Here is a 65,202-nt window from a genome sequence, read left to right as displayed (position 1 = left end):
TCGTAGGAAATTTATCACGGTGATTGACATTTTTGCCCAGTCCAAGGAACGATGTTCTGGTGGATTATAGTCCTTTAAAAGAGTCACATGAGGTTACATAATTCATTTAGTCAATTATACAGTATATGAGCAAAATACCTCTTGACCAAACACCTTTATTTTAACAATATTGTCGGGATGATAATTGGTGCTTTCATAAAATGATTATCAAAATTAGTTTTTAAATTGATAATCATCAGTATAGTATAGTATAATGAAAAAATTGAGTAGTTTGTATTGATAAACAGATTATGTTAGAAGAGAGCTGGGAGAAGTTGTAAACAGTTTTAAGTGTCATTCCTTTTCAGCAACAGTATGCCTTATTTAAAATAGTTCCTCAAAAGCATACATGTACATATTGTAACGGCCAGCTTGTGTTTCACCCGGGGGTGTTAGAGTGTGACACGACCGGATGGGGGGGGGTGTGGGCCGTTGAGTGCACGTTAAGAGTGGTTTGAGTTCTTGTGCTTCTCTTCCGATGCTTGTGACTCGAAGTGTTAATAAACCAAGCTAAACGTTGGAATACGTCTCTGCCTCCGATTCCTTGGATTACTACACTGGTGTCAGAAGTGAAGTCACGGTTGACGACGGAGGACTCGTCTGTGGGAGACGTACGTTTTGTTGTTTTGGTTTAGCTTCAGTTTTGGCATAGCTGGGTGAACCGCGCTCGGTATGAGCGTCGCGGGTGGATTAAAAGACGTGAAGATAGAACCGCGGGATGAACTGCAGACAGGAGTGGGCTTGCCACGGCTGGAGGTGGGCCCTGGGCTGATGGGTGCCCGTTTTCGCGGGTCACCGCTCCGCGCAATGGACAGTGCGCGGCCGCCGGGACCCGCCATTTCGTCGGCGTCTGACGGTAACCATGACAACTCGCGGGCGCTGGGCTCCGCCATTTTCCCGGCGTCTAGCGGTAGCCATGGCAACGCTCCGCCACCTTCGGCCAGCAGTGTGAAGACGCCCAAGTATACTGGCGGCTCTGACTGGGAGGCTTATCATGCACAGTTTGAACTGTTGGCTGATGCCAGGAGGTGGACTGCTGAGGATAAGGCACTGCAGCTGGCTTTGTGTCTGGAGGGTGACGCTCTATCTTGCCTCCTGTTACTAGACTCTGTGCAGCGGCGATGCTATGACGCCCTGGTGGGGGCGCTGAAGAGGCGGTTTGGAACCTGGTCCCAGCCAGCACTTGTGAAAAACGAACTGAGGGGGAGATGCAGGAAGCCTAGTGAGTCGCTCCGGGGGCTGGCCAATGATGTTGAGAGTCAGGTGCGGCGGGCATACGGTCACATGTCTGCCGAGGCACGCAGTGAGCTGGCTACTGACCTGTTTGTCGGGGCCATAAATCCACCTGACCTGCGCATACAAGTACAGCTTCAACACCCGAAGTCCCTGCAGGAGGCGTTGGAGGCGGCCATCGAGCGGGAGAGCCTGTGGAGCGCGGCGGCCGGCGGAGGACAGGAGGCGGGCTCCCATGCAGTGAGGTCGGTGTCGGAATGCCCTGCCAAGGAGGAGGTGCCAGCCTGGGCGACGGAGATAACTGAGCTGCTGCGGGCGGTGACTCTGCAGGCGCCACGTGGGCCACGCTCCGGTCCACAGGTCTGCTGGGGGTGTGGCCAGCCTGGCCACATCAGGAGAGACTGCCCTGCTGCTCGCTGGGGGAGGGGAAACGCCTCAGGGTCCGCATAAACGGGGATATGCGGACCCCTACCTCCACCGCTACCCCAACGCTGCCAGTCCGGGCCTGCAGCCCGGCGGGGGAAGTACAACAGCACAGCCAGGGGGAGGAGGCTCCACTCCCCCCAGAAGTAGATGACAGCACGCCGCCGCCTTCACAGTTTCGTCTGCCAGCCGGAGGAGCCCAACGGCGCAGCGAGGGGGAGGAGGCTCCACCCCCTCCAGAAGTAGATGACAGCGGTGCTCCACCTGTCGTGGTGGGGTGGATCCGGGGGAGCTCTGGTGCCAGGAGCTCCTGTCACGTCGCTGTCTCCGTCCAGGGGGTGCCTACTGCGGGCCTGGTGGACACCGGGTCGTCGGTGACGTTGGTGAGACCTGACGTTCTGCCCAGCGGGACACCTCTACAGCCTACAGCGGTGCAGCTCCGCACAGCCACGGGCCAGCTGGCTCCCATGATGGGGAAAGGGCTGCTGTGGTTGTGTGTGGGGGGCAGGAATATTCGCCATCTGGTGTGGGTGGCGGACGTGCAGGACCGCTGCATCCTGGGGCTGGACTTCCTCCAAGATACTGGTTGCCTGCTGGACATGGGGAGGGGTACGCTTAGCTTTCCAGGGGGTCCCACGGTTACTATGGGTCCTCCAGCCGGCGGCCCACCACTCACCGGCCGATCTGTCCAGTCACTGGGGGTGCCTGTTGCTGCTCCCGCCTTTCCCCACCCTGTTCCCCTTGTGCCCATGTATAGTCCTCAGTTTACCGGCCCAGTGGACATTCCCCTTGCATCCCCTGTCCCCATGCCCCCCTTCACGTGGCCTTGTTTCCCCCCCTACCCTGCCCCTTCTCCCCCAACAACGAGAGGAACTGTGATGTTTCTCGATGCCCACTGCCAGCAGCTGTCCCCGCTGGCCCCTGAGTTTACCCCGTCGTCTGCGCCTCTCCCCAGTCCCGACAGCATGCACGCCCCTCCCCTACGGCTGCAGGGAGGGGGAGACAGAGGAGAGCTGTCCCTGGGGGGAGGAGTGTGGAGGGAGGAGTATGGAGATCTGGAGAAGCAACAGCAAGAACAACTGAGACTGTTACTAGCGGAATACCGGGGCAGTTTTGCGGCGACTGAGAGTGAGGTGGGGAGGACGCACATGGCGCAGCATGTGATAGACACTGGACATGAGCGGCCCATCAAGTGCCGCCCGCGCCGCCTCCCTCTTGCTCGTCATCAGGCCAGTGACAAGGCCGTGGGGGACATGCTGCAGTCAGACTTTATTGAGCCGTCCGACAGCCCTTGGGCGGCGCCAGTGGTCATGGTCGCAAAGAAGAATGGAGACTGGCGGTTCTGTGTGGATTACAGGCGGCTCAATGATGTGACCACTAAGGACTCGTATCCTCTCCCCCGCATCGACGAGTGCTTGGATCTAGTGTCGGGGTCCTCGTGGTTCTCCACGCTAGACCTGAAGAGCGGCTACTACCAGGTTCCCCTGTCTCCTGAATCCCGCCCGAAGTCTGCCTTCTGCACCGGTCGGGGTCTGTGGCAGTTCAAGGTACTCCCCTTTGGACTATGCAATGCACCTGCCACTTTCGCTCGGCTGATGGACAAAGTACTGGCTGATATCCCCCGCCAGGAGTGCCTGGTGTACCTGGATGACATTCTGGTGCACGGGCGCTCCTTCGAGGGAGCTCTGGAGTCGCTGAAGCGGGTCCTGGGGAAGTTACAGGAGGCGGGTCTGACACTGCATCCGGAGAAGTGCCGCTTTATGCGGAGGAAGGTCACGTTCCTGGGGCACGAGTTGGGCGCGGAGGGGATCGGCACCATGGACGAGAAGGTGCGGGCTGTGAAGGACTGGCCAACCCCCCGCGACCAGGGTCAGCTAAAAGGATTCATAGGTTTGGCCTCGTACTACAGGAGACACGTCAAGTCTTTCGCCACCATCGCAGCGCCTCTGTACCGGCTGCTGCAGAAGGACAGGGACTATGTGTGGTCTGAGGCGTGCAAGGAGGCGTTTGTCAGACTGAAGCGAGCATTGTGCGAGGCTCCGGTTCTCGCCCCGCCTGACCCCACCCTGCCCTTCATACTCGACACGGACGCCAGCAGTGTGGGGGTGGGGGGTGTTCTGTCACAGCCCTGGCCGGGAGGTGAGAGAGTGGTGGCGTATTTCAGTCAGAAGCTCAAGAAATCTGAACGGAATTACTGTGTCACCCGCCGTGAGCTCCTGGCAGTGGTGCTTTCTGTCAGGCATTTCAGGTACTACCTGGGAGGCCTCCCCTTCACTATAAGGACTGACCACTCCGCTCTCCAGTGGTTATTGACTTTTCGTGAGCCGGAGGGGCAGGTCGCCAGGTGGTTGGAGGTACTACAGGAATACGACTTCAAGATGGAGCACCGACCTGGGGCTCGCCACTCCAACGCGGACGCCCTCTCACGTCGGCCGTGTGCAGCAGACGGGTGCCGCTACTGCGACCGGAGAGAAGCCCGGGAGCTGGTACTGCGGACAGATGGCGGGGAGTGTGCAGCCGTCAGGCGGCTAACGGAGGCCGTCTGCAGGGAGTTACAGACTGTGACTGATGCTGAGTGGAGTGACGAGCAAGAGAGGGATCCGGACCTCCAGCCCGTCTTGCAATGGGTGGAGGCCCAGCAACGCCTGCCCTGGGAGGAGATAGCACCCTCCTCCAAGGCAACTCAGGGACTATGGACTATGTTTGACTCGCTGCGGCTGTCCCGAGGCGTGCTGCAGCGGGCGTTCAAGGCAGCAGCTACCGGGGAGGAGCAGTGGCAGGTCGTGGTCCCGAGCGGCCTGCAGGAGACAGTGCTGAGGGCCATGCATGGAGCGGGCGGCTCTGGACACTTCGGCGTCAACAAGACACTCCGCCGACTTCGACAGAGCTTCTACTGGGGGCGGCAGAAGAGGGACGTTGTTGACTTCTGCCGCCGCTGTGACCTCTGTGTTGCCCGCAAAGGCCCCACAGGGCGCTCGCATGCGCCACTCCAGCAGTTCCCAGTGGGGTGCCCTATGGAAAGGGTGGGCATAGACATTACAGGGCCGTACCCACGCTCAGATGACGGGAACTGTTACGTCCTCTCCGCCATGGATTATTTCACCAAGTGGCCGGAGGCATATGCCATCCCAAACCAGGAGGCCGAAACGATTGCAGATGCCCTGGTGGGGGGCATGATAAGCCGGCTAGGGGTGATGGAATCCATTCACAGTGACAGAGGAACAAACTTTGAGTCTCGGGTGTTCGCTGCCGTGTGTGAGCGCCTGGGCATACACAAGACCCGCACCACTCCGCTGCACCCTCAGAGTGACGGGTTGGTGGAGAGATTCCACCGGAACATGGGAGATCAGCTGGCCATCGTCACCTCTCAGCACCAGAAGGACTGGGATAGGCACCTGCCCCTGGTGCTTATGGCCTGCCGCTCTGCTGTACAGGAGTCTACAGAGAGCACGCCAGCTCTCCTCATGCTGGGAAGAGAGCTACGCACCCCGGCAGAGCTGGTCTTTGGACGGCCGCCCGACGCCCCGGCTGTCCCTGCAGGGCCGGAGTACGCCAGGAAGCTGCAAGACCGCCTGGATTCAGCTCACAGCTTTGCTCGGAGGCAGCTGTTGGAGGCCGGAGTGAAACAGAAACGCTACTACGATGTGAAGTCTCGGGGACGGGACTTCAAGCCAGACGAGTCGGTCTGGGTCTTCAACCCCATAAGGAAGAAGGGGCGCAGCCCCAAGCTGGACAGCAAATGGACTGGACCCTGCAAGGTCCTTGAGAGACTCGGAGAGGTTGTGTACCGTGTTCAGATGCCTCCTCGGGGGAGGAAGGTGGCCCTCCACAGAGACAGACTGGCCCCTTACAGGGGGGGTCCTCCTTCCCCCGACACGGACGCACCGGCGACCTCTTCACCTTTGCCGGACGTTCCCCCCTCCCCCAGCCCCCCAGACACACCACAGGGGGACCTCGTGCCTGGGTCCCCTGCCCCTTTGCCTTTCCCCACTGCCCCTTCCCCGGGGACTGGCCCACCGCCCCTGGCCACTGTTCCCTTACCCCCGACCCCCACAGGGTCTCGCCGGAGGAGGCGGACAAGGCCTCCGGCGCGGTTGAGAGACTATGTGATGTCCCTTGGGACGCAGGACTGTTGACATGGACAGTGATTAAACGTTGAAAAAAAAAAAAAAAGAAAAAAAAAAAGAAAAAGAAAAAAAAAAAAAAAAGATTGTAAACTTGTATGTTTGCTGGGTTGTGGGGTTTGCTCTATTTCTATGCCATGTTGCTTGGGCTGTGTTTTTTTGGTACCTTCCTGTTCGGTCCTCGAGGACGAGGACTTTTTGTAAGGGGGGGGTAGTGTAACGGCCAGCTTGTGTTTCACCCGGGGGTGTTAGAGTGTGACACGACCGGATGGGGGGGGGTGTGGGCCGTTGAGTGCACGTTAAGAGTGGTTTGAGTTCTTGTGCTTCTCTTCCGATGCTTGTGACTCGAAGTGTTAATAAACCAAGCTAAACGTTGGAATACGTCTCTGCCTCCGATTCCTTGGATTACTACAATATTGTAAACACATTAAGCACAGTATTAAACTCTGACTGCAAACAGTAAAAGCTAGAGATGTGATATAAGAACGTGTTTCTTGTCAAACGTAGGCTAGAATAAGACTTAATAAAGTAAATAATATTAACTTTAGCTTCACAAGCCTGAAATACAAGAACTTCTTGATACTTACTGTAAGATTGCTGTATAATGTCAACGTGGATGTCAGAGCGTTGCAGCCACTGTTAACTCCAGCACATAGACGGCCCCTAAATGAATGAAACGGGTGCTTTATGTCTCGTTTTGATCATTTAGCAACAAAATTGTTACAACAAAACAACACTGCTCTGAGGGAAGATTTGCACGTTATTTCATGTTGGTTTTGAGAGGCTTTACATCCCCACTAACCCTGGAAATAGTTGTAAACAGTAACATTAAAAATAGCATTTCACCGTTTTAGCCAACGTTAGCCTCATATGCTTTATGTTAGGTTGGTAACAAGGTACAGAATACAAGAATGGGCTTTAAGATATTTATTTAAAACACTTATCACACATAGGAATATAGTTGCATAACTTCAGAAACGTACCTTCCACTCCAAGATGTTGTAGCTGGTCCCGGTGCTGCTGCTGCTGCTGCTGCTGCTGCTGCATGGATCTATTATAAAACAGCTGCATGTCCGTCTCTCCTCACTGGCTTTGATGGGCCAGAGATTTAGACTTTAATCACGAAATTGTATTTCGATTTCTAATATGATTATTTCGAGGGAACGAAATACTTAATTCGTTCGCTCGATATCCTAAATCGAGGGAACGAAATAATTATTTCGAGGGAACGAAATACTTAATTCGTTCCCTCGAAATAATTATTTCGTTCCCTCGATTTAGGATATCGAGGGAACGAGTTAGGATATCGAGGGCACGAGTTAGCGTTCTTTATTTTTTTTTTCCTCCAGTGGCCACTCGGGGGCTCCGTAGGTCTGTACTATTAAATCCCTCCATCGCCATAGCACACCGGTTCGAGTTAAAGTTCAACATCCCCCAGCTCGCTCACTCAAAACAGAGCGGCACGCCTTGCTCTCCGCTGCTCTATCCGAAGCAATGTTGAGAGCATGCATGCTGAGCTGTCTTGGATGATGGTGGAGGATCGACTAGCATGCAGCCTGATTATGTTTTTAAAGAATATCTGTATATTACGCAAACCTGGCTTCTTGTTTGCAACTTCTACCAACAAATAATAGACACAGCTATGATACCAGAATGGTATCATAGGTAATCACTTTTCTCTGCTTATGCCTGCTTATGCCTTATGCTTTGAAAAAAACAGTAATGTATAGAGCAGTCACACACTGGAACCATCTCCCCCTGTAGCGAACACACACATAAACATTATTTTCTGTGTGAATTGATTTATTTTACTTTAATATCCATTTATATTTTGATTATTGTGTGCATACTTTGGGGATAATTGGTTAATTAATAACTCCATCAGACCACGCCATCACGTGGTCACGTGATGCCTTTTGGTAGAGACGTGAGTTTTTTCATGGTCTGTTGGTGCGTGCAAGCAGTAATTGGAAGACAAAGAAGTGAAATACAGAAGAAATGGACTTCTAGCAACTCCTAACATTCTGGTTGGAGGGGCAAACGGTATGGACAATTGAGTGAAATATTCTTCTTTATATGTGTATAATTTGTATTTTGAGATAATTAATATTTTGTTTAATAAGTTTCAGTTAAGCAATTCATATATGCGAATATGACAGTTTCACTGATGAATATTTGCCACTGTGTATTTTATTTCAGTGTTCACGTTGGTCTTGGGCGTTTACAAGACAGAAAATACTGTAATAAAACGTTTACAACCATCAGTCGGAGCGTTGCACTTTCATTAACCAGTTGGAAAAAGTTGGGAGCAGCTACAGTGAACACGTGCACCGTGTGCAGCGCAGCCCGAGGCCCGAGAACATGAATGGATGCCGCGGTGAATGCAAGCTGTTAACTTCTTCCAAGCCATGATGAGATGGACGGAAGAGAGCAAGAAAGGACTGTCGCAGCTTGAAGATTACAAGTCGTCGGCGGCTCGAAGTGACGGCTCGTCTAATCAGCTCGCAATCTGCTCGGACCGCTGCTCTTGGGTCGGCTGGATTAAGACTGCAGTTCCACAACTCACCACAAGAGAGCAACAGCGCGCCGTGGTCGTGAGTGGAAACACCAAGCCCTTGGCTTTAAGGTTTTTTCAGTTGATAAGAAACGGACATTATAACTTGTAAATATTAGAATTGAAGTGTGAAAGGCCATTGTGTGCATATTTGTGTGAATATTCCTGGCCTGTGTTACTAAGTAATTTGACATTCCTACCTTGGATTTCTTGTTTGGTTTAAAATGTGTATGCTTGGTATTTGAAATTAATACTGAGGATTACGCGATTTATAGCACAAGTTTTGCTTAAGGTTTAAGATTTTGATTACTACTATTAGTGTTGTTTCAAAATAATTCAGAAAATGGATCAAGATGAAGAAAGTGTTCTTGTACTTGAGGGTGTAATTCAGGCTCTTGAAGAAGAAAAAATAGAATTACAAAACGGGTTAGAAACTGAAACAGATGCAGCTTTAAGAGACCAAATGACAGAACGCATTGCTGAAATTAATAACACTCTGCAAGAACATAACGTAGAGAGCCAAGAACCAACTTCTGAACATGAACAACCTAGGCGATCAGAAAGAGAGCGAAAACCTACTGAAAAGTGGCTTGACTATGCAAAAGAAGAGAGTGCAAAAAAGGAAAGAAAGTTTATGCTAACGTATGTAACCTTCAAAAGTGAGGTTCAGTACATTAGGTGCAAACTCAAAGAAGAATGTGACAAAGAGACTCTTGAAGGTATGACAGCTACTTTGGAAGAATATGAGTCAAACTTAAAGCAGGAGTATGAAAGCATACGTGCATTGACCACACCAAGTCAAGACATAAGACGGCGAATGGATAGCTGCACTTCAGTAACTATGGAAGTAGTTGCTCTGTTGAAAATGCGTTGCTCGGAAGTAGGCAAAGAGTTTGATGCTGCCGCAGTTAAGAAATCACTCCTTAAATTACTTCAGAGAGACGATGCAAAATCAATATATGGGTCCACCGTATCAAGAGCTGGCGCAAGTAGCGTAGCAGTAAGTCAGGTGTCTGCAAAGAAAGCAGAAGCAGCAGCACGCTTAGCGTCAAAACGTGCCGAAATAAACAGACAGAGTGAAATAGCTACACAAAGAAAAGAAGTGTTTGCTCAGCAAGAGAAACTGAAAATGCTGGAAAACCAAAGGGATCTGGAAGCTATGCAAGCTGAATATGATGTGTATGAGGAGGAGGAAATGAAAATGAATGCTGAAAAAGGAGAAAAGCAAGAAATAACTCTGCCTCCAAGTCAGCCCCAAGGACAAAAGAAAAACATAACTCTGCCTCTGAGTCAGTTCCAGACTCAGCATAACACAGCTCCATATGCTCAGATTCTCCATGACACACCAGTCCCTTCTCATTCTGAGAATCAGTCAGAGCAAAAACTGAATGACGCGACACTAGTGCAAGCCTTCAAAGAATCTCTGATAATGACAAGACATCCGGCACCTGAGCCATCTGTGTTTACTGGTGATCCTCTCAAGTTCACTGAATGGCGAACTAGCTTTAAGGCCTTGATAGAGAGTACTTGTACAAGCCCAGCACATAGACTGTTTTATCTCAAAAAATACATAAGCGGAGATGCGCTGTCTGTGCTGGAAGGAACCTTTTACCGAAGTGATGATGAAGCATATACGCAAGCCTGGGATGCACTGAACAAGCGCTATGGCCACCCATTCATAGTGCAAAGAGCCTTTAGGGGTAAACTTAGTAGCTGGCCCAAGATAGGACCAAAAGAGCCACTAAAATTAAGAGAGTTCAGTGATTTTCTTGTGTCATGCAAAAATGCAATGCCTCACATATCAGGTCTTAAAATTCTAGATGATTGTGAGGAGAATCAAAAGCTACTCCAGAAACTTCCTGATTGGGCCACAGCTCGATGGAATCGCATTGTCACCAAGGAATTGGATGATGGCAAGCCATACCCAAGTTTTGAAGCATTCTCAAACTTCTTAGCCGTGGAGGCACGCGTTGCCTGCAACCCGGTTTCCTCCCTTCATGCTTTGAAAAATACAGACGAGAAATCAGCCACAGAAGTAAAACGCATCAAAGCCAGAACCCTAGTGACAACAACAAAGGTTGCACAAGGAAAAGGCCACCCAGCTAAGGATTCAGATGAATCAACAGACTCGACAGTTAATCCATATGCTGCTCAAACAAATAAGCAAATAAAATGCATATGCTGTCAACAGAACCACTTCATTTACAAATGTGAAAAATTTACTGCTCTGACTCTTGATGAGAAGAAAGCGTTTGTGAAAACCAACAATATGTGCTTCGCTTGCTTGAGAGTTGGCCATGTTGCAAAAGATTGTCGGAAAAGGGCTACATGCAATGTTTGTAGAAAGAACCATCCAACTCCGCTTCATGACGAACCGGCTCAAGAGAAAAAACCTCAAGCAAACCAACAGAGAGACAGAACCTCTACTGCTTTGTGTAGTATGAACATGACCAATGCTGACCGCACTTCAATGATAGTCCCGGTGTGGCTGTCTAGTACTGTCAAGAATAACACAGAGATCTTAGTGTATGCTCTGTTAGATACACAAAGTAGCAATACATTTGTCACTGAAGATGTGTGCGAAAAACTGGAAGTGCACACTGAGCCTGTTAAACTCAAGTTGTCAACAATGACTGACAGGTCAATAGTGAATTGTCACAGAGTCAGTGGGTTAAAGGTCAGAGGATACAGTTCCGAAGAATGCATTGAACTACCACCAGCTTACACTCGAGAAGATATTCCGTTGGAGAAGACCAGCATTCCAACTCGGGAAACAGCCAAAGGATGGACACACTTGCTTAGCATAGCTGACGAGATGCCAGACTTGCTAGGCTGTCCTGCTGGACTGCTAATAGGCTACGACTGCGTCAGAGCTCTAAAACCGAAAGAAGTCGTATCCAGAGCTGAGCATGAGCCATATGCAGTGAAAACAGACCTCGGGTGGAGCGTGGTTGGTGCCAAAACGCCTACTACTGGTGCAGGAACAAATATCGGATTCTGCTATCGCATTTCTGTGAAGGAAATTCCACCTATTACACCTGCATGTGCAATTAAGGCTCTTGAGAAAGATTTTCAGGATACAAATCCTACAGATGGAACGATCTCTCAAGAAGACATTCAGTTCCTACAAATTCTGAATGAGAGAATTCATCATAATGACAATGGTCATCTGGAGATGCCTCTGCCTTTTAGAGAGCGCCCCCAGCTGCCTAACAACAAACATCTTGCCACAGTTAGGCTGAAACATCTGAAAGGAAAGATGGACAAAAATCCAAAATACAAGAAGGACTATGTTCAGTTCATGGTCAATGTTTTCAAAGACGGTGATGCAGAGGAAGTACATGCAACACCAAAAGACGGGAACACTTGGTACATCCCACACCATGGTGTGTACCACCCGCGAAAGCCAGAGAAGATAAGAGTTGTCTTCGACTGCTCTGCCAAATACCAAGGCACCTCGTTGAATGACCACCTCCTCACGGGACCTGATTTAACCAACACCTTAACTGGAGTGCTGTGTCGGTTCCGACAGTATCCAATTGCGATCAACTGCGACGTGGAGAAAATGTTCCACCGCTTTCATGTCACTCCAGAAGATCGGGATTTCATGAGGTTCCTTTGGTGGCAGAATGGGAACACAACAACTGAGCCCAAAGAATACCGCATGAAAGTGCACATATTTGGAGCGGCATCATCACCAGGATGCGCCAATTACGGCATGAAATACCTTGCCACCAAATATGAGACTGAGTACCCCATGGCAGCAAGCTTCATCCGGCGAAACTTTTATGTGGATGATGGTCTTGTGAGTCTGGATACCGTTGAAAAGGCCAAGCAACTTGTCTATGAAGCAAGAGAAGTCTGTCAGAAGGGACAACTGCGACTGCACAAGTTTGTTTGCAACAACAGAGCCGTCTTGGAGACCATTCCAGAGAGTGAACGTGCTCCAGAAGTCAAGGACGTGGACTTAAACTATACAGAGATACCAGCCCAGAGAGTGCTAGGGGTGAAGTGGAACATTGAGATGGATGTCTTCTCATTCAATGTGGTCCCACAAGAAAGAACAGCCACTCGACGAGGCATCTTATCCACAGTCGCTAGCATATATGATCCGCTAGGATTTTTGGCCCCCTACATCTTGACTGGGAAAAGAATCTTGCAAGAAATGTGCAAGCAAGGTGTAGGCTGGGATGAGCCTGTCCCGCCGGAACTAAGGCCAAAGTGGGAGACATGGCTCAATGACCTGAACAATCTTCAAACCACTCAAATACCAAGGTGCTTTGTTCCCAACAATCTTGGCACGATCCAGAAGATTGAGCTGCATCACTTTTCTGATGCCAGTAACGATGGCTACGGGCAGTGCTCGTATATCAGGATCGTGGCTGAAGAACAAGTGCATTGCACATTAGTTATGGCCAAGGCTAGGGTAGCACCCATGAAGATTGTCAGTATCCCACGTCTAGAGCTCACCGCTGCCACAATCTCTGCAGCCGTAAGCAAGATACTCAGAGAAGAGTTAGACTTGAAAATCGATGCTGAGTACTTTTGGACGGATTCACAAGTGGTACTGGGGTACATCAAGAATGAGGCCCGGCGCTTTCATGTCTTTGTTGCAAATCGGATCCAGAAGATCAGAGACGCCACTGACCCCAATCGATGGTTTTACATTGAAACCACTCAAAACCCGGCAGATCATGCATCTAGAGGACTCAAGGTGGCAGATCTAATGGCATCAGATTGGCTAAGAGGACCCAAGTTCTTATGGGAACAGGAAATTGTGACTAACCAAATGGCCCCAGAGCTTCTCATAGGTGACCCAGAGGTCAAAGTCTTGAAAACTGATGTTGTGCAAGAAGATGACCTCCTGAAAAGGTTGGCAAGGTTTTCAGACTGGGTCACTTGCCTCAACGTCATTGCTCGCATTCAGAGGCTGGCTCATAGGGACATATCTGGGCCTGTTACAGTAGAGGAGCGAAAGAAAGCAGCTGTAGTGCTGATCAAGGCGACACAAAAGGAAGCATTAGGAGAAGAGCTGAAACTGCTCGGCCAATCACAAAAACTCAGGAGAACTCACCAAATGTATGAGCTTGACCCATTTCTTGAGGATGGAGTGCTCAGAGTTGGTGGCAGGTTAAGAAGGTCATCAGCGTCGCTGGAGTTCAAACATCCCGTAATACTCCCGAAAGAAGGCATCATAACGCACCTGATACTTGATCATTGCCATAAAAGAACACAGCACCAAGGCCGAGGGCAAACACTGAACGAACTCAGAGCCAACGGATACTGGATAATGGGTGCTAGTAAAGTTGTGGCCAAGCACATCAGAAGTTGTGTGACATGTAGGAGGATGCGGGGTCGAACTGAAGAACAGCGCATGGCTGACTTACCTGTTGATCGCGTGGAGCCATCTCCTCCCTTCTCATATACAGGTATCGACTGTTTTGGCCCTTTCTACACAAAGCAGGGCAGAAAAGAGTACAAGAGATATGGGTTGCTGTTAACATGCCTAAGCTCACGGGCCATTCATATCGAGATGCTCGAGGACCTGACAACCGATGCATTTCTAAATGCATTAAGATGCTTCATTGCAATAAGAGGAACAGTCAGACAAATCAGGTCCGACCAAGGCACAAATTTCATAGGAGCAAAGAATGAATTGGGAAAGTGTTTGATGGAACTTGACAAGGAAAGGATTGCGACCTATCTCGCAAGAAAGGAATGTGACTTTCTTATGAATGTTCCCGAAGCCAGTCATATGGGAGGCATATGGGAGCGTCAAATTCGGACGACCAGGAGCGTGATGAGCTCTGTCCTTGCTCAGGCTAAAGGACGACTAGATGACTCCTCATTAAGAACGTTCTTCTACGAGGCCATGTCCATAGTCAACAGTCGCCCGCTGACAACAAACACCCTCACTGATCCCAAAAGTTTTGAACCCTTAACACCCAATCACTTGCTTACTATGAAGCCTACTTTACCCCTTCCACCTCCTGGAAAGTTCGTTCAAGAAGATCTGTACGCAAGAAAAAGATGGCGCAAAGTGCAGTATCTCTCAGAACAGTTCTGGTGCAGGTGGCGCCGAGAATACTTAACCAACATCAACCTTCGTCAGCAGTGGCATGCAACCAGACGAAACGTGCAGGTTGGAGATGTAGTCATTGTTAAGGATGAAAACACTCCCAGAAATGAATGGCCACTAGCTAAAGTTGTCGAGGCACAGGAAGATGATGATGGTCTCGTGCGAAAGGTGAAAATACAAGTAGGCCAAAATAAGTTAGGACCAAAGGGTGAGCGCTTAACGCAACCGTCATTCCTTGAGCGTCCAGTGCAGAAATTAGTGGTGTTAGTTGAACATTATTCAAATTAACTCAGCATGAACATGAAAATGAAAGAATCAATCACTTAATATAACAGGTGTTGATGGAAATTTTGAGTAATGGTTAAGTTTGAAGTTATTGGAAAATTACAAGTTTATTTCTTGAATATGATGAAAGTTAATCTTTTGTAATTTTGGTGGCAGTGTAGCGAACACACACATAAACATTATTTTCTGTGTGAATTGATTTATTTTACTTTAATATCCATTTATATTTTGATTATTGTGTGCATACTTTGGGGATAATTGGTTAATTAATAACTCCATCAGACCACGCCATCACGTGGTCACGTGATGCCTTTTGGTAGAGACGTGAGTTTTTTCATGGTCTGTTGGTGCGTGCAAGCAGTAATTGGAAGACAAAGAAGTGAAATACAGAAGAAATGGACTTCTAGCAACTCCTAACATTCTGGTTGGAGGGGCAAACGGTATGGACAATTGAGTGAAATATTCTTCTTTATATGTGTATAATTTGTATTTTGAGAGAATTAATATTTTGTTTAATAAGTTTCAGTTAAGCAATTCATATATGCGAATATGACAGTTTCACTGATGAATATTTGCCACTGTGTATTTTATTTCAGTGTTCACGTTGGTCTTGGGCGTTTACAAGACAGAAAATACTGTAATAAAACGTTTACAACCATCAGTCGGAGCGTTGCACTTTCATTAACCAGTTGGAAAAAGTTGGGAGCAGCTACACCCCCCATGTATAGTTGCAATAATCAAGATTTCAAGTTTTAAAAGAAGACTGAAGCAGGCTGTAGTTCAGAAGGAAGTTATGATCTCTCCGAGGTATATATTGTGATTATTGTGCAAATTGTATGTATATTATAAATTTAATAGTAAATATATTCTAAACCTCTGTAGGCTATGAGTGTATATATAGTTTAGAAGTATGAGTATATTATAATGTATGAGTATATTATGATATGTAATATATATTTATACTTCTATAAATAGAGGGATGAGTATATTATAAAGTCGTAAACTATCTTGTTCATAAGCAGAACAGATCTGGTGATAGTAGCAAATAATGCTACTTAGGATGTGGATGGTTGGTTACTTAATCTTTTATTTTTGATTCAATTTATTATTTCAGGAATTGTAGTGAAGATTTTTCACCGTTTTTGAGTTGGATTATTGTCATCTTTATTATTGTCATGTTATTATATTATTATTATATTATCATCTTTTATATTATCTTTTGTATGTCTATGTGTGGACCCCAGGAAGAATAGTCTTCCCATGGCGAAGACTAATGGGGATCCTTTTAAATAAACAATAATCGGTTGCATCGACAGCACCCACATTCCTGTTTCACCACCAAGTGAAGACTACAAGGACTCCATCAATCGCAAAGGATGGCCTTCCTATGTCCTCCAAGCTGTGGTGGACGACACGTATCGGTGTAGGCAAACACATTTCCTCTTAACCCTTACATACTGTGCAGGATCTAATTTGAACCATTTTTTACAGTTGAGAGAAGAAAACACTCCTCAAAAGAGAAATGTAAAAGATTTGACCATGTCTTCATGCACAAATGGAAATATTTCAACTTTTTGTGCAACTGATACACATTTTGTTGCTTGTCTGAATCATATTTATTCCAAAATTAATTTTTGACTATTAATGGTGATGAGGGGATACTGTGAAATGCCAAAATATGTACAGTTTTTGAGGATTAAAGAAGGTTTTGCCACCCATCCCCACTCGCTGTGCAGTCTGAGCATCATGAACTTAATGCTGCTATTATGTCTTATAGGTTTTGGAATATAAACTGCAAACTGCCTGGAAGTGCTCACGACGCAAACGTTCTTAGGCAGTCGGCGTTGTTCAGCCATGCACATCAGCTACCTAAAGTAAGTCGTAAATCATGCTTAGTATTCAGTATCACCACCCATATAATTTTTTCTGAGACCTTAATGTGCAAATCACTGAGTAGACTACCATCAGATGCAACACATTCTGAAATTTGTTCATGTTATCTTGTCTTTTTCACTAAGGGCCTAGGGAAATCAACGGTGTTACCGTCAACCATTTTCTTCTGGGAGATCAGGCTTATCCTTTAATGGAGTGGCTGATCAAAGGGTACACCCATTCCCCACGCATCACCCCTGAGCAGGAGTCATTTAACGTCTATTTAAACTCTGCAAGGACCACTGTCGAGATCGCCTTTGGGAGACTGAAGTCACGCTGGCGAGTTTTGCTCAAGCGTAGTGACTTCCATTTTACATTCACCCCTCATGTGATAGCTACATGTGCGTTGCATAACCTGTGTGAAGATGAGAAGGACGGTGTAAACCCCACCTGCACCGATGAGGCTGCTGCTTTAGACGCCGACCTACCACAACCTGGTGCCCGTGCCCACAACACAGACACTGCAGGTGGTCAGAAGATCAGGGAGGTGCTTACAGATTATTTGAGCACAAACTTCCCTCTGCGCAGACCTTTGTTTTAGCATTTCTGTAAGCTCCATCTTGTTTCGGTACAGCACACTGCATCTTTCATGACATTAATAAAATCATTTCATTTGTAGTTATTTCACTTTTTTTTTTATATACATGTCAACTTAAATCATGTATTTTCGGTGCTTTCTCTATCAGAAACATGGCTCAATGACGATATAGCATCTTGTTACTCAGTACCTCATTACAATGCTGTGCATTCATGTAAGAAAAATAGAAGGGAGGGAGGTGTTTCAATTTGTTGACAGAAATTTAGAGTTTGAGAAGAAAGAGCTGAGCACCAACTTAGACAAAATTGAGGCAGATAATATCCTCAAGTGAATGTAATTCACTTCTCTCATTAATGAACTCTTGAATTAAAAAAAAAAAAAAAATCCTTCAAAACTAGCCCATCTGTTATCTGTGTCTGTTTTATAAAGGGGAGGCATTTTCATAAGCCTTTTTGGCTTCCACCTCTCCTGCACAATGCTCCATTTTACCTTTGTTTTTTTACTGTTATGTTTTATGTGCAAAATAAACTAAACTAAACTTTTTTTTACAAACAAAGAGGTAGATATTAGTGTTTTGAGTGTATATTTATTAAGATACAAAAAACAAAACTATATACAATCGTAAACATGTGCAAAAAAAGATGAATTAAACATGTGCAAAAAAAGATGAATTAAACATGTGCAAAAAAAGATGAATAAAAAAAAACAAATGTCTAGAGGTCGCGGTACGTGGATGGACCTGGGAGGGCACGGTGGTACCCTGGGTAGGCTTCCGGTTCGGATGTCATTGGCCTTGGCCGTGAGGGGGTGGATGGCGTTTGTGGGTGGTACACCGGGCTTAATGGTCTTGGGAAGGCACCCCCTGGTCGTGGGGTGGACTTGGTGGTAGGTGGTAGGTGGGTGCCGGAGGCAACAGTCTCCTGATTGAGTCCAGGGCTGCGCGGAACATTGTATTTGACTCTCTCATCACCTCGATAAGAGAGGTCATCATCCGCTCCCGTCGCTCGTCGCTCTCTCTCCGACGCTCGTCGCTCTCCCTCTGACGCTCGTCGCTCTCCCGAAGATGCCCTCGCCAGAAATCCCTCGTCTCGTTCATCTGGTCGCACAGGAGAGCGATGTCGCTTCTATGCCCCTGCCGCCTCCGACGAGGTCTCTGAGCACTTATCTCTGAAGACAGAATTGGTGTAAAACTTATTACATGTCCTAATGTGGGTATATTTTTAAAAATAAAGAAGCATTGGTTGTTGCAGCCAGCATATTGCAGAACTTACCTGGTAACTCAGAGTTCCTCTGCAGCGGGGAACTGCACCTTGAGGCCTCAGCAACCGGACAAGCCTCATCTCCACGCTCTGCTGTGCTGCCTGCTGAGTCAACATGGCCGCCCATCTCTGTTGCTGCTTCTGCAGAGGGTTACAAAAATGATTTATATCTTAGTCATTTTATGTCAGACATATGGATTTCTGTGGTCTAGTTGTCACAATAATCACATTATTGGTTCCATAGCATGTTCTTTGCAAATATGACTACTTTCATTAAACTGTGTTTTTGTTTTCTTTGTTTTATAAAACAGTCACACCGGGTTCATTTTGACCCAGGAAAACAGCTGTGATTGGTTTTAAATCAGTATTATGATTAAACCTGATCAGTGTGTTATAAGTTGGAACGCAGTTGGATAATAACACATTTAACACAGAATTAGGTTATAACTCATGTAATGTGTTATTGGTAGTCATTATGTAGCTTTTAGTGTTGATGATGAAAAGAACAATGGATCTGTTGCTGCTTCTGCAGAGGGTTACAAAAATGTTATATATCTTAGTCATTTTATGTCAGACATATGGATTTCTGTTGTCTAGTTGTCACAATAATCACATTATTTGTTCCATATTATGTTCTTTGCAAATATAATCGTGCCTACTTTCATTAAATTGTGTTTTAGGTCTTTTGTTTCATAAACAGTCACACCGGGTTCATTTTGACCCTGGAAAACAGCTGTGATTGGTTTTAAGTCAGTATTCTGATTAAACCTTATCAATACAAACGTGTTTTCATTAAACTCAGACAATAACCCCCCCAAAAAAGTACTGTATTCCCAGTTATTCATATTAATCAGAGCATACAAGCCCACATGGTGTGTGCCCTAACTCGTCTATCGGGGTAAGCAAAACATTATTTGAACAAAGGCAACAAGTTTTATCAACTCACCTTGGTTGAATGTCTGGAAACCGACATCCACCCCGTGTTGTTGGGCCTGGAACAAAGGTCGACTCCCCAGCAGCTCATCCAGAATATCGTAGTACGGACAACTGACCGGATCATGTCCACTTGTGGGTTTGTTTTGTTTGGCACCAATGTACGCCTTCCGTACATGTTTCCACCTCATCTTGATCTGCCCGGGTGTCCTGGTGAAACCCGCGTCTGCCATCTCTTTCTGGATCTTTTTAAAAGGGTCCGCGTTTCTTGTTTTGCGCCCATCCATACATTTTAAAATGTTTAGCTCTTGTATTTGCTGGAGCATGAACCGGGTTTCCTCGTCCGTCCAATCGTGAACTGAACTTGTTGAAGCCATGTTGGTGTTGGTGTTTAAACAACTACTGAACCGCGCCGTCCCTTTTTCAACTATTTAACACGTGGTCTCCTTTCACTTCCGGGTGAATGCCCCAGGGGAAATTCTTGAGCATGCGCAGACTGCAATTCTTCTTCTTCTTCTTCTTCTTCATTTGTTTCCGGCAGTTTCGACGCATCCAGGCGTATTAGTGCCCTCCTCTGGTAGTTTGGGGCTTAGTTAGTTCACAAATCGATTATCGATTTTCAGCTTTTATTTCTTACTTCTATTTAAATTTTTTAACTTCATTTTTTAATCTAACTGTTAATGTTTTTATTGTGTTCTGTATGATGTTGATTGCAATTCATTGTTGATTGTATTGGAACGTTTTTATATGAAGCACTTTGAGCTGCTGTGTGCACGAATTGTGCTATAGCCTACAAATAAATCTGACTTGACTTGACAAAGGTCACATATTCTTGAATAAAGCCCACAGTGGCATGCAGAAAACGTATGACTGCCCTTGCTATCAGTTGGTGGTCCTCATGTTGGCCGAGTAATATTCTAACACAGGGTTTCCGCGGGGTTTTAAAAAGTATTAAAAAGTGATAAATGAAAATTGCCAAATTTAAGGCCATTAAAAGTGTTAAATTCACTGTCAGAGTTTTTTTTTAAATTGGTATTATTTTTTTACCTTTTACATTTTAAGGAGTCTATTTTATTGTCATTTTATTGTCATTCACAAAGTGAAATAAATGTGAAACATCTGGTCAACATCAATGAGTCTATAAATCTGTTCTATAGTTCAAAATCTGTATTAATGTTAAAAGGTCCGTGATTAACACTTAATGTTGACAGTTTTTAAAAAAAATCTGAAGGTAGTGATATTAAATTGGTATTAAATTTAACATAAGGATTGCTGTATAAACTCTGTAACAGAAAAACAAGATAAACCTAGATCTAACAGGGTTCTATATAAAATACTCCTTTCTGCAGAATACTTTTTACACTTCATCAGAACATTAACACAGAACACACATTATAGACTGTTAACAATTATCAATAGATGCATCATTTATTCACTAGTAATTACAATTCATTAATAAAAAAATTAATAAAAAAAATCAAAGTGGCAAAAAGGAAAGCATTGAGAATTCAGTAAGTATTAAAACAGAGACACCCCAAAGTCAATGTTAACTTACATTAGTTATGTATAATCAGGAATTGTGTTCTTTGGAAAGTGTACAAAAGTGCCTATTTAATACATTATTAAATATGAAAATGTATCTTCCATGCATTTCATTAAAAAAGGCCTGGATGATAAGTGATGTCCATTTGTATTTTATGGCAGATCATGTCCTAAACCCAGCAGCATTACACCATGAGCAAGTTATTTGAATACAGAGCAGTTTCTAATCAATTATCCAAATTGGCTTGGATTCCATTGTTTGTTTGTAATATGTTTATCAATGATCATACGCAAACAGAAGTCTCATTTCTCAAATGATTCATCCTTTCGTGACACAGACACATAGATGTTTTAAAGCTTTGACATGGGAAGCTTGGATGGATTAACGGAGGAGTAGTGAGAGATGAGTCTGTCAGCTTCTCTCAATCCGGTGAGAAGCGCTCCATGGACGGTAGAGAAGTAGCAAGGATGAGTCGCCTCCCCAGCGAACAAAACCTGCAGGGGCTGAAAGAAGCGGTATAGTTAAGAGAGACGTGTCAAACCTTTAATCATATGTCAAGACATGTGTATGCTCAGGACATGTGTTTCTGTTTGAGTATAAACGTGGAAGTACTTGTGACTGTGATCCCTTCGGTGGGAGTGGCTCCATCATGTTGTCCAGGTCCTGTTCTGAGCAGCCTTTTCCGATGTGGCTGTAGGAGCCGCATGTCCAGATGTCATGGAACCACTGGGAGCGCAGGGTTCTCCGTGGAGTGATGGTAGGGTTCCCTGTTCAACAGGACGCAGTAAAGGTAAGCACCAAAAAGAAAAACACTACAATACTTATTATTGTAAGTTTTAAGTTTAAGTTTTTTGCAAAATTGCATTTAAACAAACCAGAAGATTTCTGGTATTTCTTGTGCAGAGGAAACTAAAGCGGACAAGTCTGGTTATAATATACAGTGCCATCTTTGATGAACAACAAAAAAACAACAGTTATAAAACTATTCTAATAAAAATTATGATCACATGGTGGTGGACTGGTGTCAAAGTGTTGCTTATTTTACAGTCACATAACCTGGGCACCTGGCACTTACCGAGGGAATCATGATCTACATGTTCTAGCAGTACGTGTGCGGGAATCTGTCCAACAGCTAAAGGTTGCTCAGTTATGCAACAGGACAATGATCTTAAACATATCAGCAAATCAACAGTAGAAAGATTCAAGATGGCGCATAGTCTGGTCAAATTCCAGGCCTCAACCTGATTGAAATTTTGCCTCAGGAACTTAAGAGTTATGGATGATTGAGCGCTTGTGAAGTATAGTTAATGATAAACTACAGCAACACTGAAAGTGAGGAAGGAGCCACAATACTTACAGGACCAGGTATTAATGTATAAAATGAAAGGGGGTCAACTTTCTCACCAACATGACTCTATACGCATACGTAGTTTAGTTTTTTTTCGGGCTCACCTGTGAACCTGCGAACGAGTTGCGTGACGTCATGTGTGACGTCCTGTTCAGACAGCGTTTCCATGTACTCCGACTCGTGTCCTGCAATCCAGCCACACAGAAGGTGGCCATACCTGCAGATTTAAACCAGAAATGCATCTTCATTCTTATCCATCTCTAAAATACAGCATAAACAAGCCATGGAAGCATCAGCATTTGCATGTCACTTGTTCTAGCTGACCTTTCAGTGGGTTTGAGTACAGTGAAACCAAACAACTTCTTTATCCAGGATCTCTGTACGTCTGGCACCTGATCCACCATAGACTCCTGATTTGTGAGAAAAGGTAAGAGACATATTTTGTAATACATTTTTAAAACATTCTGTGATTCAGATGTAAAGGAGCGTAATCCTGACAAATCACAATTTTTATTGCAGGATAAATAGTTCTCATTCAAGGTGCCGCTTAGTGAAGTTTGTCTGCTAATCTCACCTCATCTTCCCACACCAGATAAATCACTTCACAGTCAGGATCCCACCACGGTTCATCAAACTCCACAAAAATTTTATTGTTTGTTCCAAAACCGAGCCTGTGGATGGAGTGCAGTTTGTGTAGAGGGAGAGGTGGTTGGAACAGGGTCGAATGGTGCTTCTTTAAGTATCCTGACACAACAGAGCAATTTAAATTTGTTAGATACCAAAAATCCAGACATTCATGCAGCAAATGAATCCCAAATAATAATTTAACCTTGAATAACATACAGGTTTAGGGACATGCTTAAACAGCAGTGAAATACAGACTTTATCAAAGTGTTTATATTAGAAATGGTAATTTCATAAACAAATCATGAGAAACATTTGATTTTGGACTGAAAATACCTAAAGGCACTGTGACGATAACATGATCAGCGACGATCTTCTCTCCATCATCACATTGAACAGTTACTGGGTTTTCTCCTTTCAAAGCGTTATTCCAGTGAACACACCGCACAGGCCGATTGTAGGTCACTAAACCATCCGGGAGCTCTGACATCAAGTTTTTGATCAGACCTTCATAACCTCTGCATAATCAAAAAACACAAAATGTTAAAACAGTTGGTCGATAAACTGAATAATGTTTTTTTAATATTGTGAGATTCGTGTGAAACTACCAACATCTGCAGTCTACACATGACAGACATATGTCACCAAAGAGTACATCTAGGGCTGTGCGATTAATCGATTTTAAATCTAAATCGGATTTATTAATCACAATCGATGTTAAAAAAAGGAAAAATCGGAAAATCGATTTTCCATTTTTGCAGCTGGCTGCATTACAGACAGCTCGTCTAGTCATCTTTGTTTGGTCAAGAAAATTGTAAATGTTGTCACCTTACTAAACTCAAGGAGGATTTACAGTATATTTCAATTGCACTTCATTCCCAATAGGGAAATTTGTTTGCTATTTTTCTTTAAAAATAAAGATAAAATATTTGAAACAATTTATTCCATTGTCTTTTGTAGTTTTACCAAAAAAATCGAAATCGAAATCGAAAATCGGGTTTTCAGAGAAGAAAATCTGGATTTTATTTTTGTCCAAAATCGCCCAGCCCTAAGTACATCCAAATAAAACAACGTTTAATATCACACATATATATAGTGCAACAGAGTACAAACCGTGGGAATGTACAGTCCAGTCCAGGTAGAGTCTTATATTGCCCAAAGGCACCAAGACCCACCTCATCCATGCTGTGGCTCCCATTAACACAGCACTCCACCTTCAACATGTTACTGATCACACACAGCTGCAAAGACCTGGTGGCTGGGTCGACGTCTTTCCATTTCTCTGCTGCTTTTTGCTTTACCTGCATACACCAAGTGGCAGACAAGGCATTAATCCATGGAATCACAGATTTATCAAAGCCATTGACAGTGGCTGAAGAGCGATACCTCTGCACGTATGAAATCTCCCACACTGGCACACGGTTCTCCTTTTTGATTCTGAAATTCTGCACTTTCATTCAGCAGCTCAGCAAACATCTCCAGAGCCGGAGAGTAGTCCTCCACATTCAGCTTCTGACCTACAAACATTTACAGGAAATACCAACAGACCAACGAAAAGCACCATCAAAGTCACCAACTTATATTGCTTCACTTAAATGCAACATGAAGTATCTAGTCTTGATCAGTCTATCAAACAGCACATTGTTGATATATTGAATGCAGTATCCAAGACATTCACTCTGCTACTCATCAAACTTTCCAACCATTTGTAAATAGATTCTTCATGTTTTAATCTATTTTTCTTCTTAATCATTTATACTACAACAATATAATTTCACTTGGAGAACTGATAAGAAGTTGTAAAATTAAATATATGATTTGAACTAAAATATACAGACCATATCACTGGGACAATTTAAGCTCTACAGTGTGTTATAGTTTGGTTGATATAATTTTCATAGCATCCAGACCATATTAACAATGATTTTTGGCAACCTGAGCTGCTGAACACATTGGAAGTCCAAGGCGGATGTCCTCCGATATCGATGGCTTGGTTTTCTGGGGTGAGGGCCTCTGGATCCAAAAGCCCATACTTTCGAGCCAGACAAAATATCGGGTTCTCCTCGGATGGCCCATGGATCCAGTTTGCTCCGATCTCAACGATACTATCACCTGCAGTGGAAACATATTGTGAAAGAAGGATCTTTTCAATGTTCGTCTTCTTTTCCTCTCCACAAAAATAACAACTTAGAAACTGACATGCATGACACAAACGTGCCCCTTTAAGTGCCAAGTCTGAAGTCTAAAACATGTCATTTAGATAAGTTCAGATGTGCAGTTTACTGTTAATTCACATATCCAGATTAGAAAAGAGTTCTTTGACTTTTTAAGACCTTTTCTTCAGCCAACTTCACATCATTCTGCATGTGCTGTAGCAAGAGGTGGGTAGTAACGAGTTACATTTACTCCGTTACATTTACTTGAGTAAGTTTTGGGAAATTTTGTACTTTTAGGAGTAGTTTTGAATCACTATACGTTTTACTTTTACTTGAGTAGATTTGTGAAGGAGAAAATGTTACTCTTACTCCGCTACATTAGGCTACGTTGAGCTGTCAACAATCTCATGACATCACTGGGTGATTCTTTGGGAAAAATTTTTGTTTTTGCATGTTTGTCACATATACACAGAGTCAAACACACACACAGAGTTTATACAGAGTTCATGTTTGTTCTAGTTCTGGTTAAAAAAGAAAAGTACAAAGGCTTGAAATTTTGTGCTACTTGTGCTTATTTTATTTTTTTATTCTGTTATTATTTTATTATTTATTAAAGTACTTGAATTTACTTTAAGATTATTTTAATTTAAGCTATTTTTTATTAATTTGTATTAATTTTATTGATTTAATTTGCCTGAAGATGATTATTTTGTACTTTTGTCTGTTTGAATGGTTGTGTTAAAAAAATAAATCAGACGTTACTCAACAGTTACTCAGTACTTGAGTAGTTTTTTCACCAAGTACTTTTTTACTTTTACTCAAGTCATTATTTGGATGACTACTTTTTACTTGTACTTGAGTCATATTATTCTGAAGTAACAGTACTTTTACTTGAGTACAATTTTTGGCTACTCTACCCAGCTCTGGCTGTAGCTCTCAGGTAGTTCACGAGGACTAAGGATGTTAGAGATGGTATTTTCACACTGTCATTGGTCTTCTGAACATGGCATGTAACATACAGGACTGTCTCAGAAAATTAGAATATTGTGATAAAGTTCTTTATTTTCTGTAATGCAATTAAAAAGACAAAAATGTCAAACATTTTGGATTCATTACAAATCAACTGAAATATTGCAAGCCTTTTATTATTTTAATATTGCTGATTATGGCTTACAGTTTAAGATTAAGATTCACAGAATATTCTAATTTTTTGAGATAGGATATTTGAGTTTTCTTAAGCTGTAAGCCATGATCAGCAATATTAAAATAATAAAAGGCTTGCAATATTTAAGTTGATTTTTAATGAATCCAGAATGTATGACATTTTTGCATTACAGAAAATACAGGACTTTATCACAATATTCTAATTTTCTGAGACAGTCCTTTACATTTGATTTAAACTTACGGAAATTCAAGCAAGGTCAACTAAGAAAAAAGAGCAGCAATTTCACCTGTTATGAGTCTGAATTACATGTGTCCACCTGCTGAGGCTTTTCTTTAGTTCATAGAGCCGGTGTAAAAGGACATAAACATGAAAAGGCTGCAAAATAATCTTGTCGTGACATCTGGATTTCTACGAAAAGGCGTGTTACAGACTGTTGGTGACTGATGTGACTGGTCAAATATAAAGAGGTTGATGCACATCTCTCACCCAGTTTGCCTGTTTTGATTCGTCCTCCGCTTCTTGAAGTCGCTTCAAGTATCCTCACATGATTATATCCAGCTTTAACGAGCCTGTCCGCTGCCGCTATCCCAGATATGCCGCTTCCTATTATAACTATCTTTGCGTTCAAGTTCCTCGACATAGTTGACAAACAGCAACACCGACGGTGTGAGAGTTTCTTACTTCCGTCAAACGCGAAGGAAAAGAAATGGAAACGTTTTCCGGTCTGCAGTTTCAAAATAAAAGCCCCGCAGCTTGAACTGTGCAACGTTACCCCTAATTACTTATGAACTGTACTCGAGTTGAGGGGGTATGAGGGGGGATGGCACCCCCCCTGAAATAAAAACGGTCAAAATCATCCCCCCTCTTGTTCCACTGTCAGATTTTTCTACTTATTTCAAGTGAAAATCTACTTGAAAAAGGTGAAAAAAATTTTTTCCAGTGATGAGTCTAGAAATAAGACAAATATTCTTGTTAAGATTTTGAGTTTTTGTAGTGATCCATTTTACTTATCCTGTGAAGGACAGAGCCATATTGATAAGTTCAGAAAACTGTTTTTTATTTTTGTGTTTTGATGTATTTGATGTAAGCCCAGTGGATATTTAAAGCTTACAGAAGGCTGCATTTAACTGCTGCTATGTCATTCCTGCAGTATTTCTGCAGGTGTTTTGGTCAGTGCTATTATTTGTAATATATTATATTATTTGTAATCAGCACAAATTATCTGTCCCCATATGATAAAATCCACCATCCCCTCTGATTTTTTTTTTTTACAACTCGAGTACTGCTTATGAATGGATAAAAATTTGAATGTAAATTCCAAAACTTTTCTTTTATTGTCCATTTCGCGATGTACAGTGGCAGAGAAGATTTTTATTTTTTATTATGACTTTGTTTTCCTTTATTTTTCCCCGTGGGTTTTCCCTCTGCCTTATAAACTAGTATTTTACTTTAGTCTTTTTTTTTGTGATCACATGTTTTTATTTATTTTTCATGATTTTCTTATTATCAACGGTGGCATCCACAATGATGTTAAACAAGCATTAATACATATTCTCACTCCCTTCCAAACCCACCCCTTGGACCTAAGCATTCGATGAAAACAGTTGATAATAAAGAAAAACAGATAATAAAAAGATAATAGAAACAAAGGACAAAATAAAACAAAGGCATAACATAATAATATCAAAAACTGAACAAGGATAGGTGCAACAAGGTAGTCTATATCAATGTTAAATACATCTTTCAAGTTTGGCCTTAATTTTATCTGCTGCCATATACCAAAATAAAATATTTTGTTGTTTTTCATTATGGATTCGGGCTGTAGATTTTTCCAGATAATATCAAGGAAAGTCAGATACCAATGGGAGATGTTAAGCGTGCGTCGTGGTTTCCATTTTACTGCTATTATCTTTTTTGCTGCTGTTAGGCTAGGAATACTTTAGTCTCTTTTTTGTTTTTATTTTTTTTATTTAATGGAAACAGGCATACCATGTACACTGACAATACACTAACTACCAAAGGACTAACAGACAAAAACTAGACCAAAACCTGACAAAAACAAAACAAAAAACAAAAAAACAAAAACCTAATAAAAAAATAATAATCAAACAAGCCAAAAACGAAAATTAAATGTTATAATTATACATTTACTCAGAACTTATTTTTTTTCCATTTTCTGTTATGTATTTCTATTTTTTCGCAATGTTTTTTTTCTAAAAGTACTTGGCTTTGCACTTTATTTACAAAAAATAAAACACAATCAAATTAATTTTTGATTGAGCCTTAAATATAAATATTTTCCCCATAAGAATACTTGTACATACAATGTGTGAGCAATTAATATTTATGGGTCTTAGCCAATTTTGAATATCTAACCACAGTCTTACTACATGTGGGCACTATTTATTATTTGTAGTCTTTCAGTTTCCTTCTGCCCAGAGAGAAGCACTGAAAGGACGGTGGAGTTGCAATATTAAGTTGACAGTTTAGCAAACCTGCAGGTACTAAAGCATGCCCAAACTATTTATATAAATAATAATATCAGTAGATATAATATTTTGTCAGTTTCTGCTTTTATTATTTCAGCATACCGGTATTTGTGTTTGGGTGCAACATGTTTCTCTGTGCACCTATGACTGCTCTCAGAGGTTCTGCCATGTTCCTGAGGAAAAAATAAAAATTGTAAGAGATTAAGTGCATTTAATGTAACAGAAAAAAAATATTACCTGGGCTTCTATCTTAAACTGAAACCGGATGTCTGTTCATGCATGGCAATATAACTTTGGACCTTGACCTAGTACAAAACATAAGATAAACCCCCATGTACTCTGGATGATGAAGAAGGAGAAACATGTTTACTGCACATGGTATTTAACCTACTCAGGCTAATGTGATATTGTTTACCAATCTAAGTTTCCAATGAGTTAAAATAATGTAATGGGCAAAGGTTGTCTCAGCACCTGATTACATTTAGCTCATGACACCATTAAGTTTCTTACATATAGCCTATATTAAGATCATCTAACACATCAAGAGTTGTTTGCACATATCAATAGGAATATTATGAGGCCAAGAAAATGTGTTAGAAGACCCAAACTGCATGTGTTACCGGTAATTCTGGAAAGCTTTTACTTCTTTTGTCCAGGTCCTAAGAACGATTATCTTTGATATCAGTTGTCTGCAATCTTGGACTGAATATCAGCTGTACCAGAAGGTGGCACCAGAAATAAGGTCACGTTGGTTCACAGTAAATCGGATGTAGTAGTGTGCAAGGCAGGTCAACCCCTTGCTTTTACTCTGATTCTGAGGTTCATTAATACGTGTTTGTGATGCCCTAATGATATGTGAGTCAACATCTAAGTGGTGATTGTAACTAGAAAATATTATTTTGCCCTAAAAACTGAGATCTAAATATACCGGGGTATTGGTTTTTACGAGTTTAATGTGAATGATGAAGTGGCCACTTCGCTGCTCAGGTAGTATCTCCATTTACTCACACACGGAGAAAATAGCTAGATCTTAAAATTAAAAGTTAACAAGAGGCTACTTTTTTCAGTCCTTGAAGTCCTATTGAAATTTTCAGAGATAAGATCTGTTACTGTTCATTAATACATTACCGACCACAGTGAATGAGGAAAACGCCTCCTATAATATCCACTCATATCTGACTCCTGGTCTTTAATATTCTCTGGACAACCAAAAGTAGACAGCAAATGAGTCTGTGTATTTTTAGTCAATTTTCTTCTTCGTAGATTAATTAAACTAATTTGTAAAAACGAATTAATAAGTCATTTTCTGTTATACCATTAGAAAGAACATATTTGAAGACTGTGGTGTTAAAACAGCAGGCTATTACAGGAAGCATTACAAGCAGTGGGATGTGCCCTGAGTGGTTGTCAAAACAGCAAAACATCTCATTTTATTCAAAGAAACAGCCTAATCACAGTATAAAGTTATAACCCATGTCTGAAAGTATACTTTTAGTTCTTTCAAAAGTCCTTTAATACTTAAATACTGGGTAGTGTGGTTCACAAAAAATCGTTTATACATAATAAATGTGGTTGAAACTGATATTTAAAGCTAAAAAACAATTAAGAGATTAGTTCCTGGTAGTTTTTATGTGTCAATCTGATTACAGCGTGTCCATTTACACATTCAATTACCTCAATAAATCAAAACCACTCTCCAGCACAGCAAGTAGTTGCACATTAATTAATTTAATATAAAAATGCCCAAACATTTATGGAGGACTTGTGGGTACAACACAGTGACCCATCTACAAATATTGGGTTTTGTGCACTGAAATGAACTCGAGTGCAGTGTGGAGATAAGGATAAACTAATCAACAGCAATCCTCTCTCCATCATCACAGGATTTACTTCTTACTCTCTGTATTGCTCATATGAACATGCTGCTGAAGCGGGTTGTAGGTCATTATGTCAGGTTCGTTTATGGCACATGACTTAGTAAACCATTATAAACTAATCACAACAAAAGCTTTATGAAAGGTTAAAGCGGTTTCGTGGTTTAATCATGCTGGAGCATCTGTGGTCAACATTCAGCCAGCAGTTATATCTAATTCAAAGAGAAGAGCCATGAATGCACCGGCGGGTAACAACAACGTTAGCTGAAGGGCAGCATCATTGGTTAATTGTGAAAACCATTCTCCAGAATAAAAATCAAATATAGTCTTCATGGGTCAGTTGAGTAAGACCCACCTCTCAAAAGCACAGACACAGATGAGCCGGTGGTTGTTGAGCATCAGTTACACAGGGGCCGAAGCTTGGATATCTTCAGCTTTCAACTCCATAGAAAAACACTGAAGATCCTGAACTCTCATCAGTTTATGGAGTTTATGCCCCCCCCTACCCCTTTACTCTTCCCAGGCTTCATAACGTATGTGGGTCAGAAGCAACACCCGCTCCTTTTGACTCTGTTGATAATCACAGCCTGATACAGCTGGTAGATGGTCTGATGTTTGACTGATTTCATGGGTATGAGACTGGTGATGATTCTTGCCTAAGTTTATCCAATATATTTGTATTAATGTTGTGACTCAGATTTTTGTTGCAATATCACATAATAGATTTGAGTCCTTTGTAGAGGCCATTAGTATAGTACATGCTTTAATGTCTAATCCATATGTGTGAGTTAAAGTGGCCCCGAATGTGACTTCATGTCAATAGTTACAATCCACAATTGAGTAGATGGTTGTAATGCTGTTTAGTTTTGTCTTGAAATCCCCTGGAATTGGTGAAAGTTGATTCCAGCTGAAATCAGGCAACATTTATATATCTACCTGAAGGTGATTGTAAGAAGAAAACTGATTTTTATTCATATATTTATATACATTTTCCCCTTTTATTCAATGATTTCTTTCACTGCAATGTAAATATATGAAATAGGATTGATTGATTTTATTAGAAATGGTTGAAAATGCCGTTTCTCAGTCACATTGGTTAGGTTTAGTGAAGTAAGTTTTGACTTTGAATCAGTGGTTACTTGGGTTTAGGTGAAAGATCTGCTTGGATAGGAAAGACTATGGTTCAAGCAGCTGGATGTAAACTAAAAAAAAGGAAATTTATGGAAGAAAATAAATGTTCTTTTTCTCTCTCTTATCAATTAGGTACAATTTAGAAAACTTTTCCCCTTCATCATAATAGGGTAGACTATTAATGTTCTTAAAAAAAAATGAAATGGGAGATAATATTTCTCTGAACAAATCGTTCAGTAAAAAACTGAGAAATCTGAATATTTTTCTATTTTTCAAGTCAGCAATGTCATCACAGACTGCTAAAAAGTAACTCTACTGAAACGTGGCTCAGTGATACAGTGGATGAACAAGGGCAGTCAGAACTGCTGTTCTACAGGCTTTAAATTGGTTCTTGTAGTTGTGCTTTTAAACACTCCTGCATTTTATATTTAGATGCAAATAAAAAAATGGAAACTTCATTGCACATTTCAGAATGTCTAGTGTTTAAATAAAGTGAATATATTCTAGGTGGTGACATTTTTGACAAAATAGGAGCCACTTTTTGCACTTGCATTTTAAAAACATAGCAATGCTACGATAATCACTGCATAGGATCAGCGTCTTAAAACAATAACATAAGCATAGCAGTACTAACTCTCAGACGCTTGAAACAAGAGATCTGAATTGAGGATGCTTTCTGGATGGATGGTGAAATGTCTTCAAGAACAAAAGAAAAGGAAGACAATTTTTTCGAGTCACCATGACCTGGATGCCCGAGAGTCTACATCAGCGTGATGCTACACTGACAGGTATTCAGCCTCTCATCTAGGAACCCAAACAATCGTGTCAGAGTCTCAGAAATAAATTACAAAGTTCATCCCAAAATAAACAGTTATGCAATGTAAAAATGTACAATGAAGCATTTGCATGACTATAACATTTGAAGGTTGAGTTGTTTTGGAAGGCAAAAAAGCAGGAAAACCCCTGTTTGCCTATAGCTTCTTATCACAATTCAAGACTGTTCAGACTGTGAGCATTGTTGTCTTCAGGTAAGTCATGAGCTATATATTTGTAAAGACTTTAATTCTCAGCCCTGAGATAGTTGCAAAGGTTATTGTTACACTGTAATATTTCTGCATAGTAGTGCTGTAGTGTCACTGCTCTGTACCTTTAATAAAAACAACAACTTCTCATTATCATGGACTTGCCACTTTGCTAAAGAGCATAATCTTTCGCAGTTTGACAATATAAGTCTCTGTGGGTTAAATAGGATGTGATTATCATTGAATAATAAAATGACAGTGCAGGACATATAATTATAGGTCAGTGTTTTATGGTCAAGGTTAGGTTGTCAAATACTACAACAGTCTGTTTGTGAAACTGTGGGAAAAAGGAACAGACCCTCTCTCAGGATACCTCCATTGTGTAATGATAGAATGATAAGACACACACACACACAAGCTTGGGAACAAGCTGGTACGGAGGGTTGCTCAGGAGAACAATGCTAATCTTTGCTCAGACCATGGAAGCAGAGGAAATAATAAACTGGCTTTTCGGTTTCAGCAGTGCTGTCTGGGTGGATTGGGGGGTGGGAAACTGGCAGAGGATATCATGTCCTGTGTCAACAGAGATTCAGCATAAAAGTAACAGTAAAAATGGTTTATTGCATGAACAGGTATAAATCAGAAACAATGTTTCCCAAAAGCTTTTTTATATAAATATTAATATGTACAGAAGGAGTATTCATACAAAATGTGAATATATTAAAATCAGATATCAAAACTCTAACAATACCATAATACTAGTTTATAAAAAAACAGATTATACAAAATGGTGGTAGTATGTTGCTCTAAAGTAGAGGCACATTGCAAACATTTACATTCTCTACAGCGGTTGGAATATTGTTCCCACAGTAACTCAACAATCGTTAGTGTTACGCCCACCCACGCTTTCACACACACACCTACATGCATGATCAGCTCATGCATCCACTCATACTCTGTCACTGGTGTGAGGGCTGCCTTCAAGCTGATGTACTATCATAGACTTCAGAGCACTGTACCTGTAGAGGTAAAAAAAAAAAAACAACAACAGAAAAACGCACTTCATTAAACATGACACACGCCATCACACTCATACAAAAACACACAAACTCAAACTTGCATGTATTTCATTGTTTCTGTGACTTATTTTCAAAGCTCATTGTTGGATGTTATGACATAAGTAGAACATATTTTAAAACCAGCAGAACACCCCCTACTCCCAGTTTGATGTTAGCTCTAATTTGCATGCCAACTCTTTGGAAGTAAAATGAAAACAAAGATATACACTATGCCCAACACTAAAACTATGTTGCATTGGTGATGGCACAACGCACTAAATACGCAGGGAATTCAAAAAATTATAATACTTTCATATAGGTATATTGTAATTGTGTGCAGATAAGTTACAAACCCTAATACCATGAACTGAGGAAATATTATCTATTACAAAAAAATCATTTTAACCAGCGTGAAGCAGCCAGTCAAGGTATGCCAGATAGTGACTAAATGCATGCTTAGGAATATAAAAACATGCTTTTTATTAACAGTAAAGATCCACTTTCCAATAATTTTTCTAAAATATAATTTCAAACCTGGAAATGAATATAATATGAGTTTTTTAAGGACAAGATGTGTTTGTTTTCTTAGTTTTATTAAATCCAGGTGAAAAACAAAACTTTGACTATTTCTAGTTGAGCCTGTCTGAGACGCTCAAGACATTTGTTCACACTTAAGACATAAATCTTAAAATCTTAAAATAAATCTTATATTTTTCAATAAATGTAAGGCAAAGCCAATTATTTAACACAAAAGCAACTGTTTTAAACCTGCAAATACTTTTTACTTCTACTTTTTTTCTTGAAAAAAAAAAATCCAGTTTCAGAAAGTATTTCTGACCGCAGCCTGAAGTTGTAATGGGTTAATTACATTTGCCAACATTAATTTCCTGGAGATTTAATATAAAATTTATCTAAACCTGTCCTCGCTCTGACCTTAATTCAAGATCAAAAGCTAATAATCTAAGTTCTGAAGTTATGAAACCACAGCCAGAGTAATAAGTGCATACAGGGTTAGGGAGTGAAATCTCAGTCACATGAGCCGAATGATTACAAAAGCTCTCAAACAGCGATGGGTGATGAGCATTTCAGTTAAACACTGTGCTCATTGACGGCCAGAAGCAATTTTAATACCATAATTGTGGCAGGAGACACACATATTAGCTTCACATAATCAAATGAAACGGTTAGTTAAGCAAGCCTTTTTGCTGAGACTCTTGACTTACTTTTTAGTCAGTTTGATTATTTCACGCTCTTCTTCCTCTTGGAGTTTCTTTACAAAGCTATCTAAAACTGGGATCTCAAACTTAATGTACTGGGCAACCTATGGAGAAAAATATAAACACAGTAAGGTATTCCTCTCCTCATTTCATGACAATGCACAGGCATCTTAACCAAAACCAAATCCAAACCTCAGCTCTTCATCTAAGGAAAAAGTATTAAATATATAAATAAATAAAGGAAGGACTAAACTGCCGAACTGCAAGATTTAAGAGTTTTAATTGTTCTGCCAATGACTGTTTAATGTAAGTGTGCTAAAAATATCTTTAACATGAATAAAAATAAACATGCTGTAAGACTATGTTTATTGCAAAGTAAAACATTTTTATATATTCTCTTAATGTTCCATAAAAACGTTAGAAACTGTCTTTTCATGTCCACGCGGTTGGTAAGCTGCTTTAAAGTTTAAAACTCCTCTGTAACCGGGCTGAGATGATCTATTATTGACAAAACCTTTCAAGCAATATTGCTGTTTTATTTATATCACTCAGACCTCCTAACTTATTGTTACATCCGTCCCAAAACAGGATATCTTTCCTCAGGTTGCTAAATTTAAACCTGCTATCTCTCATAAGGTCACGCTATTGTTGCACGTGTGTGTTGTGAATGACATTTGTTTGTAAGCAGATGCAGCAGTGCATTTTCTTTTTCTTTTTTTTTTTTAAAGCACGTGACTGCTACATTTATGATTGCTGTATATACGCCTTAAATAAAATGAAAACAGTATCTTTAAGAATGCCCATATTAACAAGTTGGACAAACAAAGGTGGAATGTGACTAAAAGTAAAATTCTGTGAAGCATGGTATTTCTACTTCACTGTTCAATATATTTCACCAGGATTGATTGGTTTTACTCGTGTTTTGTACCCGGTTTTGAAGCACTGCTTCCACATTTACGTGATCCCCCCCAAAGTCTGTGGGAGCAACACTTGTGGTTCAGTCAGTCTCAAGATTTCATATCTCAATTTTCAGTGGTGGAATAAAAATTCAGAGGCTTTGCTGAAGCAAAAGCACTGAAAAAACAATTTACAAATACCCATTTACAAGTTATTCACTGGCATTTGTCCTAAAGTGACTCTTAATGATGCTTATAATGATATAAATGCAAAACAATAAAAAAAATTCTCTGTTCGAACTATTGAAGGTGGAGCTGAACTGTTACATGTATTTATTTATTTTACTGATCAATTTCTCAGATGATTTATTCAGAAATTCTGAAAACGTCCCTTAGCTTAAAAAAAGATAATTGAAATGTTTTCTTTGTCCAAACAGAAGAAATGAAAGGAAAAGCATTTCATCTCTATCTCTATCTTAGAAGGTTAAACAAAGCACTGTTTGATATTTTACAATGTGCATACACTACACTAAAATGTATTTAAAAAGTTTCAACTAAATCTCATTACAGTGTTTAAACTTTTTCCACCTACATTCACCAGAAGTCACAATTACGGAGTGCTTTTTGAAAACCTTATATTGGGAGTACATGAACCTGGACATATGTAACTCATTTGGGGAGCAACATTTTAATCTTTTCTACTCTGTTTAACTGACAGCGACAGCTACCACTGATTGAGAACTTAAAAAAAAAAGTCACTTATAGTGAGCAAGAAGAAAGAACGGAGAGAGTTGTGGCTTGAAGCCCAAACTCACGTCATATGTGACTTCCTCTCCCAGGTCGGCCTCCGTGATGAAGATCTTGGAGATTTTCTCACACGGTCCATAAAGCACACGAGTCACCAGTGGGTGTTCCCCGTCCCTCAGCCGGGCTCTCTCTACAAGTCCATAGTAAAAGAGAAAACATTCATATCTATACAAACGTAAAAAACCTCTGGTTACAAATCCATGACAAAAGTTAAGACTTACCACCAGACTCATGCACCATATAAAGGACAAACTCTTCATACTTGTTCTCCACCTTGACAGAAACAAATATAAATGAGTTATTATAGCTTTAACTTTGGATAAAATGCCCCATGAAGTGCGACCGCTGTATGCTGCCTACCCTGAACTTATGGAGCAGCAGGTGGAGGACTTGTCCAGTCGTCATGGAGCTGTTAACCCGTACATTAGTGACTGAACCATATGCTGGAGTGAATACAGATGTCTGGAGGCAAGGGAGAAAAAACACACACTTAGCAAAATATAGATGAGGCCTCCTCTGTACAGTACATGCTGTATTAGTAAAGAGCTTTTCGTACAGTCCTAGACATGACAGGGTATTCCTGGCATTGAACACCTTGCACATTTTGCCCAGGAAGTATATAACAAAAAAGGAAATCTCTCCATCTGGAGCTGGAATATGTTCAAGATTAATATTTACACACGTCCTTTCCAGAAGAAACTAATGAAGGCGCTCAGTGCAACAGGCTATTGTCAAAACTGAAGTACAGTCAAAGGAAGCCCCCCGCCCCTCTGCACCTGGAGATATGTCAACAAGGGGATGCATTAATGTGTCCGCCCGCTCGTGCGTTCTGTTTATTGTACCTTGTGGTTGTAGAAGTGACCGTTGATTGAGAACCTGTGTGTACGCAAGCGCTGCAAGTCTCTTGCAGTGTGTGTGTTGGACCTCCTCTGAACTCTCATGAAGGAAGCATCACTCCTGGTCCTCAGCAGCTGAGGGGAGTCCTCTTCCTCCTGACCGCCTGCGTCGCCACCTCAGGGGAGCACACGGATGAGAACACACCTCTCTTCACATATTTGTCGGATTGTGTTGTGTGTGCATTTGCTTAAAAACTTTTTAGATTGGAATACACTTCTGAAACGGATTAAATGTCCAATATCAACTGGACATGAAATTGCATACACTGGGAAAGAAACAAGGACAGACACTCACGATTTAATTTATTTATGATATGATTAACATCACTGATGGAGTTTTATGCTTGTTTAACGTTTTAGGTAAAGCACTTTGTGTTGCATTTTTAAAGATGCATGAAAAGCGCTATATAAATAAAGTTGATGATGATGATGATGGACTTAAAACAATAAAAATGCTTTCCAAATTCTTTATTTAGAGTTTCAAAATGTAATTTCTTTGTTTTTTATTTTTAACTTTAAAGTTAGGATCAGTCCATGGAAGCAAATCCTTTGTTTAAGTCAAAAAGGCAACAACATCGACGTAAACTGAGATCTCTCCACCAACAAACAAGTGGTGGATGAAATCTATGAAACATGTATATAAGAGTGATGGCTCAACACCACCTAATGTGACTTTTAGTAGTAACGTGAACTTGAATATTTACTTTTTTATATTTGAATTTAAATCATATATTCAAACATATGTCACTGAAATAAAAACTGAATATTTTTATAAATGAGGCAAGAAAAATGAATGGTACAAAGAAAATTGGTGCAGTTGTTTGTCTGTGGTCAAGAAGGAGCAACCGATGAAACGGCTTACAAAGGCTATTGTTAGGGCGGTGACTAACTGCTTATTTATAGTGCTGGCAATCTGATCTGGCTGATATGTAAAGATCCTGCTGCACGTGAACAGGCCATCCACTAGATGTTCTAAAATAAGAACTCGTGGAGCTGTAATCTCAGCCTTTAAGATTGTTAGTGTGTGTGAGTAATCCTACAGGTGTGTGTGAGAATCCCTGCACGTGTTTAAGCCTACCAGATGCTTCGGGCTCTTTGCTCAGGGAGTTATTGTTGGACTCTGCGGATGCCTGCTCGGCCACAGCAGATCTATCGATTCTGAAGAGGACAGAGGAAAAATATGTTCACTGAGGCTTAATATTTCTAAAAATGTCTCAACTCAAAGTTCATTTAAGAGCTTTTCCTGGAGCTGACACATGACTGAAAGCCTGTATGTGGTCATCAGATGGGCACAGATCTAAAAGAACAGTTCAATATGACACAGAGCTTATTTGCCTATTCTCCAAAAGAATATGGATTAGAATAGAATTGAATATTGATATCGATCAGTTGCAGATGAATTACCACAATAAGAATATTAGCTCCGCTTGCTAGCTCACAGTTTCAAATAATTTATCCTTAGTTTCAAATAGCCTTTTAATTTTCTTAATTAACCAGATTATTTAGCTATTCAAAGTAAGATGTGAGAAAATCTTTTTTTTTTTCTCTCCAAAATTTCACTCTGTATTTAAATAATAGATTTTTTAAGACTGAAAGACTTTTAAGACAGGACATTTTGGGTGCTGTTGTCATAAATCAAAAATGCATAGCAATGTATATTAAAAGTGAGACTGACAAAAATGACAAACTGTTTTTTTAGGTTCTTTCATTTCAACACATGGAATTTAGTAGAAAGAAACCGCTTGAATTGTTGAAGAGGAGAGGAAAAGGAAGTCTTTATAAAATATGGTCATAGGTGAGATGGAGCTGAAGGCCATTGTTTGGACCGACTTGTTTTAGTGGTGTTACAGTAAAGTAACATTCAGCACAGAGCAGGTCAGATCATCTTGATGCAGATTAAACAATCAGTAAGGCAAAGTATGAAATATGAACATTAAAATAATAAAGAAAAATATCCAAACCACTGTAGCCTATATAATTTACAGAAAATAACTGTGGCTGTATAGCATTTAATGTTGATTAAAAACATTATTTCTTTTCTTTTCTCAATTTTACTTTTCATTAAAAAATAAGAATAAAAGAAATAGAGGTTTCGTTCACATTTTTTGGCTTTAGACTTCCTCTGCTACAGTGCAAGACATTCCCCTCAACGGTGTTGTCATAACAGCAGCAGTTTGTTGAGCCGTGAGGTTGTTACCTGCTCAGACGGAACCGTTCATTGTCATCATACATCTGAAGTCTTATTGGTCGGCGTAGACCCCAGTAAATGTTCAGCAGCCCCTCCAGGATGAACTCTCCATCCTCCTACAAACACAAAGCCACAGAACAATAATGATCAGCAGTCGTATTCAGGGAGGATATCCTGCTGGCTGCCTGCCACGGCGGCTCAATATCAGGTGTACGTGCAGGAATAGTCGCACACAGCAGTGAGGTGAACTGTTCCATCTTGGAGAAACTCTGTTGGGTTGGACCCACCCTCTTTTTTTCTTTTTTTTCCCACATTACAAGGGTGAAGTCATGTCTGAGAACGCAGCAGTGGGGAGAGCTGCAACTGATGGGGGTCACGTAGGCGCAAAGGGAGGAATTTGATTTTCCAAAACTGAAGCTCTAAATTTAGAAGAAAATGGTTACTGGGTTTTCTCTGATGTTAGTGCAAAGGAAAAAAAACTGATTTAATTTATTTCTAAAGCTAAGAGTAACACAACATGTAAAAGGACCAAGTATGGTAAAAATTTCTCCCCGAAGAGCTACGCTTGGAATTCGCAATCAGTCAAAATATTTATAGTAGCACTGCACCTACATAAGCTGGCCTCATTAAAATAAACAGCAACATACCACAACTGTGAACTATGATACAGAAAGCACTTGAAAACCTCTTGATTTGTAACCAGTTCACTAACCCAGCAACTGTTAAAAAAGAATTTGCAGATGGAAAAAGTCTTAATCATTTATTGATGGTGATCTAAACTGCAACATAAAACAGACAAGAGAGAAACTCTTTAGATCTTAATAGCCAGTCTGTTCAGGAGATCCGGTTTGAGATTAGTTTGGTTTTGGCCTTAAAGCATTTTTAATGAATTAAATTCTAAGAAATGTAATCCGAATAACTGGAAACATCAAGAAACAACTTAAAAAAAATCCCAATGAAAGCACAATGAGCTCAAACTTGAAAAACCCTACAGAAAAAATAAAATGTATATTGTAATACATAAGTATTAAGATAGATGATGCATAAAGGTTTTAAGGAGGCCTTTATTAATCAGTCAGAGCTTCATTAAAGACTGTATGCCAGTCATGTAAAAGTCTCCCAGTGCTGCAGGGCTCGAGTCCTCTGAGGACACATGAGGACCTCAGTTTGCTCAATTAGCCACAGATTTGAAGATGTTTATCAACATGCTGTTGCAGTGGTGAAATTCATTTTTCAGGCTTTCTCAGCCCATCAACATATGCCTTTCATGAGCTTACACTGTGGACGATTCAGTTTAAATGTATCACTTGTGGTAATCACATTTTTACATTTCATAATTCCAACAGGGCTGTCATAGTACAACACTGGGGCCAAGAAGAGGGTCAGCAGTGATATGTCACCTGTTGAAACACTGCTAATACAGATTTACAAATTATTAGACTGAAAAGTGATTTAAAAAGAAAATAAAAGTACAAAAAAGCAAGAATCAGCAGAGAAAAGATTTGCACAAGGCTTCATTGTTTCTGAAATGTAAACACTGAGCGCAGCTGCACCGCTGGACCCCGCCAACCTGCCACTCCTGAGCTTCCTGAGCAGGCATGAACACACCCTCACATGCACGCTCGCTCGGATTCACACACATGCGAGTTAGGTCAGCAAAGCTATTTTTGGAGAGGGTGGTTAATCAGTGCTGCACGTCTGCCTCTATAAAGCTTCGGAACGTGCTCCAGCCCTCTCACACTCCGTCTCAGACTTCAGCTTCACAGCCATCCCTCTGTTTATCTCTGTGTTCAGACCTGCATTTAAAACGTCAAAGGTGAGGACAATTCATTTTTCTTTTTCCTCTTTTATTGCTTCTATTCCTTCCTACAGAAAATGTACATTTCATCAATTTCCAAAAGATGATTTTAAATGAATTTTTGCACCGTAATAGGTTGTATAATATACAATAATGTATTTGTACTAACAAAATGTGACACAACATGAAAGTCAAAGTCTAACGATACTGTTCTATTATGTTTTTCTGCAGAATGAAACGCAGGCGGTTGCTGTCCCTGCCTCTCTTACCCACCATTACTGAGACGCTTGAGGACTTGCCTATCCATCCCTCATCCTCCCAGTCTAGCCTGAGCTCCCAGTCTCAAGAGGACTACATGAGCAGCATCCAGGCCCTTGCGAGCCCCGTTGAGGTGCCGAGCCACGGCCCCGTCAGGCTCCATAAGTCACCCAGACTGCGGCAGCTCTCAAAAGCTCAGATGAAGCTCTCAGTCTCAGTCACTCGTGCATCTCCCCGCACGCTAAGGACTTCCAGATCTTCATCAGGTCTGAATGTAAACAGCTCAGAGGATTTTTCCATCAAGATGAGCAGAGAACAAAACTGCAGGGGTCAAGACCCCGTAGACTGGCTGTTTGGACAGATCATGGCTTGATGAGCAACACTTCACTTGTTGTGGGAAGCCCTGTGGGTACTTTGGTGGAATAAGGAAGCAAGGCCGAGGAACCTCACGAGGAAGCGCTTTTTGTGTGTTCCTGAACAAAGACTAAATCACCATATGGCTCATGAGAAAAGAGCAGTATTTATTTTTTATGCACTAAAGACTCAGGTCTACATGTTTACATAATTTTGTCATTTTTTTTCTAAGATGTAGATGATGGAGTTTTTAATAAAATGCCAAAGATACATGACATGTCTATGCATTTGATTTTTCACAACTACTATTGCAGAAGAACTGAGGATCCTTAAATCTGGAAACCGGCATAAGAAATACATTTTGTTTTCTGTTCTGTTGATGTTAGACCATCATGAGACGGGTTAGTTTTACCCTACTGATGATGTATTTTGGGGTGAACCAAAACATGTAAATCTGACAAACCATTTCTGTTTTTATTTTAAAGACATTGAACCCCTTTAAATCTTGACAAAAAAATAGGCAGAAATCCTATATTTTTTATTTGAAGTGTTCATTATATATTGAAATAAAAAAACTAACTAAATTACATCTTAACCTATTAACAGTTTCTAAATAATAATACTTTTTTGTATCATTATGAATACATTGGATAATTTTATTAATTCATTTTAAATTGTATACCACTTTTTTATTTAATCATTATAATGTGGTTGGTACAGAGGTCTCAGGAATTCATGTATCAAATATGATACATCTAGTATTATTTATTAATTATTATTGGTATGGGAATTTTCAGAGGCTAAAGGAACCTGTGATACATTATTATATTATTACATTATTATTATTATTATTATTATTATTATTATTATTATTATTATTATTATTATTATTATTATTATTATTATTATTATTTTACAGTTTTAGATAGCAAACAGGCTTCTCTTATCTTTAGACCGCAGTTGACAATTAGCTCATTATTAACCAGCGGTACAAGATAATACAACATTTTTAAGTATACCAATATGATTAATATGATTTCATTCTAAAATAATGACTTAGTCAACAATTAAAAATCTAAAATCATGATTATCTTTTTTGATGTGGATACTTTGTGCTTCTATTTAAAGTATAGATTTTATTGCAGCATTATTATCAAGAGAGTCTTAAAATAGTTGTGCTTTATCCCACCTTTACTATCAAACAACAAAAACATACAGTAACTACACTGTCTCATTTGACAAACAAGTTCAACAAAAAAACAAACCTAAATAAAACATCTTTGGAAATAGTATGATACTACACTAAGTAAATGGTTGGACCATCTTTACATTTGATCACAACACATATGTTGCAAATCATATGCAATGCCACAACATTTATTTATTTCTAAAGGTGCATCAGTCTTTTTTTTTCTTTTGCCAAAAGCTTGTTTTGTTGACAGGTGAGTCTCGCTGCAGCGTCAAGTCTTCTCCAGCACATTGTAAACAATCTCAATAATGTTATGATCTGGTGGCTAATCCGTGCCTGAAAATGATGTGTAACGCTTTTTCAACCGCTTTTACAAAACTTGATCCTGATGAATTATCATCTTGGAATATACACACACCATTAGGAAATAATGATTCTGCTAATGTAATAACACGGCCACTTAGTATGCTAAGGTTGTCAGCTGACCTTGTATTTTCCACACACAACAATGCTGAACCTTGACTTGATCAACTGAAGCGACCCCTGATTATAACAGTGCCTCAAAAAGACTTGCACAATGATGAGAATTTGACTCCATCTGCTGGTTTTCTTAAACTGATACCTACCACTCCGTACTCATAGGATAACATTACTTTTTTTCAGTGCTCCCTTACAAGTGGTGACTTTTTATTTGATTAGCACCATTTGTCGTAAGGCTAAACTTATGTTTAGAGCTATACGTTGAATTAGTCTCACATTGTGGTTGCTGAAATGCTTTTACTGTCACCATTAAACAATGACTTACTGACTGATTTTTCCTTAATTAGACTTTTTTTTGCTGGATTCCTTCCTAGAAAAGTGTCCTTCCAGGTATTAATAATGTATATTTACAGTTCTTAATCCAATTTAGTACATTCAAAAATCTCATTAGTTTTTTGTTTACTTGAAGCAGACAAAGAATTTGACCCATCTTAAAACCGAGTAACATATTTTCTATGACCACAGGATGTGTCTTCTGGAAAAGTTGTTTAAATAATAAGAAGCCATTCAATGCACCAATTAGGGTTAAAGAACATGCAGTCACTTGAAATATATTAATGATTTCAGTAGCCTACATTTTCAATAAGACATTCTTTTAAACAGAATAAGAAGCAATGGAAAGATTTCCACAGAGGCAAATTAAACCATACTATTATTTAATTACAAGTACCTTTTATCATTGTAAGATTTGCTGATAAGAATATTATTTAATTACTTAATTTTCCACTGCAACTGCATAAATGAACAATAGGATTTCCCTTCAACACCCGTGATTCTCAACGTTACATTGCCATCTAGTGGTGTAGTTTGAACCAAATATTACCAAACACAGCCAGTAGAGAGTGCAAAATGTTTGAAAGATGATATATGGTTTCCACCGGTGGCAGGCCGGAGCAAACATTCAACCACGCCTGATGTTATTGAACCGAAACGACCCTTTTGACTGCAACTCATAATTTTATGAATAACTTTTAGAAACCTATGTTTGAATGTAAAATGCTTTTCAATCCCATTTAAATAGCGCAAGCATTTAAGAAAAAGCTGTCTTTTTCAGGTGTGCTGTGATGTCTACACATAAAATAAAAAATGCACCAAAAATAAAAATAGGACTGCAAATAAACCGAGAATGCCACCGGAACCAATATAAAAACAGATGCCATCAAACTGCTCTGTGTTAGGCAAAGGGGATTTAAATTGATTACAAGGGATTACCATCCTACCGTCCTAGTCCTGTGGATTGTTCCATTTAATAATTAGAAGCCCGTTTTCTAGTTATGATATTGGTACAACAGAATTTACTGTGTCATGTCATGAATGTCATTACAGAAAAACAAACAAACAGTATTGGAACCTAATCAGTCTGAAACTGATTTACAGTTTACAATTTAGTTAAGAGTTGGAAGAAAGTTCACAAAGTTTGGAAAGGAGGTGTTTGATTAATCAAATATCATGCTATGGTCTGGTTCGAATATTTAAAGACAGCCGTATTAATTTGAAGTTTGCTGCATATCTAAATTGATCTACTAAGCCGAATTGCACCTTCACATGAAGGATTTTCTGCCCTGGCACCAGATTCTTGCAACGAGAGAAGCCATTGGAGGATGCAGGACAGAAATCAGCAGCAATTATACTATTACAGTTAGGGCAGATATTGTGTGAGAAAACATACATGTCCAAGCTTGTTTTCTCTTCGAATGGTTCACATAGAACCACAAAGTGAAATCACCTGACATGTCCTTTAGACATGACTAACAAACATCACCTGACTACCGGTACACCTGCAGAAGGTATTTATGATTTAAATGTCTAAGCAATATAAGCGTTCTACAGAGACAATCAGTGTCTTCTTTTTCCACACAGAACTGTTTTTCATTAGACAAGTATAATCACATTCTGTTTAAGAATGATGACGCAAGTCATCATTGTTATATCTAAACTCATTCACACAGTCAACATATTTTTTCTAGAAATGTCCATTAGGAATTTCCAGATGTTTATCTTAGGCCACCGTCAAACCCAAGAATGCCACTGCTATGTAATGTTTTGTCCCTCATATCCACAAAATATCTAATGAGTCAGTCTTCAGCAGATGGGATGCAGCTGGACCTCGGGCTGGGATAACTTTGCCACTTGCTGTATATACAGTCCATCTTCGACATAAACGGGTATCTTGACACCGATGAATAATTTATTCAGATTCAAACTTATCAATGAAATAACTTTCAAAATAATAATAAATGTGAGTTACGTGGAATATACACTTATCATTATTTGTATAGTTTCCACTCAGGAACACGTGCAAATGAATGTATCTAAACTGAACTAAGAACAAATATGAAAATTGCACAAACAGAAATAGTTGACGCTAAGCATCATACTTAGTTATGTGAGGATTACTCATGAATTGTGAAGCACTTCTACATTAATCATACCCTAAGACTCTGTTTTCTGCAAAGATAGTCTACATGCCTCTATTTTAAATTTCAGACCCACCAATCACTGTTATTAGATTAATATAGCATCCACTTTGTCCTGACAAAATCATGAAAAATACAATTAGCTATGTAAATTTAAGGCACTTACATGCAGTACATGTGCAACATATAAAGATTTACATCTATATCTGTCAAACTCTTGTTTTGAAAAAATAGATATCATAAGCAGTACTTATTTTTTATCTATCTTTTGTCACCTGTCCGGCTACTACTTATATAAAAAGCCACACTTAAACACAATTGTTCTTAATGGACAGATGAAGGGTAAGTCAGTAATACAGAAAAAACACAGTAGTCTCTTATTACAGCTATTGTGCTGGAAAAATACAGCTGAAGTTTAAAGTGAAGCATGTTTTGGTTGAATTACATAAACCAAGTTTTACTTTCTTTTTTTTCTCTTTGGCATAGTTCTACGATGACACACTGTCTCCACATTAAAAGACTTGGGACAGCCTCTTACAGAGCCATGCACTGTGTCCTGTGTATCCTGTGATCCCTCACAATGCGCTGAGTCATTTTAGATAAAAAGAACACAGATCTGTTTAATATCTTCGCTCTGGATATCAACATTCACCCTTTTAGGGACGTAAGCTTTTGAGTCCTTTTTGGTTAATATTAGACCGATATTATGACATCCATACTTTCTCTCTATATATCTGAAGCTTGCAGCTGCATGGGATTTTCCCACAATGTGACAATGTAGTGAGTCGGATGTAATGGGTCTACTTTGGGGAATGAAATGAGGGACACATCTTGACCACTCTGCCCTGCCCTTCGTAAGACACACACAGACAAACATATGTGTCAAAAACCTGCTGGTGAACACATAGGGGAAGTCCTGACCATGAAACCCATAGAATGATTATCTGACAAATAACATAACCCTGGCAAAAAGAAAAGGCTTATGATGGAAGTGTTTTTCTATGCCAACTCTTAGGATTGAAATGTGAGACTCACCCTCTCCTTCCTCGCTCAATTTGAGGGAAAAGGGGGCTTTTTGTGGGTTACCAGACATTTACCATGTTGGAAAACAACCCAGGAATCGCAGGTCTGGCCTCACAACTGCCCGCACAGAAACCAATCTGGTCTCAGCTTTTTTACTGTTCTTTGGAATGTGTGTGAGCGCACCAAGTGTCCTGTTTGCTTTATTATTTCCAACAGCACCGTCACCATTTGCTTTTCCTCAGCTTTCCTTACCTCACGAGTCCTGAGCTGGAAGTTTTTCCCTTCGTGGTAACAGTTGTAGGTCCTCAGAAGCGACAGGATGTCAGACCTGAATGTGAACACAAAGGTCGGATTAGTTCCCACAGTTCGCAGACAATTAAAGCATTGATAAAATGAAATGCATGAAATCGCCCCCCTTGACTTTATTTCATTATTATTCCTACTCTCCGTGCGACTGAACTTACTTTGAAATGATCTTATCTTCATTGAGCTTCACGTAGGTCTGATGGCCACTCATTCTGACTCGAGCACCAGCTGTTGCAGAAGCTGAAACAAATAAAGCTCATAAACTTAAATAATGACTGAGTCTATATAAATATTAATGACCAGTTACAAATAATTTAATTATTCAAGAGAGGTCATATGCATCAAAAGGCAATGAAAAAAGCCATTAGACATGTCTAGCAAAATATTTATTATATATACTATAAAGTTGGAATTCATGTTTTTTGTTGGTTTAAAGTAAAGCTATGGGTCACTGCTCCGGAGTTAAGTGCAGGGAAGAGGAGTTCGGGGAAGTCACATGGGGCTGTTGACACTGAGCCAGCAGTGACTGAAGTATTGTGTTTAAGCAAAGCTGACAAAGCCTGAGGAGCAGTGTCATATTCAAAGATAGCTCCTGTTACTGCAGACAGATAATAAATCATTTGGGATAATGTGATAATCATCGTTTATCTGTGTTGTTTCCTTTTAGGAAAAAAAAAGTTTATGTGTGATGCTTGCCGTGCTCGACAGAAAGGAAGGGAGATATCACTCACAGTCTTTTAAGATTTCAAGCAGTGAATGATAAATCTAGAGGAATGCTGTCCCTGATCCCTGCACCATCATATGTGTATCCTGAGTTTGAGAAGGGAAGGTAGATTGGGGGAATTTCCTGGTATGGAAAACCCAGCTCTGACTGGTGGGGGAGGAGCATCAGTATAAAACAGCCACATGTGGATCAGAAGCTTAGTGCAAACGCTCAGCTTGTCAGCAGCATGAAGTTCAGTCCCCAGTTCATCCGTCAGCTCGCTTTCTTAAGCTTCTGCTGTCTCCTGACCAGAGGTAAGAGTCTATAGACTATCAATGCTTCTGTTAACGTCCGGCTTTGCTGTTTTCTCTTATCTCAAGCATGTGAGCATGTGTTAAATATGCCTCTGCTCGTGATATGCTTTATTGAATTAACCTCTAATCGTGTTGTTGTGTTGGTGCAGTGAGGGAGTCAGACAGCACGTTTGTCCCAGGAAGATGTTTGTGTCCAGCGACGCGGCCAGGTGTCAGGGGACAACTGAAAGAGCTCACGGTCTACCCAAAGAGCCCGGGCTGTAGCAATGTCACAGTCATGTGAGTACCAGGTGCTGCAGACACACATGGAACCATCCACACATATACAAACACACGCGTGCAAAGATGAGTTGAACTCAATATCTTGTTTAATTTGTGCTTTTCAGAGTCAAACTGGAGAGGAACGATGAGAGTGTCTGTCTGAATCCGGAGGGGCCGATGGGCAAACAGCTCATTCGATGCTGGAATAGGTGAGTTTTGGCCAACAACACTTACTGACTGACTAATTTAGTAAATTAATTGAAACACAAACATGACGAGCAGGCACAGTAGCAAAAAACCCAGAAATGTTACATCTGCAAATGTTTCATAAGAAAAGCCAACATATAGTTATGGAAACAATTTCAAGTTTCAATTTGAAGCAATGGCAGTATGCAATATTCAACTTAAATATGCCAACAGAATAAACCACTACAAAATAACGCAATTCCTTACCAAACCAGTTCTTGTGATAACAAAGAACCCAGTTGTGCAATTTTTTTTTCTTTCATTTCTGCAGCTTTTACTGCTTGGGAAACAGCAAGGAGTGTCATTTACGACTGCCAAACATAACAATCCACAAATTTTGTCATGCAGACCAATCTTTTAAATGTGATTGTTCTATATAAAGATTACATTTAACAATATACACAAATTACAGGCTTAGAGATTGCATGTTACGTCGATATTCTTTCATTTTTGCATCTAAACTGGCTGTCCCGCTTTTTCATTTTTAGAAGCACTAAGCTGAATCGTGATGTCAAACTGTGTCTGAAGAGGAAGAGAAGAAGGAATGGTGGTCGGCGTCAGCGGCCACAACAGAGGAGACGCGTCCGGAGCCAGAAAGCATCCTCATCAGACTCACAATAGTTAAGCAGCTGAAAGTCCATTCATGGAGAGGAGCGTCTACAGACTGATTCTTGCTGCACTGCAGACTGATGTAACTTCAGTCTATCAGTGGCTACAAAGAAAGCAACACATAAGTACAACTCAGTCAACAAATGTCAAACTCCGACGTACTTCACTGAGTTTTCGCATGAGGTGTACAGTAAATCTGTTTGCAGGGCAGCAGTAGGGGGCTTTACTTTTTCTTGTGCAAATATGACTGATTTGTTAAAAACCAAGCCCGGGAGGCTTGTCATAAATACTGACAGATTTTGTATCTAGGCGTTGTTAAATGTATTGTTTATGTGCACCTAACTGGTTCTGTATAAGCAGCTGGAAAAGTCACAAAAGACTTGGTTGGTTATTTATTTTTATATGAATATGGGAGTTTCTTATACAATGTTTTTTTAAATAAATATAAAAGAACAATACTGTGGTTGTGTGTTTTTTTTAGGCTCAAGCCTTTGATATGGCCTCATAATCAAAGGAAAGGGAGGATGAGTTCTTCCTTGGCAGGACGGGAGAGGTCAATGAGACCTTAGCCTCGGCTTTAGTTAATAAACTACAGGATGTAAGTTTGTAGGAGGCAAAAAACAAACACATTCCACTTTAAGAATATGAGTATAAATATTGTATCTAACAGCTATAGCAGAAGCAAGTGTGTGCTGTTTTTCTAATGGCACTTAATTAAGTAAAATGTTTTGTATTTTTATGGACTACACAACAGTATTTTCCAGCTTAATCAAACTACCTGAAAATATATGGTTCATGTTAGCTGATAAACACGCTTCTCATAACACTGAAAGATGGGAGATAAGACATCTAGATACTCACGCTTCATACTTCACCAGAGTGGTAGTTATGTAAATGACTAAAGCGTGTACCAGCCTGTTTTGTTCTTATTCAGAAATCACTCAACGCTAATGTGAACTCTTGCAAAACTGTTTTGTGATCCCATTCCCACACATGAGCAAATCCAAGTAAAATGGAAAGTGAAAGTTAAGTGCAGCTTTGCCAGCGGCTGGGACAGGGGGCTTTTCACGCCTGGTTCTTTATCAGTGAACTCAGTGAGTACGGTAAGCAGTAAAGTGAAAGTCAAATATGAGTCACGTGTAATGGGGGCACAAAGGTTCTAACCGAAGATAAACTTTATATTACTGCGGCGCATGTGAGAGAAAAACCCTCTTTAAAAAGCTAATTAAGGGACTAAGCTTGTTTCTTGATTTATTTTACATTCCTACATCTTCACGTTCTTACTTTAATTCCAGCTAAATTAACAGTGCATAGTGTTTTTTTTTATTTGACTGTATATTAAACTGCCAGTGTAGAAATAAATCAAAAAGTTTGATCTAATCTGAAAAAGATATCCAGCATCGTAGTCTCATTCAAACTTCACCTCATAGTGACAGAAGAGCCCTTTTCATTAGTTTTCACTGATCTTTATCTGCACTCATCGATGTACAGGGAACTACTCTACTGCTGACTATTGCCTGTTATCTTTCTGCAGAAGTAACTTAAATACTGGCTGCAGTAAGCACCAACAAAAGACAAGCACAGTGGTCACTTGGAAACAACTTGGAAACAACTAACACAGTGGACATGTGGACCACTGTGTCACGTCCCCTTAGTAACTCAAAAGACACTGTAAAAATGATGATTTGTGGAAGCGACGTGAGTTAAAGCATCAAGCTCTTGGGCATGCATCAGTATGTGACAAGCAAAAACTCTATCAAACATCAGTCATTATTATTTTTTATGTGATAAAAAATGTATTACCTTTGTTGGACTTCCATTGGCTTTTTCTTGACCATGTCACAACCTTTTTTAACGATGTAATGGACTTTTAAAGCACTAACTGTAGCCATGTGGAAATGTCAGTACAGACAAAATAATTATCAACTGTTTTTTTATTTAAACTTTATTTAACCAGGAATGTCCTGTTGAAATTAAACACCTCTTTTTCAAGTGAGTCCTGGCCAAGAAGCAGCAAAAAGTTATACTTTCAAAAAAGTAAAATTCCACATAAACTAGATAAAACAGTTACAGGTTAAGGAGGCTGTCTCACGTGCTCTCAGTCTGGATTTAAAGTCATTCAATTAGATAAGTTCCCGTAGTCTCAAGTCCTTTTGCAACAGGTTCCATGCAGAAAAGACAAAAGCCCTCATTCCCAACTCAATGCGGGCACATGGAACAGTGAGCAACAGATTATTGCTTGAACGAAAATCATAAGAATCAACACTTCTCCGTGTGATCAAGTTACAAATGTAAGAGGGCAGTAGTCCAAGCATGGCCTTGTACTGTAAATAAAAGTGTACCAGTGAGCCAATCTCTTGGTGGACAAAGAAGGCCATCCCACTCGAGAGTACAGTTCACAATGATGGGTCAAGGCCCTGCAATTTGTAATAAGCCTCAGAGAAGCATGTAAAATTATGATGGTGCTTATGCTATTTACCATAGAACTATATGTAAAAATTTTCCCTGTGACGTTTTGTCACAATAGTACTCTGTAAGTTCCCTAATAAGTATGCAACTCTGGATTGACATCAATGTCACTGTAAGAAGGCAGAGGGTACCTGCAATTGCCTTGTGAGATAGACTGAATATATAACAACGGACAAAGCCTTTGGTCTCTTGATCCACTGGTTTCTGAAGAGCTGTTTTGAAAACTGTATGGTTTTTCTTCATACAGGGTGCAACAGGAACACAACCACCGCACATCAATCAAAATTAACGTTCCTCGCAGCTCCTTCAGCCAAACCCTGCAAAAATATCTGCAGAGCTGCCAGCAGAAGTTTACCGGGGGATATACTGTTTGACATGTTGACTTCACGGCAAAATCAAAAATGACATTCACATTTAGCCAATGCTGGGTTAATACAGATAGCTGGTTGCTTTACTAAGCGCGGTAGCATGACTATTAAGGATGAGAAAGTAATAACGGCCAGCAATTGGCTGAGCCGACAATCTATTATTAAAGAAAGAAATGTGTTGCTTTATAGAGGGCTCTCAAGTCTCACGCATTTCAACAAGTTCACATGCCACACATGGCATTTTCACGCTGAGGAATGAACTTCACCACACAGTAACTCCAACAGCCCGTGTTTCTTACAACGTAAGGAACAGACCATTCTCTTACCGAACACTAAGCTCTCGACTCAGAGCAGTTGCCTGGAGTTACCAGCCAATTAGCCAATCAGAAAATAGAATCTCTCAGCCAATCAGAAAATAGAATCTATCAGCCAATCAGAAAATAGAATCTCTCAGCCAATCAGAAAATAGAGTATTTTGTTGCTGGGTGATGTCTGGGTTTCAGCTTCGAGCGTGAATGCATAACACACATCACTCTTATACACACGCACACACTCAGACACAAAAACAGGGGCCGAATAACCACCACCGTTCAAGGGGCTTATTTATAGTTAAATTTGTTTTTCTTAATTAAATTTTTTTGTTTGTTTGTTTAGAGCAGAATGAGACCACTGTTGTTGAAGGGGCTCATTTTGCTTTGTTATTATTTTTATTTTTTATTATTATTATACATCACTAAGCATGAATATTGTGAAGAGACCATGCCACTATGGTGTTTTGCTTTATTGTAGAATAAATAAAACTGTGCATTTGATATAATCAAATTAGTTCTGTCTGAAGAAGCTGGGTCTATGGGACACTGGGAGGGAGACATTCTTCCGTGCCTTCCCCCCAAAAGAAAAACAAAACCAAATCTCCAAGTTCAAAACTTGAGAACCCTGGTTTATATAAACTCTCCTGACGTGGTACAAAAAAATGCACCCCCCACAGAGTCATCATGGTTGGGAAATCAAAATGTCTTTTTGAACCAGGCTGTAAACAGCTCTATTTTTCCCTAAAGTTGGACATTTTGACATGGGAGAAAACTAATATTTGTTGCGCATGAGCCTCAACCCGGACGTTAGATGGTTTGTGCTGGTGTGAGACAGTCACTTATCTCAAGCCACTCCCTTAACAAATATTGACAGTGGCAGGTGAGTGCTAATGGAACTACAGCAAATGGATAAATAGGCGGAATTACACAATGTGTTGGTCAAAAGAGAAAAATCTATGGACTCAAGGATACTGAACTAAGGAGGGAGCCCGCCATAATGGGCTCCTCTGGTTCTTAGTAGAAAACAAGTCCAGCAAACAGCCAGTGTCTAACAAGCTAATCAGACATGGCATACTCCTGGAAAGCTTTTGCCACAGACTTTTCTGCAGTGGTCAGGAAGTGTATTTTGAGAGGGATCCAAAAAAAGCTTAGTTCGGCTGCTCAAGAGGATTTAACAAAGAGTCTTCAGGACTGAGGCTGCAAACACCACTGCACCTCCATCTCTTCGGAGTACAAAGCACAGAATACAGTCATTCAGCTGTTCAAAGAGATGGCAAATAAACAACATCCACTTTATAACTTGCTACCATGTGCAAGAGCTGACATAGCAAAAAATCAGAGTTATGAGGCAGCACAGTATTGCACAAGACAATATGAACAGGTAAAAAGCAGTAAGTTTCATTTGAGTGACTGTTTATACAATACTGAAGTTAAGGAAACCAAGACAGAAGCTTAAGCTGTCTAAACCTGTTTATATAGTCATCCCTGTAGTACACCATTGTGTCTGTGTCTCCTCTCTCTGTTCTTCATTCTCTCCGACTGTTCTTTCTTTTCCTGCTCTGCCCGGCTGGCCTTCGGCAGCATGGTCCCCCCTTATGAGTCAGGTCCTGCTCAAGGTTTCTTCCGTCCTAAACGGGAGTTTTTCCTTGCCACTGTTTGGCTTAAGGTTTTTCTGTCACTAGGGGAGTTTTAACCTACCATTGTTTATGCAATAATTTCTCAGGGATCATGTCCTGGGTCTCTGGAAGACACCTAGAGACAAATCCTATTGTGATGGATGCTATAGATAAAATTGAATTGAAATTAATTGAAGTCTCTTTTTATGTGTGTGTTTGTGTGTTTAATATATGCAGATTGCATTTATTAAAGTGTATGCATGTATCAATTGTAATAATTGTGTTTTTTTTTAACCTTTTTTTCAGTTCAGTTTTAACTTGTTTAACACATGCATAAGTAGATTGTTGATTATTTCCTTTGAGTAATTCGAAAAATGAAGTATCTAAGGTAAAAAGAAACTGGTAGTCAGAGTGCAGTGCAAAAAATAATTGGATGTCAGACATAAAAAAACTAGGCACAAAAAAATAAGATAAAAATGTACTAGTTGAACTGCAATTCTAATTTTCAGTTAGCTTTCCAATGTTAATTCTAGTGTTTATCTAATTTTGATATCATAAAAAAACTTTAGTTAACAGGATTATCTTTTCACTGTTAGTTTCAGCTTTAGTTTTAGTTGTTATTAACTATAATAACTCTGGTGAGTATGAATGCAAAGGTGCATGTGATTACATAGATTTGTGATGTTTTAATCTGCTATAAAACTATATATTATATTAAGTGAGTGCGCATATATTCAGATATTAACTGTGAGCATGAACCATATATATTAAGAACTTCTTTAACAGCTGCATTTGATGCGTTTCACCATGTTGCTGGCAAGACAGCACAGCGGTGAGTTGGTCAATACTGTCGCCGTACAGCAAGAAAGTTTCCAGTTTGAGTCCCAGTCTTGGCTGTTTTTATGTGGATTTGGAAGTTGTCCCCATGCTTGTGTGGGTTGCATCCAAATACTACAGCTTCCTTTCACAATCTAGAATAATCTATCAGGTTGATTGGATTGTAAATTGACCATAAAAGTAAATATGAGTTTGATTATTAGCATGATTCTGAATTTAACAGAAGCAGGTAAGGAGAGTACATTAATGACGATGGCATGATGGTGACACCTAGTGTCTGCATTGTGCTACATACTGACTTCACTGTGATCTTTAGACTTGGTGCTCCAGTCACGGATGGGACATTAAACAGCTACTTTATTGTTTAAAGTCAGTCTTGCAGTCTGACAGCACTGAAAGGCTTGAAAACTTTGTTGTATACTTTACTTCAGAGTTGTTTTAAATGGCTACGACTTGAGATGACATATTTAGCTGCAGTGTTGGTCACAAGATTAAAAAGGGGAAGTTCAGCAGAAATATGCAACTTATATAAGAACCATTTCTTAAATAAGTTCTGATACACCACATGCTCATTTGTTCATAATAATTCAGTGTTGATAATGAAAGCCTTCTTTGCAACACATAAGAACAAACTTTTAGGGTAAAAAAATAAACAACAAAAAAAGACCAATCTCTGTTACACAGTGATTTTTCTTTTCTTTTTTCTTTTTTGTATTTCTTGCAGCTTAAGCAGGAGTTACTTATGGGTGAAAAACAGAAGAAAAACTGCTTGCATGTGCAGTGCTGGCCACCACAAAAACCGGGAAGCAGACAGTCCACTATACTGTCTGACTGAGAAGTGATCTCTGGGAGCAGAGGTGCCAATTCAGCTTAACAAAATGAGCAAGAAGTATAAGATTTGTGACGTTTTCAAGACTGCTTCTCTTTTTAACTCAGTAGCCTACATGTACTTTATGTTCAATTCATCATAGTGAATGTTGTTTAATCTTCATGAAAGTCTCAGGTATGTCTATAATTGAGGCAAAGGTGCACCTGGCTTTCTATAGCTCTCCTCTGGTAACCTCTATCTCTTTCGTACCCTCATCCAAGCAAAATGGCAACACAATATGTGCATATTGGATGGTCAGTCTCATGCATATTAATACAAAACAATGGGTGTATAAATTTTCCATAACTTCGATGATTCCAGGCTGTCACCATTTTAATGAATTATTCAGCTATTGCACATTATTGCTCTGGAAAATGGCCAAAAGGGTCAGAGATGGGCTAAATTTCTCTTCTCTTTTGTATGAGCTCTCCTAGGTCCCTCTGAGCAAAAACTGCCTCAGTGGACAAAGAACCTCATTGCAGGTCCACTAATTGGTTTGATCGTCCCGAGATTCGCATCCAATTATCGCACCTATAGCAGGATACTGGCAGCTGCGCCCGCGGACACAATTCCGTGCGTAAATGTGCAGGAGAGATCCAAGTAGAGCAATAGTTGAGCTATTTTCTACAGCGTTTTCAAGAAAAAACAATATTTTGACACAAATAGACTGATGCACATGCAAATCATTTGGTGTGATGCTGTTTATATCAGTTGCTTCTAATAAAAAGAGAACACGAAGTGGGTTTTTTTTAAACGTTAAATCGAGAACAAATGTTTTTTTGTATTCATACGTCTTAAGGCAGAGAAACTATTCAATTTTGACCTGCTACCAACTTCCTACCATATTAGACCAAAGAGCGCTTCATTGTACGGGACCGGTCAAGCTTCCTATCGCTCGGTTTTGTCTCGTAGTCTAAACACCTTCGATATTAAATGTGGTCAGTTTGTGTCTTACCATAACAAAGTGAGCCCCGCGTCTTCTTCCTGTATCCAGCAGCGATGTATGCGCCTTATCGTTATCAGTGTTCATGCCTCCTCGCCGGCGCGGTATTCAGGGCTGGAGGAGAACACTGACAGCACCATAATCCAATAAAAAGACGCTCTGCTCAGCCCCAGCCATTAAACGTGCAGTATAGGCGGCGCATCGCTCCCCTCCGAACTGCTGCACCTCTACATTTAGGCTACGGGATCTCTACCTCTCTTTATTCTTTTACTAAATGTGTGATTTAGTCATTCAAATATAAGGTTTTAACAAATAACTTAGGTTTGATGCAAACATAAGCAGGTATGTGCTCTTTTTGTGTATCATGGAGCCTGGAAAATATTCCATATGTACTACACTCTTAATTGCATATTCTGAAATAGAAATGTATACAATAAGGAATCTCAGTAGATCAATGTTTGTTTTTTGAAACAAAATTCAAGTTCTTTGTTGCTACTTGTTATGTTTAATTGCATTTACCCCCTTTTTGTTTTGTGAGTATTCGTACAGTTTGTTACAAACTGTTTGCTGTTTCATATAATAGAATAAATTAAAATCCTTTGCATAACCTTTTTATCTGCTGTATGTGTATATGAGAAAATCTAACTTTTTAGACTTATTCTGTCTTTGTCCAGATGTACAGAAAAGGAAGAAGTTCCTGCCTGGGAAGATTTATTGCACCCATCCTGTTTTTGAGCCTGGATATGCCATCTAGGAAACTATTGTAGGGTGGAAACAGCAACTGCAGGAAGTCTCTTTCTCTCTAAGTCTGAATAGGTTTTATGATTTGCCATAGACAGAGGAAGTAAGTCATTCCTGCAGCTGACCTGCTTCCTTCAGAGAACAGCTCGTTTTAAAGGAGATGACAAATCTGTTGGAACATTTATGGAAGTGAATTGGAAACACTAACGCTCTTTTCCTCTCCTCTGTTTATCATTGTGCCACTCAGCTGCTAATTAACCAGAGATCATTGTGAAGATAGTAATACAGCTCCGAATATAGGCCACTGCACAACTTCAGTGGAGTCCGGACAAAGACTAGTTGTTCTAAAAAATGTGAGAACATCTTTTCCCTCCTGACTGGATTCACATGTCAGGACCTTGATATTCCCTGCAAAAGAAACACTGTTTTTATTGATTCTCACTTTGACTTTGATGCAGCTGAGAGATTGGGTCTTAGGGCTATTACAGCTTAGTGAACAAAGGATTTAGGGGTGCAGTGTGGAGATTTCATGTGCTTGTAGGTGTGTTTTGACAGAGCAGATCTATTGATTTATGACCTGAACAAAAGAGGAATGTGAGTGTAGCGGATCATATCATATGCAGGATGATATAACCAAAAGATAACAAATAACTGTTTAGCTCATCATACTATCCCACGTGTCACGGATATGTTTATTTAATTGTCAGATATAAAGCTTAGGTCTGATTCAAATACCTTTTAAGTATCCCCACTATTATACGGTGCTATTAATCTATGCTCTGGAGAAACATGGACCTACGGTGGTGCTTAGCATGCTATGTTTTATTTCTCTTATCGCCATAATAACATGAGCACTCCTCCCAGAGCCTCGTCTCCATGGACACCGCTCACACATGACAAACACACAATGAGGGGACTTGAATGTGACTAACACAAGCGTCTGCACACGCTCTAATGCCCCTCTCACACACATCCACAGACGTTTTCTCTGAATCAACAATCAGCTGATCTAATTTATTACCTTCTGAATAATGCATGAGCAGTAAATGGATTGGCTTTCTCCATATTGAAGTCAGCTCTTCAATCAGGACTGCCCCCCCCCACACACACACACATTAAAAGCATTCCAGAAACAGGTGTAGATACACTTGATTTGATTTCTGTAGATTAAAATAGACACATTTTTTTGACAAATTGTTGAGGTGTAAATGCACAATTTGGTCAAATATTAAAGCAGATAACATATTTTATGCATCAATAATGTTTTTCCAATAATCCCAGACATTCAAAGTTGCATATTTTGGTATTTACAGTGCTTCAGCTTGACCTTCAGCTGAAATACTGCGTAGCGGCATATGGTTGTTCCCAGTCAGTATGAATACATCATATCTGATTTCATTTGCATGTTATTATTAAGGAATGTAATCTGCATGCAACAAAGTCGTTCAGTCAGCAATCATGCGTGCAGTGTCAGAGGTGGTGTCTGGTTCAGGATCACAGCAGCCATCCATCTCCTCCATCTCTCTCTCCACAGGCTCCTGCCTCCCTCGAAACCATATCAGTCTCTTCTCGTTCCACCTCCTCCTTTCTCCACCTGTCACTTGTGTCTGCGCTTGCTCCAACATGGCCTGCACACTTTCTCCTGTCTCCTCCGAGGCGAAGCAGTGATCTCTGCCTGCGATGGCCTCTTCCCTTCTTCCTGTCACTGCCTGGAAGAATGAAACAGCACTGTCGGAGCCCGATCCTTCTGTTACACAGCCGGAGGTTGGGTTGTGGTCGCTGTGGATGTCTTGTGGACTTTTAGGAGACTTTGTTTTCTTGCTTAGTATGAAATTGAAAAAGGCTGTCACCAGAAGCATTGACCCTGTAGTCAGAAATACACTGGTGTTAAGACTGTGCCGATTACTTTTCATGGTAAAAGAAGGGATGATAAATACAATTAATGACACATTAATATACATTTCAGGAACCTGATATTGCAGTTGAAAATTACAACAGAAGTACAGTAAACAGTACCTGGGATAATTGCATGCCACACCAGTATGGGATGCAAGAAGCAGATCACTGACATGATGGTGTAAAAGAGGAATTTATGGAAACCTCCAATGTGAGACATCTTCCTCCACAAAACAAACAGCAGCCAGTCAGGAGGACAGCTGGACAGACAAAAGGAGAAACATATACAAGCATATACACCAGGCATATTCAATCAGCAAGCACCCTGCCACCCTAATTACACAAAAGATGAGAGGCTGTGTTAAAGGTAAATAGAAAACAGCCATCGTTTTAGTTTAATCTTGCATGAGTGCATGGCAACCAGCTGTGTCCAGTAACAATAACTTTTAGGGATTTTTATTAAAAAGAAAAAGAAAAGTCACAGTCCAAGTCTGTGACTTCTTGATCTTGCATCCAGATGTGTTCATTTTAATGATATAATCTAAAACAGGTAATAAACTCTACAACTTGCCCCCACAGTCCTTCACTGAGAGATGGACACCTTCTTAACTTCAAACCTCTCTGGGATACTAGTTTCAGGTGTTTTAATATTGTAGTTCTTCTTACTCATATCAAAACTTTTTAGGACCGTTTTGTCCTGCACCACAAAACCATTACATTTCTTAGGTTTAAAATACACCCATGCCAATATTTTCTGATTTAATATAAAAGCTCAAGTTAGGTGCAAATAACTGTGTTCCGCTTTCAGTTATATCTTAAGCTGTCTTCCAACATTCATATTGCAGAAATAAGTTTTGAAGGCCTACTCACGGCAGACACATGGACAGAAGAGTATCCAGGAAGTAGGCCAGCTCAAACATGAGAATCGCAACAGATGATGCTCTACAGGGGGGAGAAATTGTAAGACAGAGGAAATTGATAGTCTCAGTGACAGAAGCTGTTGTTAAACTACGTAATCTCCTTTATTTACAGTTGTGTGTGAGTCTTTTTTACTATTAGCTTGTGTGTGAACATGTGTGCACCCGTGTGTGTCTGTGCGTGCTGACAGATGAAACAGTCTTGCATTTTTGGTCTCCTTGGAGGGATGTTTTCCTGTGGCTCTGTGGGAGTTTTGTCACAGAGGGAGCAATAATAAAAAGTAGACGATGAAGAAGACGGGTCTCATAGCTGACCCCTGCAACTCCCTTTATCCATTTCCCGTCTCCTTACAAGTTTGTGTATTTAATGCATATAGCAGATTACAAATAGCAGATTACAAAAGCGACAGAGAGACGGAGAGAGAGAAAGAGAGAGAGAGAGAAAGAGAGAGATGTATATATTCTTTGCCGTGCTATTTGTTGCACAGAAATGCTACTCTATATCTCCAAACCTTAACACTTACATTAGGTAGATGCCAAGACTGTTGAATTCTTGATGTTGTACTGTCTCCACTCCCACACCAAACAACACTGAAAATAGAAACAGATGGACAATGTTTTTATTAATCGTAATAACTACATTCTGTTCCGTCCACCAGATGTCGCACTTGGTTCAAGATTGATTCATTAGTTGGAGGCAGAGTTAGGGAAAATAATTAAAAAAAAAACTAAACAAAAAAGATAAACAAATAGACGTTTCAAGCTTAGACCGGTGTCCACTGTCCTGAACTCTATGTTCTTCAGTTTATAATTATTTAGCTTTATCTTACATATTTTTCCTAATTTTCTTTGTTTTTGCTGCATCCATTCTTGAAGCAGTAATTCTTGTTTTCTTTTACATTCAGTTTTTAAATTTGCAGCTCATGTAAATACCCCACATAATGACTAAAAAACTACTTTTTGGATAAACACAAACAAAGAAATAGAAAACCTCAGATTAATCCACTACTACAGAGCCAACTCAAATCCCCACACTGCATGGCGGGGCTTGGTACTTGATCTGATTGAGTTAATTCTAATAACATATTTAAAGACAGACCGGTTTGGTATTCATTCCAATTGTTTTTATCCTGACCACAAACCTTTAATAATAGCTTCTTAATTCTTACTGTGCCAGTAACAGCAAGTCATTTTGGTGCCTTTTAACCACTGGAGGATGTGGTGTGTTTAAAAGCCCCTCTGCATGTATGCCATCCTGGTATTTACAAACATCTTTTTTTATTTCTTTTTTTTTTAATATAAAAGTATGATATAAAGTCAAAAATAAAATAGCTTCTGAAATTCCTATCACTTTATAAGTACACATGTGTATAAAACAAGTACTGATTTGAATTGAGCTGGGTAGTGCAGTTCTACAGTGCATTATTACACACACATGTGTGGTCTTCTTTGCAACAGTCTGTTAAAGAAAAGCTTTCCTGCATCTTCAGTTGCGGCATCAGAACTTTGCAAAGGAACATCTTAACAAAGCTGATGGCTTTCGATAATATTTCGTTTGTACTGACGGAGTCAAAGAAGAACTTTTTGGTAACAAAAAGCAAGTCACGTCTGAAGAAACATTAGGAATTTCATGAAAAAAAGAAAATGAAGCTCACTGAGATTGTGTTGCAGCTAGTTGCACAGAGAACAAACAATGCAATTAAATAGGCGCAAACTCTATTTGAAAAAATCCCACTACGTACAAAAAAGAGGGACAAAAAGATGTCGGTCTCATTTGGTGGGTAATGATTATAAAACACCGTAAAATGTATAGTATACAATCTGAAAAGGACACAATCAATTTAATAATTATAAACCTTTGAAGACGGTTCAAGATACCGTATCTGTATGTGCAAGATGTCCAGAAAGTCACAGAACGACTTTTGAAGTAATAATGGGAAAAAATCATTTACAGATTGACTGACAAACATTAACTTATGTGATTACTCATGAGCACGATAACACTGCATTGGAAATCCAGATTCAAATGACAGAAAGATCTTTTAATGAGAAAAAGCTTACATTATTAACCAGCCTTTTTCCCGTGAGATAAGCACGGTAAAGCAGTGATCATTGTTGAACACATGGAAGCAATTTCTTTGGCCAGCTTACCAGAAACTCAGAGACACGATCTACACCAGAGGGAAATCTGGGGAATGTAGCTAAATGGTTTCTGGTAGATTTGAGAGTGTGAAAGGAATTAACACAGCGTAGAGGCCAGTTTAGCATATATATGTGATCCTTGGATTAATATTCATATGGATCACACACAGAGGCTAACAGGGCAATCCAGACATGAGGACAAAGGAACGTGCAGCCAGCCAGACGGAGGCACACGCACACAGACCATAAACATTCATAAACACGCATGAAAACAATACGCAGAGCTGCTGTGGGTGTGAACCTATAATAGCTTGTTCACTGGAGCCCAATAACCCAGCTGGATACAGAGACTTAGTGCTGCCGTGATGCAAGCGCATGTCTCTAAGTTAATGTTCGGTGTCTGCAGCTGTTTGAATTTAAGGTTATTTTTCTCACTCTCACATATCTCAGAGATGCTGATTTAATGTGTGGCGTTATCTGTCCGAAATGCACCTGAAGAAAAGAGAGGAGCAAGGACGAATAAAAGAGAGGAGCAAGGACAATAGCTTTACTGTCAGCTATGTTTTTAAATGAGCTGTATTTCAGTCAAGAAAGTGTTTGTTCTTTTTGGAAATCAGGAATACAGTTGGACTAAGGCAAAATCAGATCTTTTAACATTCACTTATCTATTCTTTATTTTTGCCTCGTCCTGTTGAGGGAGCTGGAGTCTTTCCCCAGCAGGTCACAAGCCCACAAGTCTGACAAGCCGAGCAGCCACACACATGCACCTTTGGTCAATTTAGAGTCACCAATTAACTTCATATGCATTTTTGTGGTATGAGGCAGGAAGCCGGACTGCTCAAAGAAAAACCCACACGGGGGACAAAACAAGCAAATTCCACCCACTTGCATCCCAACTGAGAAGTTTACTGCAGTGCAGGGAGTTGGGTTTTTAATATTCATAAAAAGCTTTAAAATGTGATATTTTAGAAATAAGTAACTGCGAAAATGGGATATAAAATATTTCATCAAAGATTCAGAACACGTTATGCTTCATGAAACTGCCGCCACCATTGCTAATAAAATCCATATCAAATTTTTTCTTTAATAATTTGCTTTTATATTCATCTTACCTGTAGCTGTAGAAACACCAAGGATCCTGCAAGCACATTCCACTACAATCCACCATACTCTCTCCGAATTCCCCATGGCTTCAAATATTTTCCCTCTTCACTAAAAAGTTGAACACTACTGAAGGTCTGACGGTTTCAAAAGTAGCATTCTGGGTGCATAGTTGAGCATTTGCTGGAAAAAGAGCAAAGAACAAGAGCATCCATCATTGCCACGATGTAGAGCGACTGGACACGTTTACGTCAGAAAGGTTTGCCACTCAGTCCTCTTGTTGCTCCAGTAACTGCTAATCACACACATGCTCTCACACACACAATGGTGCTTTCAGTAAGTTAAGCTTTTCACCTTGTCTACACCAAGGTGAAAGTGTTCAGCTCAGGGCCATTTGATGTTAAAGTTGGTTAAAAATTGTTGATAAAGAATGAAAATGAACCTGCTTCACGTTCTTACGCATAAATGCATTGATGTGTTTGAAACCTTAAACTCCACAAGGTTTGATCCTGTTTTTGTTTGTTTTTCATTTGCTTTTTTTTTCAGTGTCATTGTAATCATAGCATCTGAAACAACTCAAACAAACACTGTTTCTTTGAAGTCAAGTTTATTTTGGCATCCGCTGAGTATTGACGCAATAGGTGACAAACTGGACAAAAAGCAATTTTGACAGGTGTGAGAATATTATAAACAAACTCCACTTAGTTGGCTGTTTTTAAATGCATCAGTGACTCTGTAAACAGTCTGAGGAGTAACAGTACAGTACATGCAGGATAAAAACAGGACATGAACAAAGAAACCCACTTCAACATTGTTACACATGCGTGAATTCAAACCCTCATAATCAGCTGACGCAAGTTTGGCTGAAGCGTAAGCTTGTTCAGACACAGCAAAGGCCCTTTGGAACAAATGCTCAGAGTCACAAAGTTGACGTACACACACACACTAACACACACAAACACACACTGACTCCTGGAAGGGGCCAAAGTAAGCTAAATAAATCTCCTTAAGGCTCAAACAAAGACACTTTTTGTGTTTTTGTACCAGTTTCACTTGTTTCCAGCATCCACTTTATTCAAGGCATTACAGTAGCGACCTTGCTCAAACTGTGTGGCTAAAAGTACTGATACTAAATGTGTAAACTGTAAAGTTGTAATGCATT

General features: G+C 40.3%; 5 protein-coding genes across 6 annotated transcripts; 1 reads left to right on the top strand and 4 right to left on the bottom strand.

Annotated features, from left to right (window-relative positions):
• Window positions 1-17,696: 17,696 nt before the first annotated feature.
• On the bottom strand, window positions 17,697-19,825 carry LOC133463680 (zinc finger and SCAN domain-containing protein 29-like). Its single transcript, XM_061745360.1, has 3 exons — window positions 19,413-19,825; window positions 18,479-18,607; window positions 17,697-18,374 (listed from the first exon to the last, which is right to left on the bottom strand). Exons 1-3 carry the CDS (start codon window positions 19,774-19,776, stop codon window positions 18,046-18,048), a joined length of 822 nt encoding a protein of 273 aa, XP_061601344.1. The 5' UTR covers window positions 19,777-19,825; the 3' UTR covers window positions 17,697-18,045.
• A 987-nt stretch (window positions 19,826-20,812) lies between these two features.
• Window positions 20,813-26,935, bottom strand: paox (polyamine oxidase). The gene is made up of 10 exons (XM_061744705.1): window positions 26,722-26,935; window positions 24,850-25,026; window positions 24,301-24,431; window positions 24,028-24,215; window positions 23,251-23,432; window positions 22,865-23,034; window positions 22,615-22,700; window positions 22,395-22,507; window positions 21,555-21,709; window positions 20,813-21,445 (listed from the first exon to the last, which is right to left on the bottom strand). Exons 1-10 carry the CDS (start codon window positions 26,873-26,875, stop codon window positions 21,293-21,295), a joined length of 1,509 nt encoding a protein of 502 aa, XP_061600689.1. The 5' UTR covers window positions 26,876-26,935; the 3' UTR covers window positions 20,813-21,292.
• Window positions 26,936-33,352: 6,417 nt separating this feature from the next.
• rassf4a (Ras association domain family member 4a) lies at window positions 33,353-57,382 on the bottom strand. 2 transcript variants are annotated; one of them, XM_061745404.1, is made up of 11 exons: window positions 57,256-57,382; window positions 47,857-47,938; window positions 47,645-47,720; window positions 39,823-39,929; window positions 38,704-38,783; window positions 37,572-37,741; window positions 37,090-37,191; window positions 36,951-37,002; window positions 36,738-36,859; window positions 35,033-35,130; window positions 33,353-33,770 (listed from the first exon to the last, which is right to left on the bottom strand). In XM_061745404.1, exons 2-11 carry the CDS (start codon window positions 47,907-47,909, stop codon window positions 33,701-33,703), a joined length of 930 nt encoding a protein of 309 aa, XP_061601388.1. In that variant the 5' UTR covers window positions 47,910-47,938; window positions 57,256-57,382; the 3' UTR covers window positions 33,353-33,700. The 2 variants fall into 2 exon arrangements, with proteins under 2 accessions (XP_061601388.1, XP_061601389.1); XM_061745405.1 differs by having other exon boundaries at window positions 37,572-37,729.
• Window positions 48,586-50,287, top strand: LOC133463511 (C-X-C motif chemokine 9-like). The gene is made up of 4 exons (XM_061745080.1): window positions 48,586-48,715; window positions 48,865-48,994; window positions 49,102-49,185; window positions 49,711-50,287. The coding sequence occupies exons 1-4, from the start codon at window positions 48,649-48,651 to the stop codon at window positions 49,841-49,843; spliced, it is 414 nt and encodes a 137-aa protein (XP_061601064.1). The 5' UTR covers window positions 48,586-48,648; the 3' UTR covers window positions 49,844-50,287.
• A 1,309-nt stretch (window positions 57,383-58,691) lies between the features above and the next one.
• On the bottom strand, window positions 58,692-64,273 carry tmem72 (transmembrane protein 72). The gene is made up of 5 exons (XM_061745454.1): window positions 64,052-64,273; window positions 61,322-61,388; window positions 60,751-60,822; window positions 60,001-60,140; window positions 58,692-59,848 (listed from the first exon to the last, which is right to left on the bottom strand). Exons 1-5 carry the CDS (start codon window positions 64,125-64,127, stop codon window positions 59,430-59,432), a joined length of 774 nt encoding a protein of 257 aa, XP_061601438.1. The 5' UTR covers window positions 64,128-64,273; the 3' UTR covers window positions 58,692-59,429.
• Window positions 64,274-65,202: the final 929 nt, after the last annotated feature.

This window comes from Cololabis saira, chromosome 17 (assembly GCF_033807715.1).
Source record: "Cololabis saira isolate AMF1-May2022 chromosome 17, fColSai1.1, whole genome shotgun sequence".
Lineage (NCBI taxonomy): Eukaryota > Metazoa > Chordata > Actinopteri > Beloniformes > Belonidae > Cololabis > Cololabis saira.
The sequence above is the reverse complement of the archived record's forward strand: the minus strand, read 5'-3'. Positions and strand labels throughout refer to the sequence as shown.

What these genes read in the sequence shown, in the direction of transcription:
- LOC133463680 (XM_061745360.1), bottom strand. Translation starts at nt 19,776, where the DNA reads ATGGCTTCAACAAGTTCAGTTCACGATTGGACGGACGAGGAAACCCGG. An exon ending in TTTCCAGACATTCAACCAAG is followed by an intron (nt 18,608 to 19,412) that starts GTGAGTTGATAA and finishes AACCCTCTGCAG; the next exon opens with AAGCAGCAACAGAGATGGGC. An exon ending in GAGGAACTCTGAGTTACCAG is followed by an intron (nt 18,375 to 18,478) that starts GTAAGTTCTGCA and finishes TTCTGTCTTCAG; the next exon opens with AGATAAGTGCTCAGAGACCT.
- paox (XM_061744705.1), bottom strand. Translation starts at nt 26,875, where the DNA reads ATGTCGAGGAACTTGAACGCAAAGATAGTTATAATAGGAAGCGGCATA. An exon ending in CAATGTGTTCAGCAGCTCAG is followed by an intron (nt 24,432 to 24,849) that starts GTTGCCAAAAAT and finishes AAATGTTTGTAG; the next exon opens with GTCAGAAGCTGAATGTGGAG. An exon ending in CTGGACTGTACATTCCCACG is followed by an intron (nt 23,433 to 24,027) that starts GTTTGTACTCTG and finishes TTGATTATGCAG; the next exon opens with AGGTTATGAAGGTCTGATCA.
- rassf4a (XM_061745404.1), bottom strand. Translation starts at nt 47,909, where the DNA reads ATGAGTGGCCATCAGACCTACGTGAAGCTCAATGAAGATAAGATCATT. An exon ending in TGCTGCTCCATAAGTTCAGG is followed by an intron (nt 37,003 to 37,089) that starts GTAGGCAGCATA and finishes GTTTCTGTCAAG; the next exon opens with GTGGAGAACAAGTATGAAGA. An exon ending in GAGAGGAAGTCACATATGAC is followed by an intron (nt 35,131 to 36,737) that starts GTGAGTTTGGGC and finishes TTTTCTCCATAG; the next exon opens with GTTGCCCAGTACATTAAGTT.
- LOC133463511 (XM_061745080.1), top strand. Translation starts at nt 48,649, where the DNA reads ATGAAGTTCAGTCCCCAGTTCATCCGTCAGCTCGCTTTCTTAAGCTTC. An exon ending in CTGCTGTCTCCTGACCAGAG is followed by an intron (nt 48,716 to 48,864) that starts GTAAGAGTCTAT and finishes GTGTTGGTGCAG; the next exon opens with TGAGGGAGTCAGACAGCACG. An exon ending in TGTAGCAATGTCACAGTCAT is followed by an intron (nt 48,995 to 49,101) that starts GTGAGTACCAGG and finishes TGTGCTTTTCAG; the next exon opens with AGTCAAACTGGAGAGGAACG.
- tmem72 (XM_061745454.1), bottom strand. Translation starts at nt 64,127, where the DNA reads ATGGGGAATTCGGAGAGAGTATGGTGGATTGTAGTGGAATGTGCTTGC. An exon ending in TGGTGTTTCTACAGCTACAG is followed by an intron (nt 61,389 to 64,051) that starts GTAAGATGAATA and finishes TTCTATTTTCAG; the next exon opens with TGTTGTTTGGTGTGGGAGTG. An exon ending in GTGGCATGCAATTATCCCAG is followed by an intron (nt 59,849 to 60,000) that starts GTACTGTTTACT and finishes TTCTGACTACAG; the next exon opens with GGTCAATGCTTCTGGTGACA.